Source organism: Dasypus novemcinctus, chromosome 20, assembly GCF_030445035.2.
Source record: "Dasypus novemcinctus isolate mDasNov1 chromosome 20, mDasNov1.1.hap2, whole genome shotgun sequence".
NCBI lineage: Eukaryota > Metazoa > Chordata > Mammalia > Cingulata > Dasypodidae > Dasypus > Dasypus novemcinctus.
In genome coordinates this window covers 52,602,728-52,674,816 of record NC_080692.1, presented here as the reverse complement: position 1 = coordinate 52,674,816, position 72,089 = coordinate 52,602,728, and the positions used below count along the sequence as shown (strand labels likewise).

The 72,089-nt window shown below is 44.9% G+C and overlaps 1 protein-coding gene across 2 annotated transcripts; it reads right to left on the bottom strand.

Annotated features, from left to right (window-relative positions):
* Positions 1–26,140: 26,140 nt before the first annotated feature.
* RESF1 (retroelement silencing factor 1) lies at positions 26,141–69,349 on the bottom strand. Of its 2 annotated transcripts, XM_058283019.1 has the most exons (7): positions 69,306–69,344; positions 67,771–67,854; positions 49,178–49,306; positions 40,546–40,601; positions 30,133–35,131; positions 28,970–29,053; positions 26,141–26,827 (listed from the first exon to the last, which is right to left on the bottom strand). In XM_058283019.1, exons 5-7 carry the CDS (start codon positions 35,072–35,074, stop codon positions 26,664–26,666), a joined length of 5,190 nt encoding a protein of 1,729 aa, XP_058139002.1. In that variant the 5' UTR covers positions 35,075–35,131; positions 40,546–40,601; positions 49,178–49,306; positions 67,771–67,854; positions 69,306–69,344; the 3' UTR covers positions 26,141–26,663. The 2 variants fall into 2 exon arrangements, with proteins under 2 accessions (XP_058139002.1, XP_012374525.2); XM_012519071.4 differs by lacking the exon at positions 49,178–49,306 and having other exon boundaries at positions 69,306–69,349.
* Positions 69,350–72,089: the final 2,740 nt, after the last annotated feature.

Here is a 72,089-nt window from a genome sequence, read left to right as displayed (position 1 = left end):
AGACAGAGATAGAGAGAGATTGATAGAGATGATAGAGATAGATGATAGAGATGGATGTGGATGTGGATACAGAGATAGAGAGAGATATAGATATAGATATATAGAGAGAGGATAGAGATAGAGATAGATGATAGAGATAGGTAGATGATAGAGAGAGGAGAGAGAGAGATCAGAGAAGCAGACTTCAGGACAAGGAATATTACCAGAGAGTTTGAGAGAGATTTCACAATGATAAAAGAGTCAATTCCTCAAGAGGATATGCATGCATCTAATAACAGAATTTCTTTTTCTTTCTTTTTTTAGGTATCGGGGCAGGGATTGAACCGGGACCTTGTATGTGGGAAGCCGGTGCTCAACCACTGAGCCACGTTGGCTCCATAATAGAATTTCACAATAGACTGTGACATGAAAAAAAAACATGACAAAACTGAGAGAAGAATTTGGCTGTTTCTTAATTATTGTAGATTATTTTTTCATTGTCCTCTTAATCAACAGAGCAATCGATAGAAAATCAGGACACGAAGAGGACTTGAAGGAGAACGGCTAAGTCGAGTCCTTCCTTGACTCATCCCTACAACTTTGCAGTCACAGTCTCGGGCGCGCAGCCTCTCCTGCTTTCCTGACGTCTGTCCCTCATCCCCGTTTCCATGGCCAGACCCTTGCTCAGCTCACTACTTCTCCTTCTCACCCGTAAGTTCCTCAGTGGTTAATGGGCTGGGGGTCCTGTTGACCTGCTTTCTGGGCCACGGTAGTTGTCAGCAGAAGTTCCTTCACCCTTAAAATGCTCATTGTAATAACAGTACCCTGAGAGCACGCTGGACCCCTTTCTGGGGGTCAGTAGGCATCCACCTGGTGGGAAGAGGCACCTGACTCCTCCGACGTCCTGACATTGGTCCAGCCAACCCCTGTTGGAGATTTGGACGGGAAGGGTATCGGGAATGAAAGAAAGAGAAAAGGGAGAGTGAAATAAAGAGAAAGAAAGAACGAGAGAGCTGGGATCAGGGGGTCTGCGAGTAGAGACTCATCAGATAACTTTATTGTTTACAAGGGGCTCTCTATGTACCCCAGTCTACATGACAACAAGCAGCAACTTGTCACCTACCTGACAACAAGCAACAATGTGCAGTTAACTATCAGCATTACTCATAGTCTAAGGAATTAAAATCTTATCTCAAGGTACAAAGTCTAAGTGTTCTATTTACTACTAAAGGTATGTGCTCATCTTTTCTTTCAGCCTTTAACAGCTTCATCCTATTTGCAGGGAACTCTTAATTACTGCATTCCTTAGGGTGCAAACATAGCCATGGAGACAGCACCGCTCTCCTTGAGGGGCCACTGTGCCTCAGTTTCCAACAAACCCCAAGCCCGGGCCAGGCACAAAGGGCAGCCTCCTGGGCGCGCCAAAGCGGGGCGGTGTGGAGAGTGGCCCGGACAGTCCAACGGGCGGTGCCCCGCAGAGCCCCCCTCTTGCCCCTCAGCACCCTCTATTGTTCCCTGCCGGATGAACGAGTCGTTTCAGGGGAAATAGTCTCCTCGTGGAGTGCTAAACGTTCAAGCACACCCTTGCTTGGAACTTGACTTGAAACCTTACCCACTGTCAGGTCCCCTAATAAACGGGAGTAGGGGGAAAGAAGGGGTGCAATGCAGAACATGAAAATTAGGGCTGTGGCTCTGCTTCTCCAGCTCGTTGGGCTGATCACAGCTTCCTTCCACCCTTGAGGGGCCTCCTAGTCCAGCCTCTCACCTCTGCTGCTCAGGATGCTTTGCCTGGCGAGGATCTTGCTTTTATTCCCACAGAACCCAAGTCCCTTCTCGTCCCATCGTGGGCATGGGGACACTAAGAGTCCCCTGGTGAGTGGCCTCGGTTGCAGGCACAGGCCTCTGTGCCCGTTAGCCAGGATCAGCCCAGCTTCATCTCGGCCATCGGGGTAGGTCGCCCGCTAGCTCAGGGCCTCCTGTCCCGCCTGCTGATCCGGTGCTGCCGTGGGGCCGCATCAACTTCCCGATAAGCAGAACAGTGCCAGGGCTCAGGGGTAGGAACACCCTTTGTTCGGGCACCAGAATCTCCAAACCCACTAAGCCCAAGGATTGTAGAATGGGTTTCCAAAAGCGGATTATCATGTTTAAAACTGAAAGGCCACACCATGGACTATTCATTCAGAAAAAGAACGAAGCGCTTTATTTGTAGTGTGATAAAAGTGGTCTGGAATGAGACAGTGATGACGCTGGTTGTACAACTTGTGGATATAATAAAACTCATGGAATTTTTTACTTTAAAAATGTGAATTTTATGATGTGAGTTAAATCTAAATATTAAAAAAGTAAAGAGCAAACTCCATCAAATGCTGTGGCTCCTTCTCTGTGATGGGTGTTCCAGCACGCACAGCCTACCCCTGGTCTCCTAAAACTTTCCCTGATAAAAGAAGTCCTTGCATTTTCACAAGGTTTGTTCCCGTCTTCCGACATGCATGTGTTTTACTAAGCCATCTAGGGTGCTTATTATTTTCTGCTCATCAGGTCCAATTAGCATGCTCCATCACCAAAGTAATGGACCAATGTTCTGTGGCATTTCAAGATGCCAAATTTCACTCTATGCCCACACTATAACAGAAAGCAGAGAGAAGGCAGCTACGACCAGCTCAAAGGAACCAGGTGCCGCGGTGGTGACTGCACCACGCCCCAGAGGGCGGTAGAGTTAGGTCTGGCGGTTAGAGGGCAGCCAGGTGCCGGGGACCCCACAGGGGCTCCCAGAGTTACCCAGGAAGGCTCTGATAGGCTTTTCCAGGGCCTGGATAAAAACCCCGTGGGAATCCCAATGGCCAGGAGAGAACGTTTGTGGAAATTTTCCACACATCCCATAAGACTGAGCTGTCCAGTAAGGCACGTGAGCACGTGTAGCAAAACAGCCACATGTAGCTATTTATATATATATATATATATATATATTCAGGTACCAGGGGCCAGGGATTGAACCCAGGACCTCATTTGTGGGAAGCTGGCGCTCAACCACTGAGCCAAATCTGAATTGTTTTTTTTGTTTTGCTGGTTGGTTGTTTTTTTAATGTCAGGAGGCACTGGGAACCGAACCTGGGATCTCCCATGTAGGAGGCAGGTGCTCAAACACCGACAACATCTGCTCCCTTTGCTATTTAAATTTAAATTAATTAAATAAAATAAAAATGTTGGTTCCTTGATCCGCACATGTGGCTCGCAGCTAGTGCTGGATGGTGCAGATACAGAACTAACGTGCAACGCTGCTGTTAAGACTTGGAGTGGGAGTGGCTCAGTGATAGTCCCCTTCCCCTAAATATGGTTCATACCGTGCTCCAAAGGCTACGAAACCAGAGAGGGTCCCACACGTGCTGGCGGGCACTTACTGTGCTGTTTGCCTGCGCGGACAATGTCGGCTTAGAGCTGCTACAAGCTAAGTGACCAGTACTCTCTCTCTCATATTTTCTCACACCCAAGAACCTTCTTACATAAAGGCTATGGAGTGTCACAGCACAAGTGACTCAAAGGAAGGGAAGTGGATATGGCTCAACTGATAGAGCATCCGCCTACCATATGGAGGGTCCAGGATGCGACACCCAGGGCCTCCTGACCTGTGTGGTGAGCTGGCCCATGTGCAGTGCTGATGCATGCAAGGAGTGCTGTGCCACGCATGGGTGTCCCCTGCGTAGGGGAGCCCCACCCGCAAGGAGTGCACCCCGCAAGGAGTACCACCCTGCGTGAAAAAAGCACAGCCTGCCCAGGAGCAGCGCTGCACACACAGAGCTGACGCAGCAAGATGACACAACAAAAAGAGACACAGGTTCCCAGTGCCGTCTGATAATGCAAGCAGACGCAGAAGAACACACAGCGAATGGACACAGAGAGCAGACAATGGGGGAGAAGGGGAGAGAAATAAATAAAATAAATCTTAAAAAAAAAACAAAAAAAGCTATTCAAAAGAGAGGGTTTTTGATGTTGGAGTTTGACGCTAAAGCCTTAAGCTGGAGCCCCGGAAGGTGCGTAACAGAGGAAACAGAAGCCAGCACCTGGAAGAGAGGAACCCTGAGCCCAGGAAAAAGCAAGGCCCTGGAAGGGAGGAGCCCAGGAAGCCTGAGCCCTCGCAGACGTCGGCAGCCATCTTGCTCCAACACGTGGAAATAGACTTTGGTGAGGGAAGTAACTTATGCTTTATGGCCTGGTATCTGTAAACTGCTACCCCAAATAAACACCCTTTATTTAAAGAAAAGCTATTCAAAAGAGCTGTTGTCTGATACTCATGGCATGATATAATCAGGTTGGATACAGTAAGAATTTATTTTTTACCGTTCACTTACTACGATATCATGGGTGCCTCTTAGCAGTGGGTTTTTTTCTTTTTTTTTTTTAACTCATTATCTTCCCCTATAAACAACCTGAAAGAGACAAAAAGTAGTCATATGATATATCTTACATAGATTGAGTTTTTACATTTTTTGAACTATGTAATCTTGCTCCTGTAATTCGTAGCATGTAGCAGGGTGTCGTTGCTTGTTAATGAAAACTGTCTTTAGTCACAAAGCAAGTTCCTGTTTTCCACTCCTGACAAGCTCCTGATTTTCTTTCCCCCTTCTCCGAAGCCTAATAAAACGTACCGGGACAGAGAAGCCTGCGAGGAGGGCCTCAGCCGGAGGCCCCTGTCCCCACCTCTTTGTCAGATTCTAATAAAACCTGAACAAAGAAGCCGGCGCTGGGCCCTTTGCTGAGCCGGGCGGGGAGCTGGGGTGGCCCAAGACGAGGGCGGGGTCCCTGGGGCCGGCCCACGCCCACGCCGCACCCCGAGAACCCGCGGGCAGTGTCCCTGGCCTGAAGGCACGCCTGCGCGGCTGCCCTGGCGCCCACCTGGCGTCAGCCTCTGACCAGGAGCCCGGGGGTCTGGGCGGCTCACAAGCCCACCCGCGTCGCCCGTAGCAGGCAGGTGTTTGTTCCTCGACAAACGCTCCACAGCAATAGGTGGTGGGTTTCAGGCCCTGGTTGACGTGCTGCTTCTTAGTATGTATATAAATCCCCTCACCCCGACGCTGAGCAAAACGTGGCATCCCGCCCCGCGCGCACAAAAACTGAGTGTGTGGTTTCCGAGAGAAAGAGCTTGGTTAGGAGCGCAGGGTGGAGATGGGGGCTGGCAGAGGCGGCGGGGAGGCCAGCACGGCGCCCAGCTGCCCGGCCGGGGTGCGGGAGCCAGCTGTGCCCAGCACCCTCGGCCGGGCAGCTGGGCGCCGTGATGTTTCCTTTAGTGTAAGAAAGAAGGGAAAATAAGAATCTATAGACACCTCCTGGCGGCGGCGGGGAGGGTGCAGCCGGGTAGTGGCTGAGCCGAGAAGCTGGTGGGCCTGTCCAGCCCCAGTCTGGCCTCCGCCTGCCCCCGGGGAGCCCCTGGGCTCCGCCTGCCCTCTCCCCCCCCCACCTGCTTCCCCTTCCACCTGCCCCTCCACCCCAGGCTCCGCCTGCCACCCGGGCTCCACGTGTCCCCCCCCAGGCCTCCGCCTGCCCCCAGGCTCCACGTGCCCCCCGGGCTCTGCGCCCCTGAAGCTGTGCGTGCTGAGCCCGCTCCCGCCCGGACGCTGGTGAAATCGTTCCTGGCCAGCGCGTGCTCCGGAGTTCCTGGACCCAGCGTTGGCCGCCTTGCGGCAGCGGTACCCGAATCCCTGTAGCCAGCATGCCTGGAGGGGGGACACAGTCCACCCGGAGCTGACCCTGACCGGAAGCTCCTGTCCCGGCCGCTCCTGACCAAGTCCAGCGGGACGCCCCGCCGGGCCGAGCTGCGTGTCCGGCCAGCGCCGCCCGCTCGGGGTTCCCTGGAGGATTCTGCTGTGGACCCGCAGAGGCGGGGCAGGCCCACCTTCCCGGGCTTCGGCCGCGCTGCTGACGGTGGTGGAGGAGCCACGTGTGGGCTGTGGGGCTCTGAGGCCAGGGGCTGGACCGACGCCCGCGGGACGCCTGCGTCTCCTCTGGCTTACCCGGCGTCTCCAGAGCTGCCCAGGAACTTGGTCAGCCCGTTTAAAAGCCGCGTGACCAAGACAATGAAGGGTTCTGAGTAGTCTTGGCCAAGCTGCAAGGTGAGGCCGCTTCCAAAACACTTGCTGAGAGAGCCAGGGAGGCCAAGGAGAAGGCAGAGGAGAGGGCGCTGCAGCTTCGAGGCCACGGACTTGCCAGCAAGGCAGCCACCAAGCCCAGTAGCTGCAGCTCGTGCCGCCAGCCCCGGCCCTGTCACAGCCCGGGCCCTCCCCTCACCGCCACCGCACGCACGCCAGAGACGCCACTCAGAGCCCTCCAGCCTTTCCCCATTGTCCTTTATTATTAAAAATCAACTTCCAGCCCCAGCTGTCTGGGCGTGGGGTGGGGCGGGGGTCGTGCAGGCATCTACTGTGCCGCAGGCCCATCAGCCACACCCGAGCTGCGTAGTCCCCAGGGGGCAGCCCGGCAAGCCAAGGCGCAGGGCGGCGCGGTGACTTGCCCAGGGGTCACGGCGTGCCAGGCGAAGCAGCAATAACCGCCAGGCTGTACGCTCCACCAGGGCAGGGACACTGGCCTTGTCTCTGATGTGTCCCAAGTACCGGGAACAATACCTGGCACATCACAGACACTCAATAAATATTTGTGGGATTCAGTTAGTCCCTCCCCCCCCCAAAAAAAGAATCTATATACATATTAGCTTGTGTTTGGATAAAAAGAAATGTAGGAAGCATAAAACAGTCCCTAAAGAAAACGGTTACCTCCAGTGGGGTGTGCGGGTGGGCAGGGGATGGGGAGGAGGTAAGGATAGCAGCATGATTTCTCAAGATATACAATATATATATTATAATAAAATTTTATTGAGGTATATCATTCTTACATGAACATACATAACAATAAGTGATATAGTAAGATTTGTGAATTTACCAAACAAACGTGCACATCATCATACAAGGCTCCCATACATCTCCCCACCGCACCTGGCATTGTGGTGAAATATTTGTTACTAACTGTGAAAGCGCACCAGCAGAATATCACTCCTAACTGTAGCTCATACCTTACATCAGGTGTATTTTTCCCTCAACCTGTAGTGTTTCGCATTTGTTACCGTTCACGAGCGCACATTCTCATGTTCGTCCTGTGAGCCACAGCCCGCCTTCCACACCGGTGCCGTGGTACACGGCCCCGCGCTCCGCACAGTCCGTTCCACGTGGACGCTCCGTGGCTCTCATTTCCGCAGAGCAGTGCTGTCGTCAGCTCAGCCATTTTCAGAGCATTTTCAAGAAGGAACAGTCCCATACCCCCTGATAATGCCCTACTGTTGTCCCTTAGTATTGAAATACGTTCTTGCCATTGCTGCAAGAGATTACAATAGCGTGTTAACTGTGGTCCTGAAGCTGCACTAGTTGCAATTTTCCTGTATGTCAGCACATTCATGGCCCCTTGTAAAAGGGCATTCTTAATTTATTCAAGTACATATTTTTATCTGGCTTTACCTTTGACTCTTTCTAGTCTCCCTTTTGATTTTCTCTTTCATGCATGGAGTTATTTAGAATGTGCTATTTAGTTTCCAAACAGTTGGGGATTCTCCAGGTATCTTTTTCTTACTGATTTCTAATTTAATTCCACTGTGGTCAGAGAACATACTTGCTAAATTTTTTGAGACACTGAAAGCCACACTCATACAAAGAATTACTTTAAGTAACTTTTGAACAAAATACCCTGTATACCCTTAACAGAATATATACTAAGGAAAAAAGAATTTCAAAAAACCTTGGAACTTTCTTCAGTAGTTTTTAGTTTTCATAGGGTTAATGGTGTCATAATTCTAAAACTATTTTGTATATAGAGAAGGTAGAACAAGTGAGTAAGTTTACTGGTATTTTTAAGGATGACGGTAGTCGCCCCGAGGGTGGAAACGGGGGACGCGTCCTCCCTTGCCCCCACTTCACCGTCTGGCGCTTCCTGCCGGCCGTGGCGGCTTCGCGAGGAGCTGGCCTCACAGCCCTTCACTCCAAGGGGCCACGGAGCCAGGTGAAAATCAGCGTCCACTCACTAAGGACGACGGGGAGGACGGATTCCCGGAGAGCAACGCACGAGCCGGGAGCAAATTGCCCAGCGTCCTCGAGCCATGTGGCCAAGTTGCCCAGAGAGCAGCGAAAAGCCGCAGGTTCTGCTTCTCTGAAGTGGGATTTGTTACTCGATGGGACTTTCGTACCCAGAAAGCACTGTTCTGAGATTTTTGTATTAAAAGTTAGTGCTAGGGGGAAGGCAGTGTGGCTCAAGCGATTGGGCTCCCCTCTACCATATGGGGGGCTGGGTTCGGTTCCCGGGGCCTCCTGGTGAAGGCGAGCTCGCCCTCCCTGCAGAGAGCTGGCCCACACCGCGAACCGATGCAACAAGACGATGCAACAAAAAAGACACCGAGGAAAGGCAGTGAGAGAGACAACGAACCAGGGAGCGGAGGTGGCTCAAGCGAGAGAGTGCCTCTCCCCCATGCGGAAGGTCCCAGGATCCATTCCCGATGCCTCTTGAAGAGAAGACAAGAAGACAATAGACACAGAAGAACGTGCAGCAAATGGACACAGAGAGCAGACAGCGAGCACAGGTGGCAAGTGGGGGAAGAATAAATAAAATAAATCTTAAAAAAAAGAAGTAATGCTAAGGAGCAGATGTGGCTCAAGCACCCTGGGATGTCCTGGGTTCAGTTCCCAGTGCCTCCTAAAGAAAACAAACAAACCACAAGTAGATAGTAGGTGCAGACAATGAGCAGACAAGCAAAAACAACAAGCAATGAGCAAAAAACCGAATGAGCAAAAACAATGAGCAAACAGTCGAAAGAACCAATTCAGGGGAGCTGCTGTGGCTCAGTGGTTGAGTGCCAGCCTCCTCCATATGAGGTCCTGGGTTCAATTCCCCAGTCCTGGTATCTCAGGGAAAACAAGTGAATGCTCAAGGGGATGAGATGTGGCTCAAGGAGTGGTACACCTGCTCCCCATATGGAAGGTACCGCGCTTGGTTCCTGGTGCTGCTTAAAAACAAACAAACAACAAGCACACAAATGAAAAAACCAACTCAGGGGAGCCCATTTAGCTCAGGGGTTGCGTGCCCGTTTCCCACATACAAGGTCCTTGGTTCAACCCCTGGCCCCTGGAGTCAATGCTGAATTCATTAAAGCTACACACTCAGAAACCTAGTCTTTCTTTAAATTTCTGAATTCAGATTACAACTACCATTCTACTTAGAAGTCCAGCAGTTTCTTTTATGGTACCTTTGACTGCTTCCATTTAGAAACTTTATCACACACCTTCTAACATTTGAAACTGCTTTTAAAAATTGATTCTACATGATTTCATGGTTAAGGGCTCAGGTGTTTTAAATTAGTAAAATTTTGAGAACTTAACTTATATGTGTAATAAATTAAAGTTTTAACTATATCTTTGAGTTTCCTTAAATGTCCCTGTCAGATCTAAACATAATTACAATTTAGAGTAACAAGGACTCAGTTACACAATTAAGATTAGGCTTACAAGTTTCATTCCATTAGCCCAAATTATCTTAAACATTAAAAGTAGATAAAATGTCAAATATAGACATATTCCTTTTTTATTTTTAAACATTTATTTTTTATTTATTTCTCTCCCCTTCCCCACCCTCCCCCTGCCCAGTCATCTGCTCTCTGTGTCCATTCGCTGTGTGTTGTTCTGTGTCTACTTGTATTCTTGTCAGCGGCATGGGAATCTGTGTCTCTTTTTGTTGCGTCATCTTGTTGTGTCAGCTCTCCATGTGTGCAGTGCCACTCCTGGACAGGCTGCACTTTGTTTGCGCTGGGCAGTTCTTCTTACGGGGCGCACTCCTTGTGTGTGGGGCTCCCCTACGCGGGGGCCACCCCTGCATGGCAGGGCACTCCTTGCGCGCATCAGCACTGCGCAGGGGCCAGCTCCACACGGGTCAGGAGGCCCAGGGTTTGAACTGCAGACCTCCCAAGTGGTAGGCGGATGCTCTATCTGTTGAGCCAAATCTGCTTCCCTATTCCTTCTTTTTAAAATTGAAAATACTTGTAACTTTATTTTTGAACAAATAATAATTCACAAGATCAAATATTTGAAAATAAGAAAAAAGATGTGTAGTAAAAAACTTCCTCCCACCCTTCCCCCAATGCCCAGACCTCACCAGCCCTTCCTGTAACGCAACCCCCCCCTCAGGAAACCGTTAATTTTATTTTTTATATATTCTTCTGGGGGTTCATTATGCACATGGAAGCAAATACAAATATATATTATTCCCCACTTTTTTATTCAAATAGTCACACATTACACACACTGTTCTGCATCTATTATCAATTAACATTAATGTTAGAGCTATTTCTATACCAGTATACACAGTTGTGTCATCTTTGGCTATAGCTATATAATATACACAGATAAACCGCCATCAATTAACAGACCTCTTTTATGGAAAATTAGGTGGTTTGCAATCTTATTCAAAAAAACTCTTACAGGTATTGGGAAGGAAAGGATTTACCAGTGGGACACATAAAGCCGGTTTTTACCCCGACCAGAACCCCTTCCAACTCTTAAATGAAGGAATTTATTAGCTGAAAGATACATGAAGTCTTGTCGGAGGGCTGCCATGCACTGCTGCTAACCTAAGGAATGCTTTTAGCAGGGTATACTTGTTTGCCGGATTAATTGTAAATAATCCTGAAATCTATGGATTTATGAGATGCAGCTGCCCGTGGCTACGTGACTTGACAGGCTTAAGGCAGAGAGACCACAAACCAGGTGCCCAGAGCTGTGTATTACCAGAAGGAAAGCGGAAAACCGTAGCACAGGACATATAGCAGAGTGAAACCATGTGAGAAATACAAATGTGGGTAAAACTGCATATATAAGACCGTTCTCCTTGAAACTGAACAAATAGATGTTAATACTACAAGATGTTAATATCAGACCAAAAAAATCCCGTTATGCTAAGTGAAAGAAACCAGACACAAAGTACTATGTATTGAATGATTGCATTTATCTAAAATGTAAATATAAACCCATTTATAATGATGGAACTAGACTAGAGGTTATGTAAGGCTGGGGAAGGCGGAGGGATTGAGAGGTGACTGCTAAGGGGTGTGCTTTTGTTTATGGAGTAGTGAAACTTCTCTAAAACTTCTCGTGTTCATGAATGCACAGCACTGAGATTACACTAAAAGCCATTGATAATGTACTTTGGATAGATCGTATGGTGACTATATCTCAATAAAACTGCTTAATAAATAAATGTGCAGGAATTGCCAGAAAGAGCAGTTATGCACAGCAGGGGGAGCAGAGAGAGACAGAGGTGAAGGATTTTCTTCTTTGTTTGGTTTTTATTATTATTGAAATAATGAAAATGCTCTAATAATGATTGAAGTGATGAACGCAACAACTATGTGATTATGCCAAATACCAATGACTATACACTTTGGATGAACTGAATGTTTTATTAATATGTATCAATAAAATTGATTTGTTTAAAAAATGCATTAGAAATTACAAGCATAGTTTATTAATGTGCAATGGAATAAATTTTGTGTGATATTTTAAAACAGGGCATTAATAAATAATAGTGCACATAAAGAACAAAACACCACGTGACTTCCTTGTGCAAGCTGTGCCCAGAGGGAGTGCTCCTTAGGCTCTGCTGTCCAGGGGGTCTTGGTGGGGGGGGAGGGCTGCCGGGCAGTTTAGGATGTCCCAGATATTAATATAGTTTCTCCTATTTTTTTGTATCCTCTGCTAATTAGTAAAACTAAGCCTGGGTAATATTTGCACTTATGAAAATCTGATTGACAGTTCATCCTTTTTTGATCCTATAGATATTTAAATTTTATGATTGAATTTGGGATTCTCACATGGCTTTTTCTGAAAAAGTTCTTACTACGTTGGTTCAAATCACACTCCCAAGGTTACACTGGTGGCAGTAAATAAAAAGGTGAAAAAACAATAATAAACAACAGAGACTCAATCTGCAGATTTAGAAAATTTATGGAAATACAAACCTCTATACCAGCTAACATGAATATTTTAAAATACGTAAGGTATAAGCCATGATGATTTTTTTTTAAAGTAAAAAATGTTTCCCTCATTTCCATGCCCACCTCTGGAATATGATGTTTCCTTGGAACCAGAATATTCCCTCCATTTGTGGCTACTGTGGAGGGGCAGGTAGGGAAGGGCTGTATAAGCTCTGACTATGCCCATTTGTTTGAGGAAAGAAGAAATATACACCTACAATATTAGGCAGCCCAAGAGAAATCTGTTGACTTATATAAAGGGTGTTTATTTGGGGTAGAAGTTCACAGTTACAAAGCCCTACAGAGTCCAACTCAAGGTACCATAAGAGGCACTTTCTCACCAAATGTCTGTGGTCACATGTTGAGACAAGATGGCGGGTGTTGTCTGTAAGGGTTCAGCCTTCCTCCTGCCTCTCACAGCCCTGTGCTCCCAGCTTCTGATCTCACCGGTAGGCTGGGCTAAGGCTCGTCTCTCAGGGCTTCTCAGTTGCTCTGTTCTCTTCACAAGGTCAGCTGTATCCTATCAGGTGAATGTCTCATCTCTCCCCGGGGCTCTAGCATCAACACCAAGTTTTCAACCTTTTACATTTTTTAATGTAACATTTTCTGTGATCTATGTATCTTAAAAAAAAAAAAAGATAATAAAATAAAAATATGAAAAACAAAACCAAGTTCTCTCCGCTGCCTTGTCTTTTTCTGTGTATCTTACGTGACCATGGGGATACACAAGTCCAAATCCACAGGCAGGCTGCAAGCCCCGGGCGCTGATGAAGTTGCTTGATGAGTTCCCGGGAGTCTGAAGTCATGCTGGGAAACTCTCTCTGAACGCTGAGATCACTTGACCTTTTAAGGCATTCAACTGATTGGATAAAAGGCCACTCATTGCTGATGGCAATCTCCTTGGTTGATCAGGGATGTAATCAGCCATCTATGCAATCAACTCACTGGTGACTAAAGTCCATAAATGTCCCTGCATTACAATTAGCTCAGTGCTTGCTTGACCAAACAACTGGGCACCATTACCTGGCAGAGTTGATACTTTAGCCTAACCATCATAGCTACCTCACGAAAAAAATCTAGATCAATGGTTACAGGTGCCATTGGTCCCATGTGAAACACTGATAGTGCAAAGAGCGTGAAGGAGCACAGCCTTCCTGGCACTTAGTAGGACTCAGGGATCAAGAAAGCAGAGTGGTTCAGCACTTCGTGTTTCTCACTACTTACCTTGGCATTTAAAAATGCCAAGGCATTTAAAAATTATTGTAAGTTGTTTTGGTAACAGGATAATTTACCTGCTCTTCTACTTGACAAGCAGAAGAAGAGTATGCTCAAACAATGACCTGGTTATTGTGGAAATGCTGTGGCTCTAGCAATCTAGGTCATTTGAGGGATTAAATTTACTATTATTAAATTTTTGTATTTATTTATTGTATCTTTTTTTTTAATTAAAGATTTATTTATTTAATTCTGCCCCCTCCCCCGGTTGTCTGTTCTCTGTGTCTATTTGCTGCGTCTTGTTTCTTTGTCCACTTCGGTTGTCGTCAGCGGCATGGGAAGTGTGGGCGGCGCCATTCCTGGGCAGGCTGTACTTTCTTTCCTGCTGGGCGGCTCTCCTTATGGAGAGCACCTTGCACATGGGGCTCCCCTACGCGGGGGACACCCCTGCATGGCAGGGCACTCCTTGCGCGCATCAGCACTGCGCATGGGCCAGCTCCACACGGGTCAAGGAGGCCCGGGGTTTGAACCGCGGACCTCCCATGTGGTAGGCGGACGCCCTAACCACTGGGCCACGTCCGTTTCCCGTGTATTATTAAATTTAATGTTTATATTACAACTAAACATTATAGGGAAAACGGAATGTGACAGGTCTTTTTAAGAAAAACTGATAGTAAAACTTTTTTCTTTCAATTGCAATTTCTTTTACTCTAAAAAATAAAGATAAATCTTTAGGGAAATTGATGTGCCTTAAAAATGAAAAACTCATGATCTATGATTTTACTAATTGGTCTCACTAGGATACTACCAGAAGTGGACACAAAGGGGTTAAAATAAAGGGTTGTAGCTTGACATCTCAGATGATGGTGGAAAAAAAATCTCCAAGAATCTTTCTCTCCACAATACAACTACTGAGGTGGCAAGAAGTCAGAATAAATTCTTTTGGAAATTCCAGAGTCTAGGCAAATAGTTGCAGAATGTGATTGGTGAAGAAGCTGGTACATTTCAGTGAATTTCAGCCTACAGTACATGGCGGCAGCTATCACCACCCCATCCACGTGGCAGGCAGCTCTGGGGAGGTGGTTGGTGTACCTGGTGCAGCTGGCTCATGCCAGATTGTGCAGGAGGGGCCCTGCCCTCCAAAAATTGGGACTGTATGACTTAATCTGCCGGCAGCTCACTCAGTAGATGCCACAGAGGCTGGCCATTGTTCAAGCCTTAAGGCTGAAGCATCTTCTCCAGTGGTATTAGTTGATGGGACTCAGAGACAGAACAGCCTTTTCCTTTCCCTTTCTTGTCGGATCCAGACATTTAAGAAAATCTCTGGCAAGTCACTGACTCATCAGAGAGATAACACAACAGAGACTTCAGCAACCGTGCATGACAAGGAATATACTCATTGTAAAAATAATTTTGAAAAGTCATAAAACAGACAACTGCAGACTTCATCAAGCAACAAAAACAATTCCTGAAGAGGGGGAGAGGTGAATATTTTCAGGGTTACAACATTACAATATTCAAAATGTCTAGTCCTCAACAGAAACTTACAAAGCAGACAAAGGAACTGGAAACCATGGCCAATTCATGGAAAAAAGAAATGGACAGAAACCATCCCCGAGGAAACCCAGACATTGTGCTTAATAGACAAAGACCTTAAATGACTTAAATAAGCTCAAAGAGCTGAAGGAAGCCATGGACAAAGAACTAAGGAAATCAGGAGAACAATGTAGAAACTATTAGGAAATATGAATAGAGAAAGTATAAAGAACAGCTGAAAAGTGCAATAGCTGAAACTAAAAATTTACTTCTTCAAAAGAAGATTTGAGCAGGTAGAAGAATCAGCAAACTTGAAGACAGAGCAATTGAAATTGCTCAGTCTGAGCAGAATGAAAAAAGACTGAAGACAAATGAACACAGCCTGAAGGACCTATTGGACCCCATCAAGTACCAACATGAGCATCATGAAAGTCCCAGAAGGAGAAGAGAGAGAAAAGACATGCAACAAAACCCAAACTAATCAAACTGTCAAAAGACAAAGAGAAGGTTGAAAGCAACAAGAGAGAAGGGACTCCTAATGCACAAAGGATCCTTAGTAAGATTGTCTACTTCCCTTCAGAAATCACAGAGGCCAAGAGATAGTGAGAAGATATACTTAAAGTGCTGAAAGAAAAGAACTGTCAAGTATAAGTTCTGTATGTGGCAAAACTATCTTTCAAAAATGAAGAAAGTAAGACACTCCCAGATAAACAAAAGCTAAGGGAGGTCATGGCTAGGGGGTCATTAAGGCAGAAACAAAAAGACACACAGTAACTGAAAGCCACACAAAGGAAAAAAATCTTAGTAAGGGTAAATACATAGATAAATACAAAAGCTGGTATATTTTACTTCTGTATGTAACTCCTCTTTTTTTTCTTGTTTGATTTAAAAGACAAAGCATGAAACAACAATTAGAACTATGCTAATGGGTACAGAATGTGTAACAATATAAATTGTGACAATAACAACATAAGGGGGAGTGAAGCTGGAAAGAAGCAGAGTTAATGTATGGTACTGAAGCTAAATTGGCTCAATTCAAACTAGTTTGCTATATCATGGGTTCAGTCCCCAGGACCTCCTAAAAAGTGTGTGTGTGTGTGTAAGGAAATTAAGAGAAAACCAAAATGGTTCATGAGAAAAACTCAATAAAACACAAAAAGAAGGCAGTATTGGTGGAACTTAGGACCAAAAAAGATATAAAACACAGAAAACAGCACAATGGCAGATATGGTGTCCACTACCAGAGACCAGATTAAATTTAAATGGATGAAACTGGCAAAACGGATTGAAAGAAAAACATGATCTGGGGAGTGGGTGTAGCTCCGTGGTGAAATACCTGCTTCCCACATACAAGGCCCAGATTCAATCCCTGGTGCCTCCTAAAAAATCAAACCATAATCCAACTATATGTTATTCACAAGAGACACACTTTAGACTCAAAGACACAAATAGGTTGAAAGCAGAAGATATACCACGCAAATAGTAGCCAAGATGAAACAACTGCACGAAAAGTGCAATCTTAAAAATCACACACATATCCAGGACAAGAATCAGAAGAAGAGATGAGAAAATCTGAACAGTTAAACATGGGTGCTCTGGTTTGCTAGGCTGCTGAAATGCAAATACCTAATAGTGTCCCTATGCCCCCGTCTTGTCCCTTCACTGCACAACTACTTACCTCCACTTTATCATAGAATTCACCATGCGGGCGTTAGCTCATAACCTTCCTATCCCTCTATTTCCTGTAAGCCTATTTTCCAGTCTCTAGCTCTCTGAGACAGCTTGATTTGCTTAATTCATATCAGAGAGGTCATGTAGTATTTGTCCTTCAATGTCTGGCTTGTTTCACGCAACAGAAGGTCCTCAAAATTCATCCATGTTATCTCATGTGTTAGTACTATATTCCTTCTTACAGCTGAGTAGTATTCCATTGTATGTATACACCACATTTCATTTATCCATTCATCTGTTGATGGGCATTTGGGTTGATTCCAACTTTCGGCAATAGTGAGTAATGCCACTATGAACATTGGTGTATGTATAAGTTCATGTCCTTGTTTTCAGTTCTTCTGGGTATATACCCAGCAGTGGAATTGCTGGGTCATATGGCAAATCTATAGCTAGTGTTTTGAGAAACCACCAAACTGTTCTCCAGAATGGCTGGATCCTTCTGCATTCCCACCAGCAGTGGATGAGTGTTCCCATTCCTCCACATCATCTCCAACAATTGTAGTCCTCTGCTTTTTAATAGCTGCCAGTCTAATGGGTAGAAGATGGTATCTCATTGTAGTTTTGACTTGTATTTCCCTAATAGCTAGTGATTTTGAGCATTTTTTCATGTGCATTTTAGCCATTCATATTTCTTCATTGGAGAAGCATCTGTTCAAATCTCTTGCCCATTTTTTAAATGGGTTGTTTGTATTTTTATTTTCAAGATAATAGGATTTCTTTATATATGCTGGCTATTAGTCTCCTATCAGATACATGATTACAAAATATTTTCTCCCATTGGGTAGGCTGTCTTTTCACTTTCTTGATAAACTCCTTTGAGATGCAAAAGGCTTTGATTTTGAGGAAGTTCCATTTATCTATTTTTTCTTTCACTGCTCATGCTTTGGGTATGAAGTTCAAAACGTAATTTAATTACATGTTCCTGTAGATGCTTCCCTACATTGCTTTCCAAGGTCTTTATGGTCTTGGCTCTTATGTTTAGGTCTTTGATCCATCTTGAGTTGATTTTTGTATAAGGTGTGAGATGGTGTTCCTCTTCCATTCTTCTCTATATGGAGATCCAGTTCTCTAAGCACTATATGTTGAGGAGGCCATTCTCTCGCCGTTGAGTGGGCTTTGTGGCCTTGTCGAATATCAGATGACTGTATATGCGAGCATCTGTATCAGGACTCTCAATTTGGTTCCATTGGTCAGTATGTCTATCCTTGTGCCAATACCATACCATTTTGACCACTATAGTTTTGTGGTATGTTTTAAAGTCAAGTAGTGTGATTCCTCTGATGTCATTTTTCTTTTTCAGTATGTCCTTGGCTATTTGGGGCCTCTTTCCCTTCCAAATAAATTTCATAGTTAGTTTCTCCAGTTCATTAAAAATTCTGTGTTGATTTTTATTGGGATTGCATTGACTCTGTAGATCAGTTTGGATAGGATAGACATCTTAATATTTAGTCTTCCTATCCACGGACAGGGAATATTCTTCCATTTATTTAAGTCTTCTTTGATTTCTTTGAACAGTGTTGTATAGTTTTCTGTGTTATGTCCTTTACATCTTTAGTTAAATTTATTACTACATATTTGATTTTTTTATATACTATTGTAAATAGTATTTGTTTCTTGATTTCCTCCTCAGATTGCTCATTAATGCTACTGATTTTTGGACATTGATCTTATAACCTGTGACTTTACTGAACTCATTTATAAGTTCTAGAAACTTTGTTGTAGATTTCTCAGGGCTTTCCATGTAAAAGATCATGTGGTCTACAAATAGTGAAATTCTGACTTCTTTCTTTCCAATTTATATTCCTTTTATATCTGTTTCTTGCTTCAGTACTAGAGCAAGTACTTGTAACACAAGCAGACAAGAGAGCAGACAGCTCGTGCAAACAATGAGGGGGTAGGGGAAATAAATAAAAGTAAATCTTAAAAAAAAAAGACATAGGTTGGCAGAATGGATAAAAAAGCACGATCTAACTATATGTTGCTTACAACAACTTTAGACTAAAGACTAAAGACATAACTAGATTGAAATTGTAAGAAATGAAAAGGCATTCTAGGCAACAGAAACCAAAACGGAGCTGGGGTAGCTATACTAATATCAGACAAAATAGACTTTAAGGTAAAAGCTGCTGTAAGAGGCAAAGAATGACACTACGTTCTAATAAAAGCAAAAAAAAACATCAAGAAGAAATAGCAATCATAAACACTTATGCACCTAACCATGGTGCTCCCAATACTTGAGGCAACGCTGGCAAAACTGAAGGGAGAAATAGACACCTCTACAGTAACAGTGGGAGACTTCAGTGCAACACTCATCAATATACAGAACTTCACGGACTGGGGGAGAGTGTGGGCTACGGTGTGGACCATTGACCATGAGGCGCAGCGGTGCTCAGAGATGCATTCACCAAATGCAATGAATGTCTCGTGATGATGGAGGAGGTTGTTGTTATGGGGGGAGGAGTGGGGTGAGGGGGTTGGGGGGTATATGGGGACCTCATATTTTTTTAATGTAATATTTTAAAAATAAAGACAAAAATATATATACAGAACTTCAGACAGAAGATCAGTAAGGAAACAGAACTTGAATAATAAGATAAATTAACCAGAACTAACAGACATATACTGTACCCCAAAACAGGAGGCTATACATTTTTCCTAAGTACACATGGATATTTTCCAGGATAAACCATACGTTGGGTCACAAAACAAGTCTCAGTAAATTTAAAATTTAAAAATTTGAAATCATACAAAACATCTTCTCTGACCATAATGGAATGAAGCTGGAAATCAACAAAAGGTAGAAAACTGGAAAATCCACAAATATATGGAAGTTAAATAATACTGTCTTAAACAATCAGCAGGTCAAAGAAGAAATTACAAGGGAAGTAAGTAAGTATCTTGAACAAATGAAAATCACAACACAACATATCAAAACTTATGGGATGCAGCAAAGGCAGTGCTGAGCAGGAAATTTATAGCCCTAAATGCTTACATTTAAAAGAACAGCTAAAATAAAAAACCCAAGTGCACAACTGAAGGAACCAGAAAAAAATAGCAAACTAATGCCAAAGCAAGCAGAAGGAAAGATAAAATTAGAGCAGAAAGAAATGAAATTGAGAATAAAAAACAATATTATTAACAAAACCAAAAGTCGGTTCTTTGAAAAGATCAATAAAATTGACAAACCCAAAAGTAGACTGACAGAAAAAAAGAGAGATGGCACAATAGATAAAACCAGAAGTGAGAGGAGGAACATTACTCCCAACCCCACAGAAATAAAAAGGATCATAAGAGGATACAATGAACAACTGTATGCAACAAATTAGACAACTGATTAAACGGACACATTCCTAGAAAAACAAACAACGTATTCTGACTCTCTAAAGAAATAGAAGGCCTTAAAAGACCAGTTACAAGCAAAGAGATTGAATCAATCATCAAAAACTCCCAATAAAGAAAAGCCCAGGACCAGACGGCTTCCCAGGTGAATTCTACCAATCATTTTAATAAGAACAAATACCAATAACTGCTGAAATTCGTCCAAAAATTGAAGAGGAGGGAACACTACCTAATTCATTCTATGAGGCCAACATCACCCTAATACCAAAGCCAAATAAAGGTACTACAAGAAAAGAAAATTACAGAGCAATTTCTCGTACGAATATAGATGCAAAACTCCTCAAAAAATATTTGCAAATTGAGTCCAACAGCCCTTAAAAAGAATGCACCAGGAAGCGGACTTGGCCCAGTGGTTAGGGCGTCCGTCTACCACATAGGGCGTCCGTCTACCACAAAACAAGGATGCCCACTGTCACCAATGTTATTCAACACTGTACTAGAACTTCTAGCCAGAGCAGTTAGGCAAGAAAAGGAAAAAGGCATCTGAATTGGAAAGGAAGAAGTAAAACTTGCACTATTTGCAGATGATACGATTCTACATATAGAAAATTCAGAAAAATCAGTAACAAAGCTACTAGATAGAACTAATAAATTCAGTGAAGTGGCAGAGTAAAGTTCAAAATGCAAAAATCAGTAGTGTTTCTATTCACTAGTAATGAGCAATATGAGGAGGAAATCAAGGGAAAAAATACATTTATAATAGCAACCCTAAGAATCAAATATTTGGGAATAAATTAAATTAAGGCTGTAAAGACTTGTACACAGAAAACTACAAAAACATTGCTAAAAGAAATCAAAGCAGATCTAAAGAAAATGAGAGAATTCTGTGTTTATGGATTGAAGGCTAAATATCATTAAGATGTCAATTCTGGAGATGATGTGGCTCAAGCAATTGAGCGCCTGCCTCCCACATGGGAAGTCCTGGGTTCAGTTTCCAGTGCTTCCTAAAAACAAGCAACAAGCAAACAAATGAAAAAACCAACTCAGGGGAGCTGATGTGACTCAGTGGCTGAGAGCCGGCTTCCCACTTATGAGGTCTGGGGTTTAATCTCTGGCCCCAGGACCTCAAAAAAAATTGTCACATCAATTCCAATAAAAGTTCCAACAACCTACTTTGCAGATATGGAAAGCCAATTATTGTATTTATTTGAAAGAGTAAGGGACCCTGAATAGACTAAAACATCTTGAAAAGAAGAATGCACTTTAATGACACACTTTTTGACTTTAAAACATACTATAAAGATACAGTAGTCAAAACAGCATAGTACTGGCACAAGGATGGGTATATTGACCAATGGAATCAAACTGAGACTTCAGAAATGGACGCTAACGCCTATAGCCAGTTGACTTTTGGAAAGGATGCCAAGTCCACTCATTTGGGAAAGAATAGTCTCTTCAACAAGTGGTGCTCAGAGAACTGGATATCCTGTGCAAAACAATGAAAAAGATCCCTATCGCACACCATATACAAAAATTAACTCAAAATGCATCTGTGGGGAAGCGGACTTGGCTCAACTGATAGAGCATCCACCTACCACATGGGAGGTCCAGGGTTCATTCAAACCCAGGGCCTCCTGACCTGTGTGGTGAGCTGGCCCACATGCAGCGCTTATGTGTGCAAGGAGTGCCGTGCCATGCAGGGGTGTCCCTCACGTAGGGGAGACCCACACACAAGGATTGTGCCCTATAAGGAGAGGCGCCCTGCACGAAAAAAGCACAGCCTGCCCAGGAGTGGCACCGCCCAGAGAGCTGACGCAACAAATAAGACACAGATTCCTGGTGCCACTGGCAAGAATGCAAGCAAATGCAGAATATACAGTGAATCAACACAGAGAGCAGACAACAGGGAACAGGGGGACGGGGGGGGGGGGGGGTGGGGAAGGAGAGAGAAATAAATATTTATTTTTAAAAAATGGATCTGTGGTGGTTAGGCTAATGTGTCAACTCAGCCAGGTAACTGTGCCCAGTTGTTTGGTCAAGCAAGCACTGGGCTACTGTACCACAAAGGCATTTATGGACTTTAGTCACCATTGACTTTACTGCAGTGGTAAATCATAGCTGGTTATAATTACATCAATCAGGGAGACTGCCATCAGCAATGAGTGACGCTTTATCCAATCAGTTGAATGCCTTAAAAGGGGAAGTGATTCCAGCATTGAGAGAGAATTTTCCAGCTCGTCTTTGGACAGCCAACGTCTCCCAGAACTTACCAAGAACCTTCACTGGACTTTCATCGGAGCCCCTGGTTGCAGCCTGCCTGGGAACCTGGACTTGTGCATCCCCATGGTCTGATAAAATCACATACTGTTCACAGGTATCTCTTGCTGATTGTTTCCATGGAGAACCCTGACCAATATAGGATCAGAAGACCTAAATATAAGAGGCAGGACCAAGAAACTCCTAGAAGAAAATGTAGGAAAGAAACTTCAGGATTTTGTTAGGCAATGTTTTTTTTAGACTTTACACTCAAATGCACAAGCAAGAAAAGAAAAAAATAGATTAATGGGACCTCCTCAAAATTAACAACTTTCACACATCAAAAGACTGTTATGAAAGTGAAAAGACAAGCTATTCAATGGGAGAAAATATTTTGAAACCCCATATCCAGTAAGTGTTTAATATTAGTATATATAAAGAAATCTTACAACTCAACAATAAAAACACAACCCAATTAAAAAATGGGCTAAAAACTTGAACAGACATTTCTCCAAAGAAGATTTATAAACGGCCAAGAAGCACATGAAAAATGATCAACATCATTTGCTATTAGGGACATACAACTCAAGATCACAATGAGACATCATTTCACACACACTAGAATGGCTGCTATAAAAAATAAAAATAAAAAAACACAGAAAATTAAAAGTGTTGGAGAGGATGAGAGATACCAGCACTCATCTGTTGTTGATGGGAATGTGCAGTGTCACAGCCACTGCGGTAGACCATTTGGTGGTTCCTCAGGAAGCTAAATATTGACTTACCATATGACCCAGCAACCCCACTAGTCGGTATATACCCAGAATTAAAACAAGGACGAGAACAGATATTTCCACATTGATATTCCAGGCAGAATTATTCACAATGGCCTATTGTTCAGCTGTAAACATAAATGAAGTCCTGATGCATAAGGACAACATGAATGAACCTTGAGGACATTATACTGAAAGCAGCCAGACAAAAATGCCAAATATTTTATGATCTCTCTGGTATAAACTAATAAGTAAACTCATAAGTGAGAATCTAGAATATAGGTTATCAGGGGATGGAAAGGGGTAAAGAATAGGGAGCCATAGAAAGGAACAAAGCATTGCTGTATACCGCAACTTGGATGAACCTCAGGAACGCTGTGTGAAAAGGCAGGCATGAAGGACACACGCTGTACAGCTCCTTCTCCACGGCTCATCCAGCAAAGGCAAACCCAGAGACTGGTGGTCGCCAGGGGTGGGGGTGGCAGGTAGGAGTGTTTAATGGGAAAGTCCTCTTGGAAACATGAAAGCTTTGGACCTAGAGAAGCTGTGGTTGCACAGTGCCCACACGCTGGCGCCACTTGGCTCGCTACACTTGGAGATGGTTAGCTGTGCTGTGACATTCCCCCCAGCAGCCCCCCCACTCGTGTAATCCAGTGGCTGCCCGTTCCCCCCTTGGCAGATGCCTGGAGCTGAGTCAGTGGAAATGGTACAAGGAGTCTCTGGGGTGCGGGAGATGTGAGGATAAAAAAGTGTGCATACTATACATACTAGGGGTACAGGGGTACACTGCGAATGCAGAGGCTAAGGCGGCGGAGCATGCTTCCAAGTTAGCAACTCAAACACTGCTGCCAAGCCGTGACCCCAAAGGCTGGAGACCGGAAGATTTGAGGACTCCGATATAACGAGGACATTGTTAGGGGTTACCCACCTGTGACCATTAGGCTAATATATCAACTCGGCCAGGTAACTGTACCCAGTTGTTTGGTCAAGCAAGCACTGGGCTAACTGTAACACAAGGGCATTTATGGACTTTAGTCACCATTGACTTTACTGCAGTGGTAAATCATAGATAGCTGATTACAATTAAGTAATCAGGGAGATTGCCATCAGCAGTGAGTGACACTTAACCCAATCAGATGAATGCCTTAAAAGGGGAAGTGACGGAATTTCCCAGTTCATCTTTGGACAGCCAACGTCTCCCAGAACTTGTCAAGAACCTTCACTGGACTTTCACTAGAGCCCCTGGTGGCAGCCTGCCTGCAGGACCTGGGCTTGTGCCTCCCCACAGTCACGGGAGGGACTCTGATAAAAAATCTCTTACTATTGACAGGTGTCTCCTGTTGATTCTGTTTCCCTAGAGAGCCCTGACGAGCACAACAACAAAAGAACATCCGACCACTTCCCCGCAGCTCCATCAGCAAGCCAGGAACACCTGACGCCTGAGCGACGCTTCTAGTGAGTACAGGTGAAAGCAGGTGCAAGCAGGTGCACTGACAAGAGAACAGGACACGAACCTAACCCGCTGATCGCCTCACGCAGGCCGGGCACTGAAGCGTGAAACAATGGATGCTAAAAAAGGCATTCAGGACACAGAAAGGGACTCTAGGATATTAAAATGTGGCAGCAGAAACAAAAAACAAAACAACAACAACTGAGTAATATACGTGAACGGTAAAACTGAGAACATCTCCAAAAAGCAATGCAAATCATCCAAAAGTTGGAAAAGGGAAATGGCAAGAAAAATTGAAGCAGACAAATATTTTTGGTCTGAGGATTCCTTTAAATCTTAAAACCTGAGAAGCCCCAAGAGATCCTGTTTATGTAAGAACTATATCAGTAACTACCCCATTAGAAATTCCAACTGAAAATTTTTAAAACCTTTAATTCACTTAAAAATAAAGACATTACGTGGTGACGTAAATAACATTAAAACATTTTTTTTTTCCAAAACAAAACTCTTAAGAGTAGTATTGTTTTATATTTCTGCAAATCTGGCTTGAAAATGACTGCTAAATCCTCATATCTGCCTGTGCTATGTGGATGAAAGTATGTAAAGAAAACGTGACTACACATACACACACATGCCTTTTTATCCGGATAAAGGAAGAGTGGTGTGTCACCTTTTCAAACAATTCTGCACATCTCCGATACTTGACGAGTAGTTTCCTAAAGGCAGGTGCAGTGCAGAGCTGAGGCCACAGCAAGCCTTTTGCACCGTATCTTTTATCATTTTACATCGTCACTGGAAAATACTAGCTCAGAGGTACACAGATCTTCCAAATGCTGACACACTTCAGTACATGATACATATGAAATCACACACTTTCAGAGCCCCACTGCTCTCAGAAAGTCTTCAAGCATTGGGAAGCTACCAAGCTCACAGTATCAGGTAACGATTTGTCCCAAAATTCTCATTTTTGTTGGGAAGACAAATTTTATTATGGGCAACAAATATTTTTATTTTCCTTCAAGCAGCACGCTTAGATTACTTGAGAAAATGTCTTGTCATATACCCAAGCTTGAATGACCAGACTGTCACTCATTCTTTTAAGTAAAAAACAATGTTCCATGAAAAAGCAACTAGCTCAGTTTACAGCTCGTAGCAACTGCACAAATGCTTTTTGAGAGAACCATCACTCCACAACCACTTCTGCACCTCTGGTCTTTGAGTCCTTCTGGAGGAACTCGAGTTCTTTACCTGTGCTTCCCGTTTCATCACCCAGAACGCTGAAAAGACGGGACTGAAGGGTGGAGTTTAAAAACTTAGTGCAGCATCAAGGACACTAAGACAAAAAAATTCTGCGAGTTCTTGGCAGTGAAGAAGACAATGTGAGGCATCACTTTGATTTAGGCTGAGCACCAACAATTTCATCCAATTTTCTGACTGAATTTTTATTGTTATTAAGTCATCCAATATTCAAGCTGAACATAGCAAAAGTTTGCTATGGAAATAAGCTGCTTAACATTTTGCGAGCACAAAAAGGTAATTTCTTTAGTCCTATTACCCTTAGAAAGGTAGTTTTTAAATGAGTGTTAAACTAAGATTTTATAAAATCAACACTTTTATTTCTAGAAACATATAAATGGGTATATCTTACCCTGAGTGCTTTCCTGCACTTTCCTGACTCCAGGAAACAAAACTTTTTCTTAATGCATCTACTTCAAACAACATGATATTTCAACTTTATAAAACACCATTCCTAGAAGGTTTCCTGTTGTGAGCTCAAAACCAAAAACAAACCAATGTATTAGACAAAGGACATTTCTTAAAAAATAAATGTTTATTTCAAGTATGAAAAGTAATGCTTAAACATTATCCAAAAATTACGTTCAATTTAACAGGTAAAAAACAAGACTTCTGAAAAAAGTTTACAATCAGGTATAAAATACTTGAGAACACGTTCATGTTCACAGTGCATATTTTTAAAGAGTAAATTTTGCTAATGTAGCTCAAAAAATATGTATTTACAGTGCCAGTTCAGCAAGTCAAGTTACGGAGGACATGTCTGCCCTCAAATGGATAATTAGCATTTCAAAATAATACAAATGCAGAAATCCAAACACCTTATGGTCTCCCTGACAAATACTATCTACTTTTTATATCTGCTGATCAAAAAAAAAAAAAGTTCTCAAGACATTTTAATTAAATTTCAACAAAGGACACAGCCTAAACAGTTGCCCGACTCTTGACAGAGAAGTGTCACCGTGGCAATTCTGAGTTGATTTCCAGCCAAAAGAGAACGTGATCAAATCCAGGCAGCACCCAGGCCGCAGCGGCCTCTCAGTCACTCTGAGGGGCTGTGCTCGAAACTCCTGCTTCTCTTCATGTACATCCGTCTGTATGTCTGGAACATGGCTTTCGAGTCTTTTGCTGGGTTTTGCAGGGTCTCAAGTCCCTCTGCACTGGTGCTTCTCTTGGAGAGTCTTGGATTGGGCAAACCACTGTTATCTAGGAAACAAAATAGCTTTTATCAACCTGAATGTTTGTTAGGTGTTACCAAATAAAACAGAGAAAGCAGGCACTGATCATGGCTGGCCTATGCTTGGGAAAGAAAATTAGGGCAAGGAGTTAAGGCTTTGACAAACAGTCAGTCACACACTCCCTGGGCTGATTTTTATTTCTTTGGCCATCCCCCTTCCGCTGGCATTCTGGTCTACCTCTACCAACGCTGTACTCTGAAGGCCCTGTCTGCATGGCCTTCGCCCCACTACCCGTTTGGATGGGCCTCATTTTCCCTACTCCTGTGTCCTTCCTTGTCCCACACTTTCCCACTCCACACTTTCCCACTCCCACTGACAATATGTCTTCATTTACCTTTAACGCCTGGTGTGTCCACCAAACAGCGCAGTCAAGTGCTCCTTCTCACCTCTGCACGTTTCAAGCTCTTCAAGTCTTTTCCTGCTTCTCCTTCCTGACCTTACTTTAGGAATGTTGACGCCCAAGGGGTCTCCAAGTGGCTTTCCAATGTGTAGCCACTCCATTCTGACCTCTTTACTTTGCCTTGATTGTTTCACAATTTCTCCAACCAGATTCCAAGCTCTTGCACAAATTTAGACTATCTAAAATGTTTCTTCAGAGCTGTCTCCAAGCCTCTTCATCTTAAATGTAGATTTTGTCTTTCACTCTTCCCCAGAGTCAACTCCATTTGCCTTTTAATGGCCATGCGTGTAGCCCATTTGGACCAGTTTTCTTCCTTTCCTTCTAACAAATCAGTTTTGACTTTTTTGACTCTTTTCATGCTTTCACATGATCTCTAGGACTACTCCTTGGGTTTTCTCTCAATCGGTTGCATCATGCTCATGCCTTTATTGTCAGGATTCCAGACGCTGTTCCCACCTCAACTGTGCACTGCTCCCCCGTGTCTGAGCCTCTCTGACAATCTGCACACCTGTATTTTCAGATTCCAAACACACCTCTCCCTTCTTCAATGAAGTAATATTTTCATCTCCCTTTTCTGGGGACTGTCCCCAATGTCAGGTCCATTGCCATCTATTTTGGTTGCATATGTCCTACCTTTAGAAGTGGGGTGTTTTTTTTCTACTTTCCTATTTTCCAGTGCTCCAGCTTTCCTTTCCTCGGTTGCTTTCCTATTCCATGAACAGCACGCACCTCGTGTCCCCCTACAGGCTCACTCACTGAGCCGTGGCCTATTTCTACGGCCTGCTTCCGTGTATTTGTTTCAGACTCTCTCCCCGCCTTTGGCACATCTGTATGCTTTTTAAAATTGCGCTTCTCTTTCCTGTTGCTCATATTGGAATTCTGCTCTCTGTTTTCAACTGACACTGAACCCATGTCTTTGTCTATTCAATTAACCAAAACAAAGGCCAAACTCCCAAACCTTAGCTTATACTTCTTAATGCAAAAAGAAAAAAGAAAAAAAAAACCAGCATTCATCCCACTAATGAAATTGGATACTTTTAAAGCCCATTTCTTGGACTGACACCCAGCCAAAACCTTCCTCTGCAAAATAATTCAACTAATAGTATCAGTCTCTTTTATTAATCATGAAAATGACTCTCGAGTTCCACACCTAAAGGACTTTAGGGGGGTTTGGCTGGATTCAAATTTATACTCAATTACAAGCCATGTTAATTCGGTCATCGAAATAACCTCACCAACCTTGTTTTGAGGTTTGAATGAAATACCACGTAAATAGGCTAACCCAAGGGGTGGCAATAGGGCCCACAGGCCACATGCAACCTGCAGTGCTTTGGTAAATGCGCTTCATGGAGCCCCCACTCCTCTTCGCCCAGGTGTGGTCCCCTCTGCCTGCCGTCCTGCTCCGCTGTCCGTCCAGTGGTCAGAACACAGGCCTGAAGCCTGCAAAGCCTGAAAGACGCACCGTCTGGGTCTCTGCAGGAAAAGCCTGCAAACCCACATCTACCCTACGTTTTTCAGGATTATTTTCTTGCTAAAAGGACACAGATCACAGCTTGACTGAAAACAGGAGGCCGGCCTCCTAAAAGACACAATGAATGACTGAAAAGGGAAGGTGGGGAAAAACGCACTTCAAGACAGTTTCATGGTCACAATCCACCTTACAGGACAGCGAGCGGTGGGAGAAGCAAAACAAACAAATGAACATCTTACCTATTTCTTGTTGGGCTTCCTGCAGCCTTTTCTCCAGAGGAACAGATTTTAGCCAGGCTTCTTTTGTACTTTTTATTCCTGAAACTATTTAAACATTCATTTTCAGATCTCTAGATAGTGTTACTCATCTCTTTTAGTACTACAATGAGAAACTCATGTAAGCCTACAATAGGTTTTAGAAGGGACTAGATATATTCATACTACATAATCCCCAAAAAGAACCTCGCAATATGACTTTTACCACTGGAAGAATGAGCTGTTTTCCAAGTGTAGCTCCACTCTTACTATGCTCCCCCACCCAGGGAGCAGGGCAATCGGGGCACTGAAGACCACGGAGCTGAGTCTCTGCCCGACGCCCACCTCAATGGGCTCCACACCTGGTCTAAGGATCCAGCTGAGAAGACCAGTCGTGACCACCAAATTCTAAAACATGGATTTTGTCATCACGTCCCTACTGCCGTCCACGGTAATGCACCCGGTTACCCTGCAGCTTTTCCCCACAGGTTTAAAAGGAACAAGGTTTCCACTCAAATCCTTCCACTTTCCAGTCTGTTTCTTAATACAGAGTATCTCTACAGCACCACCCAGCTCTGTGCTGCCTACACTCTTGTCTGTCATTACAGCTTTAGACACAAAATTTAACTCGGACAACACTGCTGCCACAGTCCGCACATTTCACGAGAGATCTAGACATTACCATTTTCATTTCAGTGAGGAAAATAAGATGAGCATTTTCCACATGAATGAGAAAAGATCAGGACGAATCATCACTACATATTTCTTACTTTCAGACAAAATTTTCAAATTTATGGGGCTTTGAAATTACAAAGGAGAATCAACAAAAGCCAGACTCTTCGTACAATTACTACTTGATACTTTCCTGACTTACCACATAGAATGTTTAAGACAATATAAGCTTCTTGGTAGGAAAATCTTACTATTTTATATACATCTTGTGCATGCTACTCTTTTGTGCATTACTAATTTATTACAATTTAAACAAGGAAAGCCGAAGAAAGAAACAACTTACTGGCAAAAAACACATAGTCAAGGCAAAACACAGGAGGCTTTTTGCGCCATCCAGACAAGGAGAGGGGCCGACCCGCTTGCTGGCCCACAGCCACCCCGCGCTCACCCGACACCACCCAGGAAGCTGCGCGTACCTTGCACAGGGGCTTGCTCCGGTGCAGCCCCCGCCGTGCGCTCCTGCTCCTCTCCCTGCTCCTCTCCCGCCGCCCTGCCTTCCAGCAGCCCTTCCGGGCATAACTTAAACTGCAGCATCCCGGGAGTGGCCAGCGGGTCACCGTCCTGGCCTCCACCTTCTTGGCTCTTCTCCCCGCCTTTATTTAGCTTCCTGGGAGAACCGTCTAGTTTCGTGAGATAAAGGCTTTGCCGTTCAGTGCATTTAAACGCGACCCTGTTCAGATAGAGCTTCCCTTGGCCCTTTGCTTGGGGAGCTATCTGGCTGAACTTAACTTGGATATCAGCTAAGTTTCTGTCTAATTTGATTTTATCAATACACAGCTTATCAGGCTGCTTTCCACCAGCTCTTCCTTTAACACTCAGAGAGGAGCTGTGGACCTTCGAGTCCTCAGAGAGGTGGGTTTTAAGGTTTTTAGCCTGGTTTGCTAAATGCAGCGATTCTTTGGAAGCCTGCCCGCTGCTCCTGTCTCTCTCATTCGATGTCCCGCAAGTGTCTGCTTCCCTGGGAAGTTTACTGGGCTTGGTGGACTCAGAACTGACGGGTCCATTCTTGGTTTTCTCCACCACGCAGCCGTTCTTTGGTCCTTTGTTACCCACCGCTTCTCTATGCTTCTGCCTTTGTAAACACTCCTTTGATATTAAAACTCGGTTAGTTTTACATGAGGTATCCTTCAAGTCTGAGGGCTTACTAGATGCACTGGAAAATTTCATTAAATTTTTTTGCATATGAATTTCCCGATCTGTAAACTTTGCTTCTAACGATACTGTCTTTTCCTTAATACTGGCTCTTTCATTTGGATGTGACAAAGTAGCACATAATTTGGGTGTACTCCCCCCATTTTTATTCTTCTCTTGTTCATCAAATTTCTTTTTCTTTATCTGCCTATCAACTGTGGCCCCCTGGTCTATCTTCCTTTTCTCCAAAAGTTTATACCTGGAGAGACCGACTTTAAACTTCACCATTTCTGGAGCTACTGAGTGCATGGGAGACCCACTCTTCCCGTGAGGGTCTTTCCTGGCCACCACGGCAGGCCTGGCTTTGAGTGAGCTCAGATTTAGTGCGCAGGGCCTCTTCTGCGGGCTCTCCTGAGAAGCCGGGTGGTAAAACTTCACCCGCTTGTTACTGGAGTGAAAGTTCACCTCGTGGAATTTCAGTTTTTGATTTCTTTTGTGACTCGGCAAGGAGTCTAGTTTTCTATCGCCTTTGGCTAGAGACTGACCAGGTAACTCCTCTCCTCTCTGTAGTGTGCTGTGTTTTGTTCTGGGCTGATCTTTTTTGCTTTTGCCTTGTTCTCGCTCAGGAAAACCATTCTTCTCTGGAGGCATGAGAGGCACCGTCGCGCTGCTGTCCGGGGGCCGCCCGGGCTCATCTCCGGCCGAGGCCGGGCTCGGGGCGCCCTGGCCCCCCGCCGCCGAGGCCTCCAGGGCCGGGCACTGGCACTGGGGCACACCTTCGTAGACGGCGGAGAGCCAGCCCAGTGCGCAGCAGCGCACGTCGTCCTGCTCGGGCTCGCCCGGGGCCGCCTGCAGGACGGGCTGCTCCTCCGGGGGTCCCGCCGGGCTGCCCCCTCTGCGGCGCGGGTCGCCCTGCTCGGGGAACAGCTCCCTCATCTGCTCCGCGTCCAGGAGGGTGATCTGGATCTGCGGGGCCGGCTCCCCGGCCTCCCGGCTCGTCCCGGCGGGGGCCGGGGCATCCCCCGCGGCCAGCTCTGCTGCCCGCGCGCCCACCGAGCCCCCGCGCAGGCCTGCGGCCTCGATGCCATAGGGAAACTCTTCTAGAAGCTCCGAGAGCTGATCGCGAAGGGAGAAGGCGGGCGACTTATCGCCGCGGGGCCCGCTGCCCGCAGGATCTCGCGGCCTGTAACCACAGGACGCCTCGGTTTTAAGATAAATTTCCTGCTGCAGCGCGGCCGGCGAGCGACAGCCCTCAGCCCTGCCCTCGTTTTCGACGGTGGCCTCCTCTGCTCCAAGTCCCTCGCCCGCGTCAACGCACGTCGAGGCCGGTGACCCTGGGGGGCGCGGCGCCTTGGGCCGCTCGGCCAGTTTAGGTGAAACCTCTGGGGAATGCACAAATTCGTCTCTACGAAAGCCCGCGTCTTTGTTTTCTGTGTTTTTATGGAACTGCTCTTTTTCTTGTCCGCCGCTTATTATCACTTGGGGAACAGGCAAAGGAAGTTTCTGTGGCTCCACCTTTTTCAGAGAAGAGCTGAACAGCGCCTCGATTTCCTGCTGCAAAGCCACCAAGGAGCCGCAGCTGCCCCCAGCCGCGTGCTCCTCTCTCACGGCGCTCTCCAAAGGCCGCGCTGCTGGAAGGCCCTCGCTCGCGGCCACGCGCCTCGGAGGCTCTTCTCCCTGCCCGCCACTTATCGCCGCGTGAACAGACGGAGGCGGCCTCTGCGGCTCCACCCTTCTCGAAGGAGAGCGGAACATCTCTGCTATCTGTGAGTTATAGGACATCTCCCCTTCGACGAGAGAACAGATACTGGCTATCTGCAGCGTGTCCCCACTCTCGGGACCGCTGGCCTGGGGCTCCCACGAGACTTGCTGGGCGTCACCCGTGCCCGGGCAGGCAGTGATGCCTGGACTGGGGGGCAGGCGGGTGTCCGGCTCCGCCTTGATCTGATTTCCCCAGCTGGCATCGGGTGATCCTTCTGGATTGTCTTCAGTTGACTCGTTCTGCTTTTCCTCCCACGTTAGTGGGAAAATCTTGGTTGCTGATGTTGTACCTGCCGTGTTCGCTTTAAAAGAACCAGTTAATGGTTTACTTTCTGCCAGTTCACCCTGTAAGCTGCAAACACTGCCTTCCTTAATAACGGGATACACTGTTTCAGATAAAACTTGAGATGTTATTCCCTTGGCAACTGTGAGCACTAAGGGGGGCACAATAGCAATCTGAAGTTCCGTTGCCTTCGTTGTATTTGAAGACTCGTAACTCTGCACCACTGCCGGCAAAGCTGCTTCTTGTGAGTTTACCGCTTTCTTCTGAGAATTTCCCACGACTGCCCCAGGACTCGTCCCACGGGTGCCGTCTACGGGGTTTGGCTTTCCAGTGGCTGTTGTGCTGATTCTCGATTCACTGCACTGTTTTCCTTCTGCGAGTTCCGAAGGCTGCCTTTTCCACAGGGAAAGACACGTTGCTAGCAATTCCATGCAGCGAGTGTCTCCCTGACAAGACAGCCCATTTGTCGAGGCCTTGTGCTCAAGGCAAAAAGAGGTGTCTGAACTCTTGTCACTTATATCAGAAGTTTCCAAGATTTTCATATTTGGGTGGTTACCAGTGATCTGGGGATTCGGAATAGTTTCACTATCATCTTGTAATAATTTCTTTTGAGGTTTATCTTTAGGCACAAGGAGCTTGAAAAGTAGTGGATTTTTATTTAGGTAATTGGATTCCTCAAAGGGTTCTAACTGGGGAACTGAATTTGTTGGCAGACTTTGTTCATCAGCTGTACTTGTTTTCACTGCAGAGTATATTACTCTCTGGGGCTTATCCTCTGCAATCTCTAGGGTCCCTGGAGTACCCTGTGGTTCACACTGGGGCTTGGCATTTTGCTTCAGAGACAATTCAGAGTTCTGAGCTGATGCACTATGAGAGGTATTACTTGTTTTATTACAACCTGCTGCCATCAAAAGATCCTTTTTTATCTTAATTTTCCTTGCAAGTTCCGAAAATTTCCTTCTCATTTCTATTAATGCTTCAATATCCTTCACTAAATTTTCTTTTGTAGTAGTTGTGTCCAGTACTGGGTTTGAGGTTGGATTGCTAGAATCCATCCTTTTGTCTTGATTACTTTGAGCAAGAGTCTGAACACCACCCACGAAAGAGGTAAGTGGTTCTCTAAAAGGCTGATTCACAATGGCCTGTTCTTTCAAATTACAGAGGTTTCCAACCGTGCTGACTTTTTCACTAGGAGGTAGCCACTGCTTTTGAAAGCCTCTACAGAAGTCCTTCCTTCTTTCGGACAGGTGCATCTCCTGATTCTGAGGCACTTCCGCGGACGGCTGTCTGACCCCTCGCTGGGAACTCTGTGAGGGCTGGCTGGCGTATCGACAGTCATAGCCCTGCGGGGGCCGCCTGCTGTCCAGCTGGGTGGCCGCGTACGGTGACTGCGCAGGTGCGTTGTGCACCTGCGGTGGCTGTGAAGACGGCACGGCATTTGGACTGTTTTTAACCTGTAATGGTGTGGATGACACAGGGTTTTGTTTCTGAATGGTAGGATTTTGCAAATACCCCTGCTGTGGAAAGCAGTATTGCTTTGGAATTGGTCTGTAGTCTGGAAAAGTCAGTCCATTAGACGTACACAACTGTGCCCAGTCAACCTGTCGCTCTGGAAAAGATGGGCTGAGTCCTTGACTTCCTTGATAAGTTCCAGGAACTCTCACGGAATCCGAGGGGGCCACCTGGAGTGGCGTGGAATAGGAATCTGGAGTCACGAGCTGGCTCGGCTGAGCCTGCACACTGGGGCCGTGGGCGCCGAGAGCAGCCTGAGCTGGGGCAGCTGGCCCCGAATGAGAAAGCAGGGGGTGCCTCCCCGCGGAGCTCAGCCACGCATTCTGGGCGAGTCCTGAAGGCATCTGCAGATTATGGCTAAGCTGTGTGCTTCCTTGAGCATGTGTGTACGTTATCCTTTCTCCTGAAGTTTGGGAGGCAACGATGGCCCCGTTATTCACGGGAGGATCAGGGGCCTGTGGGGTTTCGTAAGTTCTGACATGCAGGGACTGCGAGCCTGGGTTTGCGCGGCGAGGGTACATGCAGGCTTCCAGGCTACCTCCAGAGCAGTTAAACGAACTTGGGGATGTCGAGGCGAGCGGGTTTACTAAAGCCTGCTGCAAAAAAGAGGCTTGGCTTCTAGGGTACGGCGGCGGGAGCAGGGCACCCTCTGGCTTTGCATTCCAATTCATCGCTGATTTGGTGCAGGAGCAAGGTGTTAAAAATCGGTTGTTTTGGGATGTCAGTATCTGCAATAAAATAAAGACCTTTTAGCAAAGAGCTGCTTTGTCCAGACAGAACTTCTAAGAGAAACAGTTTCCCTCAACATCAGTGCTGACTACATCTATCGTAATTCCTGAAACCTCAGACTAGACATACGCTCATCTTTAATTTGCGAAAGAGTGACTAGCAATGGAAGAAATGCAACAATAAAAGAGACAAATGTCAGTAACAGGAATACAGTAACAATACAGACGGCATTTTGCTTTGTGTGTTTAAGTGGTGCTGGAGATTCGGACCCGAAGGGTATCAGGAATGAAGGAAAGAGAAGAAGGAGAATGAAAGAAAGAGAAAGAAAGAACAAGAGAGCTGGATCAGGGGTCTGCAAGGAGAGACTCCTCAGACAACTTCACTGTTCACCAGGGGCTCTCTATGCACCCCAGGCCACAGGGCAGGAGCTGCAACAAGCAGTTCACCATCAACATTACTCCTAGTCCAAGGAATTCACAAAAACCTTATCTCAAGGTACAAAGTTTAAGTGCTCTGTTTACTGCACAAATGTTATCTGCTCATCTTTTCTTTCAGCCTTTCACAGCTTCATCCTGTTTGCTGGGAACTCTTAATTACCACATTCCTTAGATTACAAGCGTAGCCATGGAGACAGCAAATCTCTCCTTGCCAGACCACTATGCCTCAGTTTCCAACAAAGTGGCAAATTACTTTCTGCTTTTATTTAACTACCTCTTTTTTTTTTAAGATTTATTTATTTATTTATTTATTTCTCTCCCCTTCCCCTCCCCACCCCAGTTGTCTGTTCTCTGTGTCTATTTGCTGCATCTTCTTTGTCCACTTCTGTTGTCAGCGACACTGGAATCTGTGTTTCTTTTTGTTGCGTCATCCTGTTGTGTCAGCTCTCCGTGTGTGCGGCGCCATTCCTGGGCAGGCAGCACTTTCTTTCCCGCTGGGCGGCTCTCCTTATGGGGCGCACTCCTTGCGCGTGGGGCTCCCCTACGCGGGGACACCCCTGCATGGCATGGCACTCCTTGCGCGCATCAGCACTGCGCATGGGCCAGCTCCACACGGGTCAAGGAGGCCCGGGGTTTGAACCGCAGACCTCCCATGTGGTAGACGGACACCCTAACCACTGGGCCAAGTCCGCCGCCTTAACTGCCTCTTTATCTACAAGCTCACTGGAAAACAAGAAGTCCAAACACAACGAAACAGTATGCAGTCGAGTCCTTTCTGTCTGCCCCCAAGCTCTCTCTCTAGGAGTCCCCATTGTTACCCTGTATTTCAGGAAACTTCTACACATGAACAAACACATTTTCATAAATAAAACTCATCTTTTAAAAGAAAAACAGAATTCCCCTTCTACAGATATACCCCAAAGAACTGACAACAGGGGCTCGGATTCCTGCAGAGCAGATTCTCATGGTTAGCAGGGGGGAGCACCCTGAGCTCTCACCTGCTTACTGCAGGAACAAAACCCGCAAATCCAAACTACGGAATAACATTCAGCCCTGGGAAGTAATGACGTTCTGATGCAACGCAGTGAACCCTGAAGACATCATGTTGAATTAAACAAGCCAGACGCCAAGGATGGAGAATACAATATCTACTTTTGGAATTCAAAAACAATGCCAAACTGCTACACAAATATTGTATGCTCTCACAAATATGAAATAATTAGAATAAGCAAATTGATAAGAGTCAGAAAGTAGATTACAGGGAGAGCAAGAAATGGCAAATTATTGCTTAATAGGTATGGAGTTTCTTTTTGACACAATGAAAAAGTTGTGGCAATAGATGGTGGTGATGGTAGCACAATAGGGAACACGACAATTAAAAATGATTAAAATGGGAAATTTTATGGTATATATAACAATAAATCTTTAAAAATAAATCATTTAAATAAAATTAAGCATATAACTTCATAAAAATATTGATACTACACTCAGTAACTACAGATTACACAATCTTTCCAAATACATATGGAATTTTTACCAATATTTCTGACATCTCTGGGTCGTAAAGTACATCTCAAATTCAAAGGAGTAGAATATATTCAGATTAAGTCACAGGGAGATTAATCCAGAAATTACAGAGAAAGATAACTGGAAAATCGCCAAACTACTAATTGGTAAAGAAGCAGTGTACACTCATAACACCTGAGAATAGTTTATAGTTAAAGGCATGTTAAAAAAAATAGGAAAGGCTGGAAAATAATAGCCATATTTACCTGAAGAAGTAAGAACAGATGAGAAAATTAACCCAAAAAATGAAGAAATGAAGAGCAGAAATAAGTTAAAAATAAACAAACAAATACAGCTATCCCAAAAAATTATAAGGTGGTTCTTTAAAAGTAGTAATAGGGAAGCAGACTTGGCCCAATGGATAGGCCATCCGCCTACCACATGGGAGATCCACGGTTCAAACCCCGGGCCTCCTTGACCCGTGTGGAGCTGGTCCACGCGCAGTGCTGATGTGCGCAAGGAGTGCCCTGCCATGCAGGGGTGTCCCTACGTAGGGGAGCCCCACAAGCAAGGAGTGCGCCCTGTAAGGAGAGCCGCCCAGCGTGAAAGAGAAAGTGCAACCTGCCCAGAGATGGGGCCACACACACAGAGAGCAGTAAGACAATGCAACAAAAAAAGAAACACAGATTCCTGGTGCCGCTGATAAGGATAGAAATGGTCACAGAAGAACACACAGCAAATGGACAAAGAGAGCAGACAACTGGGGGGGGTGGAGGGAAAAAAAGAAATTTAAAAAATAAATCTTTTTTAAAAAATTAAATAAATAAAAGCACTAATAAAAATCCATAAGCCAGGAGGGGATGTAGCTCAAGTGGTTGAGCACCTGCCTCCCATGTATGTGGTCCTAAGTTTGGTCCCTGGTACCGCCTAAAAAAAAAATCACCCGTTAAGCTTCTGACAGTATTGATCATGAAAAAAAGAAAAACAAATAATAACGTCAGGGAAAGAAGCTATCACAGATATCAAAATGCTAAGTATTATTCTGAGTTACTTTACATCAATACACTTAAAATTTAGGTAAAATGGACAACTTACTTGAAAAACACAACTGACCGGGAATGACCCAAGAAAATAACTCAGTAATTAAAAGTCTTTTCTCACAAAAAAAACCCCACACCCAGACTTTACTGAGAATCATTTAAGGAAGAAATAACCCAATTATTATGTAGCCTCCTCCAAAGGATAAAAGAGGGGACATTTCACAGTCCAATTATTAAGAGGCTGCCACACTTGTAATGCCAAAAATTGAAAAGAAGGAAAATTAGAAGTCAAACTCTCTCAGGAACATACACACGAAAAACCCTAAACAAAATGTTAGCAAACCAAATCAAGCGGTCTATGGAAAGGACAACAAACCACATGACCAAATTGGGTTTATTTCAGGAATAAAAGGTTTGTCATTTGAAAATTAATCCAGGTAATTCATATAAACGAAACAGAAAATACCAGATGACCATCTCAATAGATGCCTGTACTAATCAGCCAAAGGGTGCTGATGCAAAATACCAGAAATTGGTTGGTTTTTATAAAGGGTATTTATTTGGGGTAGGAGCTCACAGATACCAGGCCATAAAGCACAAGTTACTTCCCTCACCAAAGTCTACTTAGAGCAAGATGGCTGCCGACGTCTGCGAGGTTCAGGCTTCCTGGGTTCCTCTCTCCCTGGGGCTGGCTTCTCTCTCCCCTGTGTGCTTACTTCCTGGGGCTCCAGCTTAATTTAAAGCTTCAACATCAAACTCCAACATCAAAACTCTAACATCAAAAACCCCAAACTCTGTCCTCTGCCATGCCTTTTATCTGAACACCCTACTAGCACAAGAGGTTTACATAATTAATCAAGTAAACCTCTGAATCCAATACAAACTAATATGCCCAGAGGAAAAGATCAGTATACAAACATAATCCAATATTTCTTTTTGGAATTCATCAATAATATCAAATTGCTACAATGCCCAATAAAAACAACTGAAAAAATCCAACATCTGCTCATTAAAAGAAAAAATAACTTGAATCAAACTAAGGCTAGAAACTTCCTTAATTTTGATAAGTTGTATCTAAAAAGCTTAGTGACGATAAGACAAGGACGCTACCCCTGACCCTGCTATTCCTGCCGGCACTGGAGGTCCCATGTAGCAGGAGACACGACAAGAAAGTTTAAGCACTGACAAGGAAAACAAGAAATGGTGACTTTTAGTAGGAAACCTCAAAGAATCTATAGGTCTTTTAGATCTATTATAATTTATTAAAATCCCTGAAAACAAGATCAATGTAAAAAATATATACTAGCAATAATTACAGAAAAAAATTTTTTTCAATACCATAGGAAAAAAATCAAATACTTAAGACATCTAATGAAAGATGTATAAGACCAATTAAATTGAAAGGATTTCTCATATTCAAATATTTGAAGATAATAGTAAAGATGTCAATTATGTCAATTAACCCCAACAAAAATTCTAGCAGATTTTCCTGTAGAAATTCACATCCTGATTCTACACGGAAATACGAAATGGCAAGAATGGCGAAGGCAACGTGAGGACGGCAATAGTGAAGACGACGGCCAAGCGCTAGCCAGACTCTGGCCTGGCAGAAAGCGTAAAACCAAGAGACAAAACATTCAGAAACAGACCCGCACCGGCTGGACTCAGGACAAGGGCAGGCACCGAGGCCCTCTCGACAAAACATGCTGGGCGCCTGAGTAAGTATAAGCCAGGAAACAGCACGTTCGTGTGCTGAGGTAAGTTTTTAAAGTTACTTCTTAAAAAAGCACACTTGCGAACGCTCGGGACTGCGCCTGCCCACGTTAGGACACATCCTCACACAGCCCCGACTCATCACGGAACTGACGCAGAGTGGGCCCAGGGCGCCTCCTGGGAGAGAACACCACAATGGTTTGGAGTCCGCACAAGTCCTGAAGGAGCATCCTTACGCTGCTCACGTGCCTTCTCGCAGGAAGCGCCTTAGAAGACGGCTGTCCAGTAGGATTATAACGCAAGGCTGGAGCAGGCAGCAAGGCTAACGAGAGCTAACGATGCCGAAACCGGGGGACCCTCCGCGCAGGGCGAGGAAGGAGCCGTGGGTGTCCTCTGGGCTGTCTGTTACGGTTTCTCTCCTCCTCCTTTGCTGGCACAGAAGAAAAACCAAGCCCTGCCTGGACTGCCTACATCAGAGGAGGGGGAAGGCTCTCCTTAGGCTAATCCGAGATGTCTGCAGGCTCAACAGACTTGGGAACAGCATATTCTTAGAGAATTACTGAAGCACTGGGGGAACTCCACCTAGTGTAGATTATCACAGGTCGTTTGCAGGGTCCATCATTACCCTTTCCTTTAACTTTTTTGTCCCAAACTTTGAGCACAACGCCCCCCCCCCCACGCCCAGCCCCCTGCTCCTGTGGAACCAGCAGCACTCACCTGGCAAAGCCCAATTTAAGAACCTCCTTCTCTGCACAGGAGCAGCTCACAGCTTCCTGGAAAAATAATCACGAAGAGGCAGAGTGAGTTCACCTCGTGAACACAAACATCAGACGCACAAACACTGCTGCACGTCTCCTCCATTCAGGCACAGCCCCCTCTCCAAGGCCTCCTACCCAGCTCTCGTCCAGGACTCTGCACCCACCCCCCACCCCTCTGGGGGGCCACGATGGGGCTCCTCCTTGGACCCCGTGTGCTGCCCCCACCCCTTGCCGGGGGGCCACGATGGGGCTCCTCCTTGGACTCCGTGTGCTGCCCCCACCCCTCTGGGGGGGCCACGATGGGGGCTCCTCCTCGGACCCCGTGGCTGCCCCCACCCCACCCCTCCGGGGGGCCACGATGGGGCTCCTCCTTGGACCCCATGGCTGCCCCCACCCCTCCGGGGGGCCACAATGGGGGCTCCCCCTCTTGGATCCTGTGGCCATGGAGGTGATAATGGCCCTGTGCTGGAAGGTTCTGCTGTGCCAGGCCTGTCCCACGCGCCCGTGGCATCCAGCTGTCCTTCCTACGAGATCCCAGGCGCCAGTGGCCCGCGTCCGAGACCCGCCACCTGCCCACTCGCCGACGCCAGCCCCTCCGGCCGCAGGCTCCACAGGGCACAGGCGGCAGCTCCGTGGCGCGGGTGCAGACGGCGCTGCGTGGGGAGGCAGGCCCTGGGGCGCTTGCTCGGCAGGCGGCACCACCCGCCTGGGCTCCCGCACCTATCCCCGGGGCTCCCTGCGCTGGCCTGGCTGCCGTGCTGACAGCTCAGGGGAAGAGTCAAACCCAAGGCTGATTTTCTTTTAAAATTTCTGATTAAAAAAATTTATATTCTAGAATTATCTTTATATTTCACCATTTTTAAAAATTTAAATCTCATCAGATTAATACTATCATTACTTTCTGTGAGAATACTGAGAAGAAAGCAAGATGCTAACTAATTGTATAGGAAGTCATAAAATGCAAAATTTGTGAAGCAGAAAATAAAATGGAATAAAGTGTAAATGTAACTGTGGATGTGGATTATGACAAAGACTCCCTAAAGATATTAACTAAGGTTTTAGAAAAAGATGTGAAACACTTTATTCATTTTAAATATTCCATATCCAAACAATGCAAAGAATGTAGTTTAAATGAAATCATTGTCAGCCCAGTCCTTTCTTTGTATAGAAGCCAGTCTTATGATAGGACAGAAAATTACAAAGGAAAAATAATCTGAAATAACACCTTTGAAGAGTAATCGATATTAATGTTTATATTGTATGCACACAAGCACACGTGAATTGAATGAACTTTTTAAAAATGAACCTCGTATATCATGATGGGCCATGGGTAGGCCTGCTATCAGGCAGATTTAACAGGAAGAAACAGAACAGAAAAGTAAAATCTATTCCCCAGCAAGAACTGTTTTCTATAAAGGGTGAGCATTAATTGAACAGAAAAACTGGAATACCATTAAGAGTGAAAGGGAGCACTGTTAATAACCAAGACGACAGGCACAGGAAACACTGGCTTGCAGCAACCCAAAAACTGTGTGTCTAGCTGATGTGTAGCAGTCTTCAATAAATGTCTTTTTAAAAATATGTTTTACTGAAGTATATCATTCATACATGAACATACATAAATGAGCATACAAACAGTAAGTATAAAGTGAAAGTCATGAACTTACAAAACACACACGCACCTCTTCACACAGCGCTCCCCTCCACCGGCACCCTGCACTGCTCTGGTACGCTGGCTCCGCACCATGCAAGACCATCATCAAAGCATGACTGCTTCATACTCCCTATCTTACACTGGGTGCAGTTATCCCCAACCCACCCTATTTTTAAAAATTTTTTTTTTATTACAGAGGTCATAAACTTATGAAACAATCATGCCCATGTGTAGAATTCCCATATAACACCCCTTCAACCAACACACCACACCATTTGTTACAGATTGTGAGGTAATATCATCTGAATATTACCAGGTCCATAGTGTACATTCGGCACACTTTTTCCAAACACCCCCATTATCAACACGCCACATCTCTGGCACAGATGCATGAATATTTACAGGATTGCTGTTAACCACAGCTCACAGGTCACTCCACTTGTATTTTCCCCATGCTTCTCCACATTGCCACCACCCTGCAATAGTGACATACAGCTGCTCTAGCTCACCAAGGACACTCTTGCATCTGTGCCCTCAACCACAATTCTCATACACCTCTGGGTTCACTGTTACTCAGTCCTGGATTTTCTCTAGGTTTCTTTCAATTGACATCCCCAGACTATGCTTTTTAGCCCTAATCCCATTTATAAACCAGTAGCTATTCACTATAAAGTGTTACCATCCACTCTATCCATTTCCACCTTTTACAGTCAAGTTAATTAAAACTTCTACATACATTAAGCATCAGTATATCTTCTCAACCCTCCTCTTATCTCCTAATAACTTATACTCTAGGTTTAACTCCATGTGTTTATTCTTTGTATTTAGTTCATATTAGTGAGACCAGGCAATATATGTCCTTTTGTGTCTGGCTTACTTCACTTAGTATAATGTCTTCAAGATTCATCCATGTTATATATGTCTGTGATGGTAGGCTGTTGCGTCAACTTGGCCAGGTAACTGTGCCCAGTTGTTTGGTCAAGCAAGCACTGGGCTAACTGTAATACAAGGGCTTTTATGGACTTTAGTCATCATTGATTTTCTTTAGTGGTAAATCATAGGTAGCTGGTTATAATTACATCCATCAGGAGACTGCCATCAGTAATGAGTGCCCCTTAACCCAATTGGTTGAATGCCTTAAAAGGGGAAGTGATTCGAGCACTGACAGAATTTCCCAGCTCGTGTCTTCGGACAGACATCTCCCAGAACTCACCAAGGACCTTCACTGCAGCCCCTGGTTGCAGTGCCTGCGGAAGCTGGACTTGTGCATCCCCATGGCTGCACGAAAGACTCAGAATTGCCTAGTATTGGCAGATAGCTCTTGTTGATCCTGTTTCCCTAGAGAACCCTGACTAATACGGTGATCCGATTTCATTTCTTCTTACTGCAGCACAGTATTCCATTGTATGTATATATCACATTTTGTTTATCCATTTATTGGTTGATGGACACCTGGGTTGTTTCTGTCTTTTGGGAATTGTGAATAATGTCACTATGAACATCAGTGTGGAGATGTCTGTTCATGTCATTGTTTTTAGTTCTTCTGGATATATTCCTAGTAGAGGAATTGCTGGATCAGATGGCAGTTCTACATTCACTTTCCTGAGAAACTGCCCAACTGTCTTCCACAGAGGCTGCCCCATATACAATCCCAAGAAGAGTAAAGAAGTGTTCCTATTTCTCCACATCCTCTCCAGCTCTTATTATTATTAATTTTAATAAAGGTCATTCTATGAGGTGTGAGATATCTGTTTCGATTTGCATTTCGCGAATAGCTAGTGATACGGGACATTTTTTCATATGCTTTTTCAGTATTTGTATTTCCTCTTTGTATTTAAATCTTTTGCCCATTTTTCAGTTGGATTGTTGCTCTTTTATTGTTGAGTTGTATGATCTCTTTACATAGAATGGAAATCACACCCTTATTGGATACGTAGTTTCTAAATATTTTCTCCTATTGAGTGGGCTGCCTTTTCATCTTCTTGATGAAGCTCTCTGAATCACAAAGTGTTTCAGTTTGAGGAGGTCCCAATTATCCATGTTTTCATTCGGTGCTTGTGTTTCCAGTGTTTAAGAATCCACCGCCTGGGAAGTAGAGTTGGCTCAGTGGTTAGGGCGTCCTCTACCACATGGGAGGTCCACGGTTCAAACCCCGGGCCTCCTTGACCCATGTGGAGCTGGCCCATGTGCAGTGCTGATGCGTGCAAGGAGTGCCCTGCCACACAGGGGTGTCCCCCGCGTAGGGGAGCCCCACACGCAAGGAGTGCGCCCCGTAAGGGGAGCTGCCCAGCGCGAAAGAAAGTGCAGCCCGCCCAGGAATGGTGCCGCCCACACGGAGAGCTGACGCAAAAAGATGACGTTAACTAAAAGAGACACAGATTCCCATGCCACTGACAGAGAAGACAACCGGGGTGGGGATAGAAATAAATATTTAAAAAATATATTAAAAAAAAGAATCCACCACTAAGACCAGATCTTGAAGATGTTTTCCTACGTTTTCTTCTAGGAACTTCATGGTTCTTGCTTTTATATTTAGGTGTTTCACCCATTTTAGATTAACTTTTGTATAAGGTATGAGATAGGGATCCTTTCTTTTCGCTATGGATATCAGTTCTCCCAGCACCATGTGTAGTATAGACTGTTCTGCCCCAGCTGGGTGGGTTTGACAGGCTTGTCACAAATCATGTGACCATAGATGTGAGGGTCTGTTTTTGAACCATCAAGCCAGTTCCATTGGTCTATGTGTCTATCTTTACTGCAGTACTGTGCTATTTTTACCACTGTAGCCAGGAGATAGGACTTAAGTCCAGAAGTAAGAGTCCACCAACTTCGCTTTTCCTTTTTAAGATGTTTCTGGCTATTCAGGGCCTCTTACCCTTCCAAATAAGTTTGATAATTGTGTTTTCCATTTGTTTAAAAAATGCTGGTGGAATAAGTTTGATAATTGTGTTTTCCATTTGTTTAAAAAATGCTGGTGGAGTTGTTATTGGAATTACATTGAATCAATTAAATTGTATCAATTTGGGTAGAATTTCCATCTTAATGATACTTAGTCTTCCAATCCATGACCATGGAATGTTCTCCCAATTATTTAGGTCTTTTAAAATTTCTTTTAGCAATGCATTGTAGTTTTCTGAATACAAGTGCTTTACATCCTTGGTTAAGTTTATTCTTAATATTTGATTCTTTTAGTTGCCACTGTAAATGGAATATTTTTTCCTGACTTCCTCCTCAGATTGCACATTACAATTACATAAAAATACCAGCGGTTTTTGCATATCGGTCTTGTATCCTGATATGCTACTGAAACCATTTATCAGCGCCAGCAGTTTTGTTGTCGATTTTTCGACACTTTCTAGATAAAAGATCATATCATCTGCAAATAGTAAAAGTTTTACTTCTTCCTTTTTGATTTGGATAGCTTTAATTTATTTTTCTTTCCTGACTGCTCTAGCTAGAACCAGAGCAATACTGAACAGCAGTGGTGACAGTGGCATCCTCGTCTTGTCGGTGATCTCAATGGTTGGAAGGCTTTCAGTCTTTCATCACGGACTACAATGTTAGCTGTGGGTTTTCACACATGGCCTTCACCATGTTGAGTACGTTTCCTTCAATTCCTATCTTTTGTAGTATTTTTATCAAGAAACATGCTGCATTTTCTCAAATGCATCAACTGATAAGATCCTGTGATTTTTCTTCTTTGATTTATTAATGTGGTGTATTATGCTGATTTTCTTTCTTGTGTTGAACCACCTTTGCATGCCTGGTATAAAAACCACTGCTCATGATGAATAATTCTTTTAATGTGTTGCTGGATTCGATAAATAAGTATTTGAGGATTTTTGCATCCATATTCATTAGAGAAATGGGTCTGTAATTTTCTTTTTTCATAATATCTTTATCCAGCTTTGGGAGTAGGGTGAAATTGGCTTAATAGAATGAGTTTGGAAGTGTTCCTTCTTGTTCAATTTTTGGAAGAGCTTGAGTAAGATTGGTTTTAAATCCTCTTTGAATGCTTGGTAGAACTCACCTGTAGAACCATCTGGTTTTGGGCTTTTGTTTTGGGGAGTTGTTTTATGACTGTTTCAATCTCTTTAACTGTCATTGGCTTGTTGAGGTCTTCTATTTCTTCAAGGGTCAGTGTAGGTTGTTTGTATGTTCCTAGGAATTTTTTCATTTCATCTACATTGGTCTAGTTTTTTGGCATACCATTGTTCACAGTATCCTCTTATGATCCCTTTTATTTCTGTAGGACCAGTAGTAATGTCCCCATTTTCATTTATTTGCATCTTCTCTCTTTTTAAGTTTGTCACTATAGCTAAGAGTTTGCAGATTTTATTAATCTTCTCAAAGAACCAACTTTTGGTTTTGTTAATTCTCTCTATTCCTTTTGTTGTTGTTTTATCTCAAGTTCATTTATTTCTACTCGCTTCAGGATTAGTTTGCTGTTCTTTTTCTAGTTTTTGTATGTTGTTGATCTGTATGTTGTGTTTGTATGTTGTTGATTTTAGCTTCTTTTTTAATGTAAGCATTGAAGGCTATAAATTTCAGTCTCAGCACTGCATCCCATAGTTTCTAATATGTTGTGTTCTCTCACTGTCATTTGTCTCAAGGTATTATTGATTTCTCTCAAAATTTCTTCTTTGACCCACTGATTACTTAAGAGCACATTGCTTAACCTCCATATATATGTGAATTTTCCCTTTTTCTGCCTCTTGTTGATTTCCAACTTTATTTCATTAGGATCAGAGAAAGTACTTTGTATAATTATGATCTGTTGAATTTATTGAGATCTGCTTTGTGACCCAACAGATGACCAATCCTGGAGAAAGATCCAAGAGCACTTGAGAAGAATATATATGCTACTGTTTTGGCATGCAATGTTCTGTATATGTCTATTAGGGTTTAACTCATTTTTCATGTTATTCAACCTCTCTTTAATGATCCTCTGCCCAAATGTTCTATCTAATGCTGAGAGTGGTGTACTGAAGTCTCCAACTATTATTGTAGAGATGTCTGTTTCGTCCTTCAGTTTTGCCAGTGTCTGCCTCACATGTCTTGAGGCATCCTGGTTAGGTGCATATACGTTTATGATTGTTATTTTTTCCTGGTGAATAGCCCCTTTTATTAATGTGTAATGTCTTGTCCTTTTATAGCCTAGTTTTTTCAACATAAGTATAGCTACCTGAGCTTTTTTGTTTGCTGCATGTGTGGAGTATCTTTTTCCAACCTTTCAGTTTCAATCTATTGGTATCCTTGGGTCTAAGGTGAGACTCTTGCAGAGAGCATATAGATGGCTCATATTTTCCTATCCATTCTGCTAGTCTGTATCTTTTGATTGGAGAGTTTAATCCATTAACATTCAATGTTATTACTGTAAAGGCAGCTCTTATTTCACCCATTTTGACCTTTGGAGTTTTATCTGTCATCCTCTTTTCACCACTCTGATACTTTCAGTTACTGCTACTGATAGAATCATCATTTCTAGACTTTCTCCCAAGCCTGTCTTTTCTTTTCAAGCTGTAACACCCCCTTTATTTCTGCAAAGCCAGTCTCTTATGTTATAAACTCTCTCAGTTTCTGCTTATCTGTGAATATTCTAATTTTGCCCTCATTTTTGAAAGACAGTCTTGCCAGATATAAGATTCTTGGCTGGCAGTTTTTCCCTTGCAGTATCTTAAATATATCATAGTACTACCTTCTGGCTTCCATGCTTTCTGATGAGAAATCAACATTTAATCTTTTGGGTATCCTCTATATGTTATGCATCACATTCCTCTTGCTGCTCTCAGAATTCTTCCTTTGTCTCTGGCATCTGATATTCTGATTAGTCCCTACATTCACCGTGACCTTCCGTCAGCCTGATAATCATTTTAACTCAGAGTTAAAATGGCAGCTACTGACCTCTTTCTGATTTGGACAGGTTCAAACTTTAGCTATTCTTAGGAATATACTTTAGCCAGCTGAGTTTACTGATTAGTAGCTGAAGTCGGTGGCCAACTATCTCTTTCTCGTCCATTTTTGGGAAATGGAGCGTCCAATTCCAGCCATGGAAGTGGCTTGTGCCTCCACTGGAGTATTCTATTCACGAATCTTCTCTGCAGATGGGCAGTCTCCTCCTTCCATTCTTTCAAGAATTTGGCAGCATGCTCTTCTGGTCTCCTGGGCCCCCAAACAGATGCTTGAGAGCGCTCTGGGTGATTGCTACTGCCCTGGAGCACGAGCTGAGCCTGGAGCGGCTTACTCTGCTGCCATCTTACCTCATGTCCCAATAAATGTCTTCTCAATGAATAAATGTCACCCAAACTTTCTGAACATGAAGAGAAGTCCTTATTTATACTTCTGGAGTGGGGAAAATGCCTCTTCTCATCTATGCTAACCTGACATCACATCTGATTTCATACATGACCATTTCTGTAAGTACCTCAACATACATGTCCCTTAAAAAAAATAACACTGTAATACTGCTGCCAAAACTCTAATACTATTTACACACCCGAGGAAAACCTAACTATTAATAAGTTCCGGTATTCTAAACTGGAACTTTCCCATATTGTTCTGTGAATTCCACCTCTACATGTTCCAGAATGCAGAGTTCACATGGGGAGAAACCTCCACGGCTAGGTGAGACGAGACCAAATGGGTTCAAACAATTTATTACCTGGGCTCACAGGATGCCATCAAACCAGAGCCACCGCGTGACACACAAAGTGTGCCTTAGTCGGCCGAGAAGCCAGCTCTAAATGCACAGTAGCCGTCCTCTCCCCTGAGGTACATCCCCAGGGCACGTGAGATGAAGCGCTACACTCAACCAGAACTAGGTGACCAGTGAGACACAGCCCATGGTTTCACCCGTGAGAGCCACCTGGCCTCCTCCCTGAGGAGGGAAAAAATTGCTCCCCTTTTCCTGCTTCACTACTCTGTGTGCAGCACATACCGCATGTGAGTGAGGCGCAGGGACTCCAGAGCTGTGCAGCGGCTGTCACCGTTCATGCTGCCAAGGCCACAGCAGTTTGCTGGCTTCCAATTCCAGATTTTCCAGGCTGTACCTTCCCTTCTGTGGAAACTGCAATCAGAGAGCATGCCTGATGAGGGAGTCATATCCCTTCTTGGGGGAAAGTAGCTGATTTGGGGGCCCTTTGAGTACCCACCTAGACAGCTGGTTTAAATATCGGGGAATCGGGACGCGGACGTGGCCCAGGGGTTAGGGATCCGCCTGCCACACGGGAGGTGCGCGGTTCAAGCCCCAGGCCTCCCTGACCCGTGTGGGGCTGGGCCATGCGCAGTGCTGATGCGCGCAAGGAGTGCCCTGCCACGCAGGGGTGTCCCCCGTGTAGGGGAGCCCCACGTGCAAGGAGTGCACCCCGCAAGGAGAGCCGCCCAGCGCGAAAGAAAGTGCAGCCTGCCCAGGAATGGTGCCGCACACACAGAGAGCTGACGCAGCAAGATGACGCAACAAAAAGAGACACAGATTCCCGTGCCGCTGACAACAAAGGAAGCAGACAAAAGAAGACACAGCAAATAGACACAGAGAGCAGACAACTGGGGCAGGGGGGAGGGGAGAAAAATAAATAAATAAGTAATTTAAAAAAATTGTTAGGGGAAAGAAACAGAAAAGGCAGAAGACAGGGCAGTTCGAGAACGTATAAAAAGTCAAATTAAAATCGATGAAGAAATTCTAGGTTAGTAGATTTGGAACTGTTTTTGTGTTTGTCTGTTCAATGTCAGTGTGTGTGCTGTAATTGTTTCAGTGTGTGTTAAAAAGAGAAAGAAAAAGAGAAGGGCAGGTACCCAGAGAAGGGGGAGTGCCCAGAAAGAAAGAGAGAAAAAGGAAGGAAAAAAGAAAGAGAGAGAGAAAGAAAGAAAAAGGAAAAAAGAGAGAAAGGAAGGATAAAATGAAAGATGTAAAAGATAAGCACATACTGAAAATTCAAGGTAAAAAGCTTGTGGGAATGCTAACTGAAATGTTATTAAGGTGTATTTTGTCCTAAAATAAAATGGTTTTATAAAGTCAGAAAATGGAGATATGCGGGACAGAACTAGTATGTATACAGCAAGTTGTAAAAGTATTGTGGAAGTATTCAGTGAGTTACTGTGTTTTGTAAAAAGAAAACAAACATGAATGAATATCAAAAGTACAAAAACTGTGTGAAAAGGTCAGCAGTAGACTTTTGCAGTTCTTCCTCAAGGCTTTCTGCCCTGGCCTGATGGCAATGAATCTGGCTGCACAGAAGAAACCTGTGGCAGTGAGCCTACTAAGAAATGGTATCTTAAGGGCCTAGAAGAGGCGAACAATTGGGACAAGTTGTCAAGTCCCTGCTACTCTATCACATTATTAAATGTTATTTGGTTGGGTTTAAGACAAAACTATATTCTCTGCTGTAGTTGATAAAGTACAATGTTTTCTTATGTTAACAGAATTTGTAATATTGTTGGAATACTAAAAATCTTTTATCCCTCACTAAGATGGGTTGGTTAATTAGGAAAGACTCCAGCAGGCTGCTTTAAAAAAAATAAGAGGGAGAAGGTGGATACTGACTTAGCCTGTGACCTGGAGGTGGCCCCAGGTCCAGTGAGGATGCTAAGAGCACTACACAAACTGGGAAAAATGAGGTCATTTTTAAATTGAGTACTACTTGCTGGTAGGAAATCTTAAGCCCACGAGAAATAAATCATCTGCTAGTTGGAAGTTTGTATAATCTGCTGTAGTTATGGATTATGTATAAAATGCTGTTCTCTGATTTGACACTGTTACTTAAACAATAAGCACACAAAGAGCCCTTCAGGGTATGAGGCAGTAAGAAACCACCTAATCTGCCTTTGTTGCTTTATAAAAAACAAAAAGGTGGATATGTTGTGGGAAACTGGCTTACCCATGTGTTGCTTCCTGTTATTGTAGATGATGTTGCAATTGCTTCCTGTTATTGTGAATGTTGCAAGTTGGTTCCTGTTACTGTAGATGATGTTGCAGTTGCTTCCTATTATTGTAAATGCTGCAGTTCTGATAGCAAACAGCTGACCCGTTAGTTTCCAAATAATTACCATGTGGAAACTAGGGTTGAGGCACTCAGTTTCAGAAGCTGTGAGTCCCCTGGTCCCATCTTTATCTCCTCCTCTGCCCTTTATTTCAGAAGTTCTGCATTGCCTTCCCTTTGAGGCAACCAATTGCTGCCTTAGGCAGCACTAGAACACACCCCTTCATGACAATAATTCCCAAAAAAGTAGAAAAAGGAACTCCCTCAGTCTGATAAAGGGAATCTATGCAAAACGTACATCTAACATAATAATTAATGGTAAAAGACAAGATGCTTTCCTTATAAGATCAGGAACAAGGATATCCACTGTCACCAATATTCAACACGGATCTAGCCACTGAAATTTAGCAAAAAAAAAGAAGAAAAAGTATCCAGATTAGAAAGGAAGAAATAAAACAGCAGATGGTATGGCCTGATATATTGAAAAAACAAGGAATACACACACACACACACACACCAATATTAGAACTAATAAACATGTTTGGTAAGGTTGCAGGATAGAAGATCTACATACAAAAACTGTGTATTTCTACGCAGTAGCACTGAAGTTTGAAAATTAAATAAAACAATTCCATTTACAATAGATTCAAAGAAAGTAAAGTAAGATCTAAGAATAAATTTAACAAAAGAAATGAAAAACTTATACTTTGCAAAACTGCAAACATATAAACCTTCTTGAGAGGAACTAAATCCCTAAACAAATGGAAAAACATTCCAGGTTCATAGACAGGAAGGCTCACTAGCAAGTTGTCAATACTCTCCAAATTGATCTACAGAGTCACCTCTATCCCTATCAAAGTCCTAGCTGGCTTTTTTGCAGTGATAGACAAGATAATCCTAAAATTCATATAAAAACCCAAGGGATCCAGAATAGCCAAAACAATCTTGAAAAGGACCAAAAGCTGGGGAACTCAAGATTCCTTATTTTGAAACTTAATATTAACTATGGAAGTTCAACTGGTGTTAAAGTAAATGAGACTGTTACAGATTTAGTATGGTAAATTTAATCCTTATAAGAACTACAAAAAAATCATCAGACAATATGTAAGCTCACAGAGACAAAAATTAGACCATAGGCTGCCAGGGGCGGAGGTCAGGGCAAGGGGAGTTAATGCAAAATGAGTCTAGTACATAAGGTGGTGAGGGCACTGCAACACAGTAAATGAGATTAACCCCACTAAATGGTATGCCGGGAGTGGCTGAGATGGAAAAGTTTATGTTGTATATATGTTCTCACAATTTTAAAAAAAGTAAGAAAAAAGAAAGGACAAGTAAAGAGATAATGACTATTAAAAGTATACACAGCCCTGCACAGGATCTAATAAGGGCAGGAGAGAAGGATCAAAAGGTCATTACTGGGGGGAGGATTGTGGGAAGAAGGCAAGGGACAGACAAATAGGGCTGAATGTGCTCACATAAACAGCGGAGAAAGCGCCAAATGCTGTCCGGGGGAACTGCTCTGGGGGTCAGCAGACGAGGACAGAGCTGCACCACTCCCAGGAGGGCAAGGGACAGAGAGAAGAGGAGGGGGAAACGACAGGCATGAGTTCCCAAGCCCCACGCAGCCGCCGCGGGCTCCCCTCCCCTCCCCAGACACCGAGCTGGGGTAAAGCCCAGACTCCCTGCACCTACTGAAAGGGGAGCAGACATATTCCTCCATGTCGCCTGTTTCAAGGGAAAAGGGAGGGGAGGTTGGGGGGCTTTTCTTCAGTGAATTTGTCCAGCAGAGCCTCCTTGAACCCCTGCTCTGGAGGGTCAACACAGGAGCATAGGAAAGCCCAGACTGAAGCACCTCCAGGGAAAGGGGCCTGACTAGCACCAGCAGCTGCTGGCTGGTCTGGAAATTGCATGGACAAAAACTGCATTCTCTGTATACAACCCCTGGGAGAAAATCTGTGCCCCACCAGTGAGTCCCTCACCCAATTTTGAAAACTTAATCTGAGCAATTTTAAAGACTGAGAATAAGCTGAACCAAATACCAAAGAAGAGCTATGAAAAAACAACAACAAAATAGGCAAGACAGAGAAATTAGCCATCAGAATAAATTCACCAACATATTCAGATGCCTAGACATAAGCAAAAAATTACAAGCCATACTAGTAAACAGGAAGAGATGACCCAGCCCAAAGACAAAGACCAAATACCCGGAAAAGGTACAGGATTTAATACAATTAGTGGTAATCACACAACTCTCCTAAGTCACTTCAAAGAATTTAAAGAAATAAAGGATATTAAGAAGATACTGGAAGACCATGAAGAACAACTTGAAAGCCTGTAAAAAAATGTAACAGGCCTTACGGGAATGAAAGTCATGATGGAGAAGTTTAAAAATACATTAGAGGCACATAAGAGCAGATCTGATTTGCTTGAAGGCAGAATTAGAGATTCTGAAGACAGAACATCTGAACGGGAAAAAGAACTGGAGAGTGGAAAGAGAAGAGAATGGAAAACAATGGAACAGAGCAGAGTCTCAGGGAATTGAATGACAATGCAAAATGCACAAACATTGACATTATTGGTGTCCCAGAAGAACAGAATGAAAAAGGGACAGAAAGAATATCTGAGGAAATAATGACCAAAAACTTTCCAACCCTTATAAAAGACATCAATATCCAAAAAGGACAACATTCCCCAGACAGAATAAATCCGAACAGACCTACTTTGAGATACCTACTATTCAGAATGACAAATATCAGAGATAAAGAGAGGATTCTAAAGCAGCAAGAGAAAAGCAAAACATCAAATACAAGGGAAACTTGTTAAATGCCAACCTCTCAGCAGAAACCATGGAGGAGAAATGGTATGATGTATTTAAGATACTGAAAGGAAAAACTGCCAGCCATGAAGTCTGTATCCAGCAAAGCAGTCCTTCAAAAATGAGGATGAGTTCGGAGTCTTCACAGTAAACAAAAACTGACAGAATATGTTGCCAAAGACCAGATTTGCAAGAGATACTAAAGCAGTTGCTGCAGCCTGAAAGGAAAAGAAAAGGGCAAGAGATTTGAAGACGAGTTTAGGAATGAAGTTTATTAGGAAGGATAAACTAAAGGATAAGAAGACAGACAAGAAAACAATATGACAACAGAGCCAAAGAACAAACTGTATGGAACAATTCTGTTTTTAAGAAACCCTTCATATCTACCCAAAGAACCCTGAAATACAGAACGAAGACCTCTCTTGGGACAGAACACCCCAGGAGCTGCAGAAAGTGGCACAGAGGATTAAAAAGAGTGAATCATCAGCAGAAGTAACAGATTTCTCACCAAAGTCAATTCCAGACTATGACTTTGAAAGTGATGAGACTGTTGCTATTTGTGTAGCCATTGCTGAGAAACAGAAGAAAGATAAAACAATGGTTATTGTGTCTGCTTCTGGGACTGCAGAGACTGTAAATGAGAAGGAAGATGGAGCTCCAGCACCAGATGGCTCTGTTTTTATTAAAGCCTGAAGGAAAATGCATAGCATAAGTTATTTTAATCTGTCTTTTTTTATTATCATTTAAAGTTTAGACATAGGGACACTTATCCTGGAGAAACAGAGCAAAACTCCTGTTTGTAAGTTAAGTTCTTGAGGTGAAACATAGAAATCAAAATGGCAAAAATTTTAAAGATTTAAAAAATCTAAATGGCAGCATTATTGTATAGTATTTGGACTATGCTTTGGTGAGTTATAGTTTATACTTAAGATTAAATTTCTAAGCAAAATGTTTTTGATGTATAAATTAAATTTAACCCAAATACACATGGATACATTTTAAAGACAAGTTGAAAAGCAAATTCATGAATAGAAAATAACTTGGTCAGTGTTATTAAAACGTTGATTCATTGACTTTTGTTTTATGATAAAGGAAATAAGTGATTGCTTTCTCTCCTAGAAATATACTGCTGTTACTATTCACTGTTTTCCTTGCTTTGGTAGACTAAGTCTGTCACAAGGCTGAAAGGTTTTTAATATTCATTTTGATTCAAAGAAGTGATTTTGTTATATGTGGAATCTTTGAAAGTTTGCCGAAAATACACACAAATGTGAACATTCTGAAGTTTCTCTTCATTCTGATTCGTGCTCTCACGTTTTTGGCTTTAAAGAAGTTATAACAATGGAAGTTGCCTCCAGTATTTATTAGACGTGTGAAGGACTGATAAATGTCACAATGATGGTTTTATTTTTTTAGATTATTACTGGAGGCAGGTTAGTCCTTACCACAAATGAGTCATTTTTAAATGTATAACTTTTACATATACATCATACTAAATTGCACTGCTACGTTTAAAAAAATAGGGGATGATGTGGGAGAGGGAAGGGGGTACACAGCAATCCCTCATACGTTCAATATAACTTTTCTGTAATCTAAAACCTCTTTAAAAGTAAAGTTTATTGTATTTTTTAAATTAGGACATTATTGGGCTTTGTGCCCTGGGTTTTCTAAGGAAACTGGACTTCATGGCAACGCTAGATGTGAAGTTACTTCCTGCCTGTGCTTTTATTTTTTTTAGGCCATACTGAAGCTGGGAGGCAGGCCCAATGGATGCTCCACTTTGTCTTTTGGTTCCCTGGAAGGAATATTTGGATTTCCTCTGTAGGAACGAGGTTACTTCCTAGCCAGGTATTTTATGATGCTGGGAAGAAAAACATCTAAATGCCTCACCCAATGCCACCTTCACTGTTTTTCTTTTTAGATGGTAAAAGGGATTTTGGTTGTCCAAGCAACTAGTGGGGCTGACAGTCATGCAGCCTCGGGGCGGGGAAATTGTATTTTGGTTCTGTCGTCTTTTAGCAGTTAAAATAGCTGAGGAAAAAGGAGGGGGGCCATGAATTATGGGAATACCTCTGGCTGTTTTATAACTGCTGAAGTGATCCCAGATCTTAAGAGGCCTTGCAGGGAAGCAGACTTGGCCCAGTGGTTGGGGCGTCCGCCTACCACATGCGAGGGCTGCGGTTCAAACCCCGGGCCTCCTTGACCCGTGTGGAGCTGGCCCACGTGCAGTGCTGATGCGCACAAGGAGTGCCCTGCCACGCAGGGGTGTCCCCCGCGTAGGGGAGCCCCACGCGCAAGGAGTGCACCCCATAAGGAGAGCCGCCTAGCGCGAAAGAAAGTGCAGCCTGCCCAGGAATGGCACCGCACACACGGAGAGCTGACACAAGATGACATGACAAAAAAGAAAAACACAGATTCCCAGAGCCGCTGATAAGGATAGAAGCAGTCAGAGAAGAACACACAGCAAATGGACAGAGAGAGCAGACAACTAGGGGTGGGAGAAGAGGAGAGAAATAAAAAAAAATAAAATCTGTAATTTCTAAAAAAAATCTCTGTATGGGATTTGTATTATTTGTGTAACCGTCCTTGTAAGTTTGAAAGTTGTTGTTTTTTTTTTAAGTTTAAAATTTAAAAATAAAATTACTACAAAGTCACAGTAATGAATCATTGAGATACTAACCTAAGAATAAATACATAGATCAATGGAACAGAACTGACAGTCCAGAAGAAAAACCCTGACATTTATGTTCAATTGATTTTCAACAAGACCATCAAGACAATTCAATAGGAAATGAAAAGTCCTTTGCGCAAATGATGCAGACACAGATGCAAACAAATGTTGTCCCTTCCTCACACCACATACACAAATTAACTCAAAAGGATCAAAGGCCTAACCTAAACGTAAGAGCCACAGGTGTAAATCTTTTGGACCTTGAATTGCTTTCTTCAATACATCAAAAGCACAAGTGACAAAACAAAATTGATGACTTGGGACTTGATCTGAGCTGCACGCGTATAGTAAAGAAAACAGAAAGACAACCTACAGAATGAGAGAAATATTTGCAATTGATCTGGTAAGGGATCAATATCTAAAAATATATAAAGATGACTTACAATTCAACAATACAAAAACAATTCAATTAAAAATGAGCAAAATAGGAAAGCAGATTTGGCTCAACTGGTAAGTGTATCCGCCTACCATATGGGAGGTCCAGGGTTCAAACCCAGGGCCTCTTGACCCATGTGGTGAGCTGGCCCACGTACAGTGCTGATGCACTCAGGGAGTGCTGAATGAGTGCAGTGCCACACAGGGATGTCCCCCACATAGGGGAGCCCCACACACAAGGAAAGTGCCCTACAAGGAGAGCCGCACTGCAGGAAGAGCACAGCCTGCCCAGGAGTGGTACCACATACACAGAGAGCTGATGCAGCAAGATGATGCAACAAAAAAGACACAGATTTCTGGTGCCACTGACAAGAATGCAAGCGGACACAGAAGAACATACAGCGAATGGACACAGGGAGCAGACAACAGCAGGGGGAGGGGAATTAAAAATTAAAAATAAATTAGCAAAATATTTGAACAAACATTTCCCCAACGATGTATGTTGTGGAAAACTGGCTTATTAGTTGTTTCTTGTTATTGTACAAGATGTTCTGAGTTGCCTCCTGTTATTATTGTAAATTACCCACTAGTTGTTTCTTGTTATTGTACAAGATGTTTTGTACCTTACTGTAGATGTTGCAAGTTGCTTCTTATGTTACAAGTCACTCATTAGCTTTCAAATAAATAAGATGGGGAAACTAGGGTTGAAGGTCTCAGTTTCAAAAGCTGTGAAGCCCCTGGTCCCATCTTTGTTTCCTCTTGTGTCCTTTCTGTCCTTTTATTTCTGCAGTTCTGCATCGCCTTCTCTTCGTGCAGACCTATTGCTGAGCTGGTCCCAGCAGACACATAAATGGCCAATAGGCACATGAAAAGATACTCAACATCACTGGTCAGTAAGGAAATGAAACTCAACACTACAGGGCAATAAACCACTTCACACACTATGATGGCTGTGATTAAAGAGACGACAAATGTTGGTAAGGGTGTGGACAAGGTAAAACTCATACACTGCAGTTCCTCAAAAGGTTCAATAGTTACCATATGACCCAGCCATTCCATTCTGGTATATAAGCTAGAGAACTGAAAGATTTATAAAATCTTATTCATGATCATGTTAGCATTATTCATAATAGCCAAAAGAGTGGAAACAATTCAAATGTCTATTACCTGATGACCAGATAACCAAAATGTATTATCTATATGATGGAATACTATTTGGCAATAAAAATGAAGAACATACATTCTTCAACATGAATTAACCTTGAAAATATCACGCTAAGCTAAAGAAGACAGTCACAAAAGACCATCTATTTTATGATTTCATTTGTATGAAATGCCCAGAAGTGGCAAATCCATAGGGATAAGAAACAGATTCATGGTTGCCTAGGGAAGGACAGGCTGGTTTGTGTTGGGGAATGAACCAAGAATCCTACAAAAGATACGTTTAAGTCTTAACCTGTGCTCCTGTGGGCACGAACCCACTGGTCAATAGCATCTCTGAAAGGTGAAAGGGATTTGTAAGCAGAAACTTTGAGGAGCCTATTTAGGAGTGGCCAAATAGAATCAGGGTGGGTCTTTATCAGACCATAAAATGAGGAAATTTGGGGGCAGTCAGTCAGAGAAAGTCACAAGAGAAACCACATGACAGAGGCAAAAATACAAGCTGAGGAGCCCAAAAGCTTATGGTAAGCCAAAACCAGAACTCTAACAAATCCAGGATGACGCACAGCCTTGCCAACCATCTCAATTTTGGCCTTCCAGCCTTCAAAACCACAAGTTAATAAATGCCTGTTGCTTTAGACAACCTACTGTGTGGTATATGTCAGAGCAGCTCTGGCAAACCAAGGGGAGAACGGGGAGTGACTGCAAACGAGCATGGGGATTCTAGGTTGACTGTGGTGATGCCTGCACAAATCTGTGACGATTCTAAAAAACCAGTGAACTGTATATTATGAAAGAGTAATTGTCTTTGAATGATGTGCAAAACTGTAGTTAAAAAAACAAGCAAACAACAGCACTTCACTGGCCCAAGTGATTCACACAGGGATGGAGACGCAACCCGATCGGAAGCAGTGGATGGAGACGCAACCCGATCGGAAGCAGTGGAGTGTCGCCACAGGACTCCTGGTAGAGCAGCCACGCAGACACAGGCAGCGCGCTCCGTGCAACCTGCAGCTGGTGCACATGAACCAGCACAGCTCACATCTTAGCGCCCCCAAGCTGCGCCTGAGAAAGACGCTAACGCAGCAGCAGCACAGCTCAGAGACGCAGCGTTCAAGTTTCCTAAAACACTCGTTCAGATCCTGGGTCCACCCAAGCTGGAAGGTCATACAAACTGAACTACTTAACTATGCGGTCTGAAAAATTCCCTTTGGGGGCGTAAAAAAAACCTAACTCTCTGTTTGTGTCTGCCTACTTGTTCAGTGTATCATCTTCATACATCAAGATGGTAATATCAAATTAACAAAAACTCTTAAAAAAGAGTTCTGTTAAAATGGTAAAATCAGATATGTGCTTATACATGTGAGTAAGTACTCCTACAGCCCAAATTAGTCCAGGCAAGATGGAAAGGGCATAGAGAATTCTGGATATAGAAACTATTGGGAAAAGGAAAACATTTTTCCTAAGTTCTTATGCCTACTTGGCCCCGGGGGCCTTCTCTCCATAAGAGCTGTGGGGGAAGGACAAGGTGTGACAGATTAAAACTTTCTAGGCTGGGGAAATAAGAATCACAGCTTGTCCTATAATTCCTCAATTTAAACCTTTAAACAGCCTTAAAATAAGGGTGGTTAATAACTCTATTACCAAATTTCAATAAGTAAAAGTCCTTAAAGGCTATGGAAAGATCTTTTAAAACAAACTAAACAATTATAATTATTCCAGAACCCAGCATCAGTATGCTTTTAAGACTATTCAATTTCAATTTTATTTAGCTTGGCTATAACCTCCCTAGGTTTATAGGATACCAATTAAATAAATTAACATTATATGTATTAAATCTTTGAGACAATCAAAGTTGTAAGTTCATATCTAATTAAATTAAGTTAAAAAATGTAGATCTGCCCTCTCTTAATGGATAAATTTCATTTCTTGCTAATTGTAATTTAATAAGCTTATTTTAAGGAAAAGTTATGGTTAAGTATAAAGAGTTTGTAAAAGCATCTTCTAAACTGAGGCATTTAAATGGTTAATTTCGGGGAGTAATTATTAATTAGAATCCTAAATTGATATTAATAACAAAAAATTTCATAACAGGGGAATCTGTCAGAGATCACCTCTATCTGCTTATTAAGGTGGTAGTAAAGAAAAATAACCTTGATTTCATGGGGAATCTTAGATTTTTGTAAAATAATGAAGAAAGTAATTTTTCCCATACTGCTAAAGTAAAATACCTGTTAATATAACCAAGATAAAAGTATAGAAGCAAAAAGCAAAGTACTAAAATAGTTTTAAGTTCATTTGATAGGTTCTACATTGCATTGGAAGTGTTTAGAAAGTATATAAATTAAGAGAGACACACTTCAGTATGGTCAAACTCTCTTGGATAGTCAAGCCAGGCCCAAATACCTGCATGGAGCCTCTCCAAAGTATCTCCTACATCTCCGGCTGTGCTTCTGAAGTGGGTGGCAAGTACCCCTGCAGTTTCAGACTCCTGTCACAGCCAGGGCTGGCTCACTACGGCCAGATGCACAACGGACACTGCCTCCAGCCTGACTGTCTCACGGTGCCGAAGGGTGCTGTGCACCAGGCTGGTGGAGCGGGGAGCCTATCTAGGATTAACGGTGCCGCAGCATGTCGCCGTGGGAAGGGCGTACAACCACCAGGGCACTGTGAGTAGGACTTAAACACACTTGGCATCACGGCCGGCTCCGATGGAGAGAGAACACGCATGGTATTGCAAACCTGGAGCTTGGCTCTACTAACCACAGCTTGGTTTGCTGTTCTTGACTTAAAGGATACATTTTTCTGCATTCCTCTCCCCGCAGACTCCCGATTCCTTTTTGCCTTTGAATGGCAGGAGTCCAGCTTTAAACCTCTGGTCCAGCTTTCATGCACCGTGCTGCGGCCAGGGTTCCAGACAGCCCACCCATGCGCAGGACGCCGCAGCTCAGGACCTGCCTGACCTCCACTTGCCTCAGAGCCCCCTCCTACAAGAGGTGGATGGCCTGATCTCCTGCAGCCCAACAAAGGAAGTTTCCGGTGCCAACACCATTTTAGTCTTTAATTTCCTAGCTGATAGAAGCTACAGAGTATCACCATCCAAGGCACACTCTCTCAGCAGAACGTTCTCCTATTTAGGGTTTCTTCTTACCCCAGGAGAAAGGTCTCTGTCCTTCCAAGCTAAGACCCAGCTCCCTCCTGGCCCTTAATCCCGGACCTGTCCCACTCACACCCTGGGGAGGCTGGCAGACCCACGAGCACCCTGCCACGATGGCTGTGGGTGGCCTTTCCTCACCCAGGAACTGAACCCAGGTTCTGATCAAGACCTGGCAGGAAAACAGACCTCACTCTCACTTACAGCCGAAATGGAAGGGACCTTGCTCTGTGGCTGTGAACACTCCCACAGCTGTTAAAGGGACTGCCAGCTGGGTGCACTCATCCCAAGCGAAGCCAGCTGTCCAAGGAAGTGCCAGCCACCAGAAGCACCTGACAGGACATACGAGTGCCAGTAATGGACGACCTGAAACACCTCTTCAAGAGGGAAGTGGACTTGGCCCAGTGGTTAGGGCGTCCGTCTACCATATGGGAGGTCCGCGGTTCAAACCCCGGGCCTCCTTGACCCGTGCGGAGCTGACCCACACGCAGTGCTGATGCGCGCAAGGAGTGCCATGCCACGCAGGGGTGTCCCCACGTAGGGGAGCCCCACGCGCAAGGATTGTGCCCCATAAGGAGAGCCGCCCAGCACCAAAGAAAGTGCAGCCTGCCCAGGAATGGTGCCGCACATACGGAGAGCTGACACAACAAGATGACGCAACAAAAAGAAACACAGATTCCCCTGCCGCTGACAACAACAGAAGCCGACAAAGACGACGACACAGCAAACAGACAACCAGGGCGGGGGGGTGGGTGGCGGGGGGGCAGGGGAGGCTAGGGGGGAGGGGAGAGAAATAAATAAATCCTTAAAAAAAAAAAACCTCTTCAAGAGACAAAGCTAGGTAATGTCTGTGTCAAAGCCAGCTGCTCCCTCTAGCACTAGCCCAAACGCCCACTGCTGGGGGAGGGCACGCCAGACCCCCTTAAGAGGCCTTGTGTTTCCATTTCATGTATTTTCTCACTTTACGATAACCAAACGGGCAATGCCTCTTCTCATCCCCTTCTTAGCAGTCTTAGGCACCGCCACCACCCTGGAAAACTGGGATTGGCAATTTATACCAAAATCTCTCCCTAGAGCTAAGAGTATAGAAGCAGCTGGCCGTGCCTTAGAGGCTCTAAGACAGCAAATGGAGTTTCCTGCCACTGTGGTGCTGCAAAGTCACAGGGCACTTAACATGCTACCTGGAGCACAGGGAGAAACGTGTCTGTTCCTTAAAGAATGCTGTCTCTATGTAAATCACTCTGAAATAGGCCTAAACAGCATTTGAAACCTGCAAGCTGGAGCCCACCCACTTCAGAAGATGCAGCCGTTGCAGGAGCCTGCTCTTTCCTACGCTGTGGTCCAGCATCCTTTCAGTGGGACCATGTATCTTCGAAGTTGTAATCAAGTTTATTTCTTCCAGAATCAGTGCCTTGTTAGCCATACGGGGATTTCATTCAGCTTCACTCATGGTGCCAGATTTATCTTCCCCAGCCGTGAAAGAGTAGCAAGAGGGTTTTACACCTTGCAGGAAGTAGTTACAGAAGAATGACCATTGTCCATCAGCACCCCCTGAGAAGGAACGGGAGTCGAGGGAGGCTAGTTCAGGGAATGAGAAGACGAACAAATCTGGGATATGCCAGAAAAACACGGCCATGAAACATTCCACCTGAACTCCTCCAAGGGAAAGCCCCCCACACGCCAGAAAGCAGCTGGAAGAAGCCCCCAGACTCCTCCAAGGGAAAGCCTCCCACACATGCCAGAAAGCGGCTAGAAGAAGCCCCCAGACTCCTCCAAGGGAAAGCCCCCCTACACCAGAAAGCAGCTGGAAGAAGCCCCAAGACTCCTCCATTTGGAACGAGATTTTGTCCAGGGTCAAGAAAAACACCAGACACTCTCAAGGGGCCTTACCATTGCCCCCCAAGCCCCGGGGAACTGACGGGTAATCAAGCAAAGCATCAAAACAGCAAACAGAAGGGACCCATCCCCTGATGCTAGCACAGGGAGGAATAATTAATGGTTTGAAAAGTAACCGCACAAGCCAAATCTCTCTCTGTGCCTGGAGCAGCCAGCCATTACACCTGGGTACCTGTGATCTGGTATTTTCTCCTATATTAGTCAGCCAAACGAGTGCTGAGGCAAAGTACCAGCAATCTGTCGGCTTTTATAAAGGGTGTTTACTTGGGGTAGAAGCTTATAGTCACAAGGCCATAAGAGTAAGTTACTTCCCTCACCAATTTGTTGCCACTGCATTGGAGCAAGATGGCTGCCTGACTCTGTGAGGGTCCAGCCTTCCTCTTCCTAAGGCTCCATGGTCCCAGCTCCTTCCTTTCTCAGCTGTAGATACCATAAGGATCGTCTCCTTCCAAACTCAGCTACTCTGCTTGCTCCACAAGGCCAGGTGTGGACTATCAGACAAGCAGCTTGGCTCTGTCCCCAGGGATCCAATAGTAAAACACTAAGCTCTCTCCTCTGCAGAGTCATTTTCTGTGTATTGCCAAACAAGGAAGTGGGGACGCACCATGCTACTGAGTGGCCAAATCAAAGCCCCAATCTTAATTTAATCAAGTAAAAGGGAAACCTCTGAATTTAATACAGCCAAAGGGTATCACGCCCAGAAGAACAGACAGGTTTACAGACATAATATTTCTTTTTAGAATTCATCAACATCAAACTGCCACACTGCACCCTCTGAATTCCAAAAAGACATTACAGTATTAAAAAATGAAACAAAGCAAAACACCGTAATCAGTAACAAAGTTAAATACTAAATCACATCACACTCAGTTTAAAGAAATACAGTTTGTCTTGGAGCAAAGTCTGGCCTGGCTGGAGACCTCTGAAACAAAACCATTTATCTACTTCCAACACACAAAGGGACAAAGGATAAACATTTGCATTACCATAAGGACAAATGGGGAAAGAAACATGACTCAGGGGTCCCCTATAGTTCCATAAACCTACAGGTATACTTTAGATTTCAAAATCTGACAGTCATTCTCAAGATGACGGTTTCTTCTCCCTGGGGCCTCGTGGGGGCCCACCCTTTCTACAGGCTTGCTTGACGGCCATTTTCTTGGTTTCATCCTCATCAAGCATCTGGGTAGTGACCAAGTGCCAGACCTCACCCTCTTAAGAATGTTGGGGTGATGGCCACCCTTTATCCAGTCTTTGGGGTAGAGTCTACAACCCCTTAGTACAGGGAGAGGCAACATTCTCCCTAATCTCTGGCATACAGGCCCAACCCTCTTAGAGCAATGAGCTGGCAATCTGGCCTTCCCCAATCTATGGGGGGCAGGTCCATCCCTCTCAGATCAATGGGATGTCAACCTTACTATCCCCAACCCTTGAGGAATGTGCTCCACCCTCTCTGTACCCTAGGGCAGCAAAAACTCTCCCTGAACTGCGGACTGGAACATCCACCCTCTTCAACTGCTGGGGCAAACTCACCCTCTCTGTACACATGGGTGGGGTCCTTCTCTTGGCCCAAGGAGATGTCTTAATTCTAGATCTCAGCTTCCATGGTTCTCTTCTTAAGGCCATTTTCCCTTCCATCTCTCTCCTCCATGTCCCTTTTAATCCTGGCTGACAGTGATTTTGTTCATACAGACCTCACAAAAAGCTTGTTGGTTTAGCATGCAGGAAGCAGGGGTCCAAGCTATCAGACAGTTAAGACTTTCCAAAAGTCTTTCCTAGATAACTGCATTTTCAATCGTGACGTACCAAGTTTAGTTAATTCCTCAAATGGGGAACTATTGTTTGGAGGCTTGATTTCCAGAGGCTTGGAACTTCCGTAAACATTTTCTGTTTTCTTTGTGCCCAAAAGTTCAGTTCTCAGTTTATCTCTTTTGTCTAGCATCTTACTATAAGCTGAAAGGAGAAGCCAAGCCGCATTCTCCAAGTTTATTTTGCAAAGTTCCTCAGCTAAATGTCCAGGCTAACCATTTTCAAATTCTGCCTTCCACAAAACTTCCATAATCTTGCTAAATTCTCTGCAACTTTGAAATATGGTTTACCTTTCTTCCAGTTTCCAATCATAGTTTTATCATTTACTTCTAAAGCCTCATAAAAAGTTTCTTTAGCATCCATATTCCTATCAACAGTCTCTTCAAAACACTCTAGGCCTTTTCTATCAAGCATCTCACAATTATTTACTTCTAAGGCCTTATCAAAAGTCTCTTTAGCGTCCATATTCCTACCAACAGTCTCTTCAAAGCAATCTAGGCCTTTTCCATCAAGCATCTCACTATTACCCCCAAAATTACCCCTTACCCATTTATAAAACTGTTCTAGCATTTTGGTAATTGCAAAAGGACTTCCCCACTCCTGGTACCAAATTCTGTTCTTCCCATAAGGCCAGCTGTGAACTATCAGGAGAATGGGTAGGCTCTCTCCCCTGGGCTCCAACATCTAAACACTAAGATCTCTCTTCTGGCAGGTCAATTTCTTTGTCAGTCTCCACCTACAAAGGGGTGGGGATTCGAGGTCCTACTGAGTGGCCGTTCAAAGCCCTAATCTTAATTTAATCAAGTAAAAGTGAAATCTCTGGATTTAATACAATCAAAGGGTAACATGCCCAGTGGAACAGACCACTTTACAAACATAATCAATATTTCTTTTTGGAACTCATCAAGTATACCAAACTGCCACACTCCCATTTCTAGTCTCTTCTCTCATTTCCTTAATTATTGGCCTCACTAAACTGGCATATTCTTAAATTCTTTTATGCAACATAGCTAAGAACCTAGAGGAAACCAGCTGTACTTGCGGTCTGTTTCTTAAAACTTAAGCAGACAATTCAATTTCTTAATAAATCTTGCAACTTTACCCACAAGTTAAAGATTTCATTTTCAAATGAAGCTTTATAATTTGTTACATCTCAACAGAATCTCAGTTTTTGTCATTAAATCTTCCTAAACATAACTATGAGCAGAAAATGTATGGTTCAACTCTCCCTTGAGACTTTACTTCAACAGGTCAGACTTCAACTTTGTCCTTCATCAGCAAGTACTTCTGATCACAAGAATGTAAGCAATGCAGAGCTGCCTCTATTCCAGATAAGAACCCCAACAAAGCCTCCGCTTCCTCAAGGTCTACAAGGTTACTTCTTTCTTTACAAGGTTTCCTACAAACTGATTTTCCCTTGCATTTCTAAAGCCAGGGTAGATATATTGATCTCAATCTCATTATCCATTCTCTCTATCTCAATTGAAAGCTTTTCGTGTGTGTTTAACACAATGGAGAATGCCCCCAGTTGTTTTGGTTGGTTGTTTTTTTTTTTTGGGGCGGGGGGCGGCTTCTGGTTAATATAAGTTGAAAAAACAAAATCCTTGATATTTTACTTCATAAATATATTTTTAAACAGTAAGATCAATTCCCTAAATATCTGGAATTCAATTGTGTACAAGACTGATAATGTAGAAGGGAAAACTGATTCCTATACAAACTACACATTACAGCTTTTCTAGTAAGTGTAACACAGAAGTCGTGTGGAAGAGCAAAAATGTGGGGCAAGTGTGCCTTAACTAGAGAGAATTTAATGGAGGCACTGCTGATTTTAAATAAGGAAGTCAGAACAGTGTCCGGTACTTCCTAACCAAAGAAAATCTGCAACAGTGACCCAAAACGGATGAATTGATTTAGAGCCGACATGAGCAAAATGAATTTCCATGGACAGTGTTACTTAGGCCATAAAATGTTATTTCCTCTAACAAACATAATAGTTAAAACGTACTCAGCACTCACGGCATCCCGGGAGCCATTCTAAGAGCACCGTAACTCTTGGAGCGCAGTCGTGAGGCGGACACAACCGCTACGTCCATCTTACAGCTGAGAAGACCGGACTGCGGAGCCGGTGAGTGGAGGGCAGGGCTGCTCTCGGACAGAAGAGCTCCTCGCACCAGCTCTGTGGCTACAGAATGGAAGCCCAGGCGAGCGCGACACCGAAAACTAACGCCTGGCTCGGGGAGCCGCTCTCCCAGAGCGGAGGGCTGCACTGCCAGCGGAGAGCTGGGCCCATCAGGGCAAAAACAAACCGTGAAACAAGGCAGAGGGTAGAGATCATCTTCACAGACACCTACCCCCACCCCTGCAACCCGCGGACGTCACCACCAGAACCCTGCCCGAGGGACAACTGAACTCTCAATGTTGTGCCAACAATATAGCTCCCCTCAAGCTCGGTCATCAAATCCATTGTGTCCTGTAGCTTAATCTTTAACCAATGCCGAGTCTTTCTGAATTCATCATTTTATTCCACAAAAGGTAAATTACTCCATAGCAGTGAGTGAATGAATAATCACTGGTTAAGTCAGCAAAGGCTTCACAAAGGCGACCTGCTTACCTTCCAACGTTTTCACGCTTCAATTATTTTGTTTCCATGGCGCACCCATCAGTCTCTGCAGGTAGACCCGCTGCTTCTCTGATCCTAAGGATGGCAAGGAGCATTTCAAGTTAATAAAAAGCGCATGCTCCTCTATTTACCTGATACGATGTCTCTGCTGTACTAAGTTACTGGGAGAACCGCGCCTTTGAAGGATGCACGTAACGCAAACTGAGCCTGGATCCGCAGGCGCGCTCAGTAGCAACAGCAACTGGGTCTGGCCTAAAACCCCCCTCGCTTCTCTAGGTGGAAGAGCGCACAGGCGCCCCTCCGGGCTCCCTAAGAAATACTTAATTTTATTTGCTGGCTTCATAAAGGAGAATCCACCTGTACAGGAAACAAATCTGCAATTCAAACCTCAACATACGTGCTGTCACTTAAGGAGTGAAGTCTAAACGTGATTTACAACTAACATTTAGCAAAAACACAATCGCGAAAACCAGCCCCGCGGCGCACCAGGGCCGCCCGCCCCTCTGTCCTGAGGGTGGGCGCTGGAAGGACCCACAGCCACGGCGCCGCCGAAGCGCTGCCCCGAAAGCTCGCGGCGCACCGGGCCGAGGCTCTCCTCCTGGAGCCGCGTCCCCCGGGGCCGCCCGGCATCGGGACGCGGCGGTGCCCCCGGGAGCGCGCGGCGGAGCGCAGCATCTCGGCGCCCCGGGGACGCGGGCCTCGGGCAAACGGAGGAGGGCGCTCGGGGGTGCGCGAGCCCCCAAGGGTGGCCGGGGCACGGCACCCCCAAAGGTGACCCGGAGGCGGGGCATGGCCCCCCAAAGGAGGACGGGGGCGGGAGCGCGGCACCCCCAAAGGCGACTCAGAGACCGGGGCGCGGCACCCCCGAAGCTGGCCGGAAGGGGGGCCCGGTGCCCCCGAGGCTGGCCGGGGCGGGAGCACCCCCAAAGGTGACCCGGAGGCGGGGCCGCGGCACCCCCGAGGCTGGCCGGGGCGGGGGCGCGGCACCCCCGAAGGTGGTCGGGGGCGGGGGCGCGGCACCCCGAGGCTGGCCGGGGCGGGGGCGCGGCACCCCGAGGCTGGCCGGGGGCGGGGGCGCGGCACCCCGAAGGTGGTCGGGGGCGGGGGCGCGGCACTCCGAGGCTGGCCGGGGCGGGGGCGCGGCACCCCCGAAGGTGGCCGGGGCGGGGGCGCGGCACCCCCGAAGGTGGTCGGGGGCGGGGGCGCGGCACCTCGAAGGTGGTCGGGGGCGGGGGCGCGGCACCCCGAGGCGGCCGGGCCGGGGGCGCAGCAGCTCCCGGCAGCCCCGCAGGCTCAGGGGCCGCGCAGGCGCCCTCCGCGGGCAGAGCCGTTTGGGGAAGCGCCGGGGGCCGGGGCGGCGGGGTGGGGGGCGCGGGCCGCGGCCGGGCGGGAGCCGGGGTACCCCGCGGGCCGCCCCCCGTTCCCCGCCCCGCGGCCGAGCTCGGCCCGGAACAAAGCGCGGCCGCGCCCCGCCCCGCGCCCGGCCCGCGAGCGCCCGCAGCGAGCCCCGCGCGGCCCGCACTCACCGCGCGCGGAGGCCGGCGGCGGGCGGGTCGGGCCGGCCCGGGTCTTAGTCCCGGGTCCGCCCCGGGGGCGGGTCGAGGCCGCCGGCCCCTGGCCCCGCCCCGGCCGCGGCGCCGCGCGGTCCTAGTGCCGCCCCGTGGTGGGCGGGGCTAGCAGCGCACCCCCCCGCGGCCGCGCCCTCCCTCCCGCGCTCGCCTCCCGGCCTGCAGCTGTTTTCCTGTTTCTGCTTGGCGGCTGGAGGAGACATTAGGTCTGAAAACCAACCTACCCCGGCGTTGTGGGAAACTGGCTTACCTGTTCCCTATTAGTTGCTTCCTGTTATTGTAGCTGTTGCAATTCCTTCCTGTTATTGTAGATGTTGCAGTTGCTTCCTGCTACTGTAGATGATGCTGCAGTTCTGATAGCAAACAGCTGACTGGTTCTAAATAAATACGATGTGGAAACCAGGGTCGAGGCTCTCGGTTTCAGAAGCTGGGAGTTCCCTGGTCTCATCTTTATTTCCTCTCGTGTCTTTCTTTCTGTCCTTCTCATTCTTCAGGTCTGTGTCGCCTTCCCTTTGTGCAGACCGATTGCTGAGCTGGTCTCGGCAACCCAGAAATGGATTGGAAAGCAAGCCTGGGCTTACCTGGAATCCCGGCAGCAGGAACTATGCACAAAAGTTGCTTGATGGCATAGCGCAGCGCGCGGGTTGCTGCCCTCTCCAGGCTCGCTTTCTCCCTGAGCTCAGCTGGGGGCCACCAGGCGCAGGGCTCCCCTTTCCCTCTCTTCTGGGCCACCTACCTGTCTTTCAGCCTCTTGGGGCCTCTGTGCTCTGTGCTCCAGCCTCCAGGACCTCTCAGCAGCTTTTTCTCTGTGTCGGAGGCTTTTACACCCCCGTTTATAAAACAACGGCTTACCCCGGGTCAGGCCTTCCTGAAGTGATCTAATCAAAAGAAAGGCCCTTACCCGCATCTAATCAAAAGTTCCCACCTACCATGGGTTTAAACGCAGAGGAATGATTAGCTCTAAGGACATGATCTTCTGGGGTCCACACAGAGAGATGACTAGATAAAAAAACGGAGTGTGTGCCTACAATGGAGTGTTATTAAGCCATAGAGTGCAACAAAGCTCTGGTACACACGACAACATGGATTAACCCTGAAGCATCGTGTTGGGAAAAATAAGTCAGACACAAAAAGATATTGTATGAAATAACTAGAAAACACAAATTCATAGAGAGACAGTGCAGCTTACTAGGGGTGAGAGAGAAGAGGAATGGAGACTTGCTGCATAAGGGATTGAGGGGTTCTGTCTGGGGCGATGACGAGGTGTGATAACAGAAGGTGGTGTGGGCAACAATACAGTGAATGTGCCTAATCCCACTGATGGGTTTGGGCACTAGTGGTTGAGATGGAAATTTTATATTGTATATAGGTTGCCACAATTTTTAAAGATTAGAGATCTGCAGAGTGAGCCCTACACTGCTTCAGGGCTTGCTCGTCCATCACGTGGAGAAGTCCAGAAATGCCTGGTCTCGGGTCCCCACCTCAGAGGTCAGGAATGTGCTCTGACTGGACCACACGAGATTTTTGACAGTGATAGATGGGAAGAGCTCATGACTGAATACTCTAGAGACACAAGGCATATTCTAGTGGATGTGGACGCTTGGCTCAGGTGTGAGGTCTTTGCCCCTGGCCCCACAGGTTGTCATGCGCACGGGGACCCAGGATCCAGGGGCTCTTGTTGCCAGAAGCCTGATCAGGCCCCACCTCTGTGCAGCCTGAAGAAGCCAGGTGCCCGGCAAGCTGCCCCGCAGCCGTGTCTGCACATGTGCTGGCTTCCCTGCCGAGACCAGCTCAGCAATAGGTCTGCACAAAGGGAGGGCGACACAGACCTGAAGAAAGAGAAGGACAGAAAGAAAGACACAAGAGTGGAAATAAAGATGGGACCAGGGCACTCACAGCTTCTGAAATGGAGAGCCTCGACCCTGGTTTCCACATCGTATTTATTTAGAACCAGTCAGCTGTTTGCTATCAGAACTGCAGCATCATCTACACTAGCAGGAAGCAACTGCAACATCTACAATAACAGGAAGCAATAACAGGGCACGGGTAAGCCAGTTTCCCACCACGGTTTCCCCCGTGTCCTGTGTGTCAGGTGTCCTCACTAGCCCTCACCTACAGCGACATTCATCAGTCTGGTAGTCCTTGCGGGTCACTACTAAAGGGAGGGCGAATGTTGACCTGTTCCTTGAGGCCTGGGCTTTATGTTTTCTTTTTCTTTAAGACATTTACAACCCACTGTGCCAAAGTCCTTATTATCTAACTGGTGAGGCTAGAAAAAGATGCCCTCAGAAGATTAGGCTGTTCTATGCTATGTCCCCTGTTGTAAGTTGTGAATCCTCTCCCTCTGTTTTCCAGCAGTCAAAAGCAAAGGGTCTCTGAGATGGGTCAAAGTCCTTGGACTACAGACGCTTTTTCTTTTTTTTTTTAAACTTAGTTTTTGGTTCTTTTTTTTTTTTAATTATTTCTCTCCCCTTCCCCCCCACCCCAGTTGTCTGTTCTCTGTGTCTGTTTGCTGCGTCTTCTTTGTCTGTTTCTGTTGTTGTCAGTGGCACGGAATCTGTGTTTCTTTTTGTTGCGTCATCTTGTGTCAGCTCTCCGTGTGTGTGGCGCCATTCCTGGGCAGGCTGCACTTTCTTTCGCACTGGGTGGCTCTCCTTATGGGGCACACTCCTTGTGCGTGGGGCTCCCCTATGTGGGGGACACCCCTGCATGGCAGGGCACTCCTTGCGTGCATCAGCACTG

Coding starts and splice junctions, on each gene's coding strand:
- RESF1 (XM_012519071.4), bottom strand. CDS start 35,074: ATGAATTGGAATGCAAAGCCAGAGGGTGCCCTGCTCCCGCCGCCGTAC. Junction 29,054..30,132: donor GGAGCAAGCCCCTGTGCAAG/GTACGCGCAGCT, acceptor ATGTTTAAATAG/TTTCAGGAATAAAAAGTACA. Junction 26,828..28,969: donor GGAAGCCCAACAAGAAATAG/GTAAGATGTTCA, acceptor TTTGTTTCCTAG/ATAACAGTGGTTTGCCCAAT.